Source organism: Phyllobates terribilis, unplaced genomic scaffold (assembly GCF_046119375.1).
Source record: "Phyllobates terribilis strain yellow unplaced genomic scaffold, ASM4611937v1 Scaffold_4__5_contigs__length_816908805, whole genome shotgun sequence".
Taxonomy (NCBI): domain Eukaryota; kingdom Metazoa; phylum Chordata; class Amphibia; order Anura; family Dendrobatidae; genus Phyllobates; species Phyllobates terribilis.
The window spans coordinates 59,713,054-59,785,142 of NW_027362764.1; the positions used below are offsets into that span (position 1 = coordinate 59,713,054).

General features: G+C 46.5%; 1 protein-coding gene across 1 annotated transcript; it reads right to left on the reverse strand.

Annotated features, from left to right (window-relative positions):
- Window positions 1–1,075: 1,075 nt before the first annotated feature.
- On the reverse strand, window positions 1,076–31,297 carry LOC141264959 (metalloreductase STEAP4-like). Its single transcript, XM_073677410.1, has 5 exons — window positions 30,808–31,297; window positions 28,318–28,773; window positions 7,703–8,230; window positions 6,082–6,246; window positions 1,076–5,770 (listed from the first exon to the last, which is right to left on the reverse strand). Exons 1-5 carry the CDS (start codon window positions 30,823–30,825, stop codon window positions 5,525–5,527), a joined length of 1,413 nt encoding a protein of 470 aa, XP_073533511.1. The 5' UTR covers window positions 30,826–31,297; the 3' UTR covers window positions 1,076–5,524.
- Between the last annotated feature and the right edge of the window lie 40,792 nt (window positions 31,298–72,089).

The following is a 72,089-nucleotide window of genomic DNA, read 5'->3' on the forward strand; positions in this document are numbered from 1 at the left end:
CATCTCTATATACAGTAGATAACACAGGATCCACCATTCACGATAGGTGATGTCACAGCTCACCTCCTCCTCCTGTACAATGACTGATAACACCTCTATATACAGTAGATAACACAGAATCCAACATTCACAATAGATGATGTCACAGCTCACCTCCTCCTCCTGTACAATGACTGATAACATCTCTATATACAGTAGATAACACAGGATCCACCATTCACGATAGGTGATGTCACAGCTCACCTCCTCCTCCTGTACAATGACTGATAACACCTCTACATACAGTAGATAACACAGGATCCACCATTCACAATAGGTGATGTCACAGCTCACCTCCTCCTTCTCCTATACAATGACGATAAATAGTGATGAGCGAGCGTGCTTGGCACTGTTCAATACTTGATCGAACATTGGGGTACTCAGGTACGTTCGTTACTTGATCAAGTATTGCAGGTGCTCGAATGCTATGCTCAAGTCGCCAACACGCATGTTTCGTGTCTGTAAGACAGCCAATAAACATGTGGGGACTGCCCGCCATACACAGTAATGCCGTAACCATGTTGGCCACTGACATTACTGTGATTGGCCAGCTGCATCGTGTCGTGGGGTTCTATATGAGACCCGATGACGTGATGCTCGGAACACTCTACTCTGGAAGCAGCTCAGGGAGAGTTGTTATATAAGGGAGATCTTATGTTTAACCTAATAAATAAATAATTTACAATAATAATAATATTAATAATAAGTACAATAATAGGGGTCCCCCCTATTTTTGATAACCGGCCAAGGTAAAGCAGACAGCTGTGAGCTGATATTATCAGGCTGGGAATGTCCATTTTTATTGGCTTCTTCCCAGCCTAAAAATATCAGCCCGCAGTCGCTCCAGAATTGGCGCATCACATGAGATGGTGCCGTGTCAATGGGGGAAATATTTACTGGGGTTGATGTCAGCTCTGTAGTGCCAGCCGGCATCAAGCCCAGAGGTTGGTAATGGAGACGTATCTATCTAGCCCCATAACTAAAATAAAAATGAAACCGTGTCCGATATACAAAAGTGGTTGCTGCACACAGGGAACAGAATTTAAAATTAATTTTATTGATCCTTTGTGGTCATACAAAAAAATATTTTACAAATGTGAAAAACAAAATCCGACAAAAACATAAAAATTAGACCCCATGTATTATAAAAAAAAAGATACTTATTTGAATATCCAAAGGATAACATTTTTTACAGGTTTTAATAGTGTATTTAAAAAAAAAAAAAGTTCCAGGTCCGGAATGAGGGAAAATGGCCTGAATAATGTAGCAAATCCGGAATATCACAAGACAAAAATATAACTTGTATGTGTAAGCAATATTGCCATAACATAAAGTGTATTATTTGAAGCTGTCATCTTTGCAAATATTTTCCCTGTACATTTTACTCTTATATATTTTTTCATAACTATCTACTAATCCAGATTTTTCATAATCTGGTACCATTTTCCTATAAGAGTCCTATAAGAGTCATAGCGAGCCTTTTCTATATGGCCATTATAGGGGGGCACCTTCTCTCTGGCCATCCTTTGTGATATAGCACTCCCAACTCTGTCAGACTCTGGCAGTCATGTAACGCTATATTTCTCCAGCAGCGGTTTTGGAATCAGAATGCATTTCCTATAACTACCACAAGGGGGTGCTTACTGACGGCAAATATATACAGATCCCATTGAAGTCAATAGTGGCAGCATGAATTTATATGCTGTGAGCTCCCCCTGCTGGCAGCTGCCTGGACAGCCTGAAAAGAGTTTAAACCCTTGTCCAATGTATTATCCATCTTTTATTCGAGCAAATACTTTGTACACAGGCAATAAAAGGATGAAAAAGTTTTTTCTTTTATAGATATCTATATAAATGATCTGCCTGTGACACCTTTGGGAATGAACTACCGATGCCATGTAGCTTCCTCCGGCGATCCAATTCACAGTGCCAATGCAGGTGTTAGCTGAACAGCTGAATGATACGAGGCAGACTGGTTGCTAGAGGATTAACGATGGGTTGAAATATATATTTTTTTGGCCACTGCAGCATTTTACCGCAGCAGCAGAATGCAGAATTGTCAATGTCCAACACCTACATCTATAGTAACAGGAGACTTGTGTCCAGTGTCTGCAATAAAGAATAGATGAATCTATGATTTTTTGCAATTATGGTAGTTTACAGTTCACAAAAATTGCTCCATATTAGTAACGAGGTGCATTAAGGCAAAAGTGGCAAGACCATCCTCTAATAAAAAGTGTGAGATGGTGTCCATTTGCTTGCATCGTCTGGCAAAATTGGTTGGGGGGCACATTGGCCACATGGTGCCTTCAATACATGCTTTTCAATGGCGTCCCAAAATGGCACCTGCTAAATCACTTTCAGATGTTGTCATTCACTGCTTTTCCTTTACACAAAATAAAATGTACAGGTACAAAAAAGTACAGGTGCTAAAGACACGGCACAATTATCACGAAGGATGAAGCACAGGGATACCTGTATATTTAGCTCATTCTCAGGCTTTCTGGTCTAAGGAAGTCTAAAAATTAGACAGGACTAGAATATTTGCCCCCATGAGTTGGAGGACCTCTTTAAACAAAGGGGGCCATAAGGCCAAGTAAGTGTAAAGTCATTGAGCAAATAATGCTGCAGACAAACCCCAGCACTGTCAAGTTAGAATTTTGTCTATTATTGATAGTCAGAAAAATTGATAAATAACAGATATAACTTTTTTTTTTTAATAAATGTGAATTGTCCCTTTAAATATGTGACATATACCATATTTAATATAAAGCTTAAAGGATTGTCACTGTTATAATATAATGTTTACTGTATATAAAATATGCATGACTTTGGAGATAAATATTATTTATAGTGCATATTGATAAAGATTTGGGATTAGATGAATTTAGGCCACGTTCACACTCAGTATTTGGTCAGTATTTTACATCAGTATTTGTAAGACAAAATCAGAAGAGGAACAATCAGAGGAAAAGTATAATAGAAACACGTCACCACTTCTGTATTTATCACCCACTCCTGGTTTTGGCTTACAAATACTGATTTAGAATACTGACCAAATACTTAACGTGTGAATGTGGTCTTATAATGCAACACTGAAAGAACTTGTCACCTCCCCTGAAATGTCTGTTTCAGTAAATTTGTGTACACCCTAGAAAATGACATTTCTAGAGCGTCTTATCTGAGATGCTTTTGTTGTGATGTTATTACTCCTGGAAATGTATGAATAAACTGACAACTGGGTGTTAAAATTCCCCTTGACAATAGGGTGTGTCCTTACTGAGTGTGACACTGCCAGCCCTGATTGGACAGTATGAAGTTGTATAGAGACACACCCAGTGCTGGTGACTCCCAGCTTGCAATTTCATCATAGATTTGCAGGAAGAATAACAGAGGGACTGCACAATTAAGAATTTTTTATGTAAGATGTTTTAGAGTTTTTATTTTATGGGTAACATAAATGTTTACAAATAAAAACATGTCAGGAGAGGTAACCCGCTGGAAATGGAATCTCATACGCATTATAACTGTATGTAATAGACATTAGCATAGAGACCCTTAAAGATTTATGATGATTTCCCGAAATTGAATTTGGGTCAATTCACTCAATTCTGCTTCCATTAAGGAAATGCAATGCCAATCGAATCTGCCAGGAAGGGGTAAAAAAAAACTAGTAAGCTCTTACTCACCTCTTCTCAGCCATCTCCTTACCTATCCTGCCACCACTGTTGCCTGCCTGGTCCTCCAAAAGACCCCTTTTCTATCCTATCCTCTCTCAAGTTTTTTTCTAATTCCCATGCGGTCACTTTGGAACATCGTGTGTCACTGACATTAAAGGAGTATTCTCAAGTTATTAAATTGCCTCAGTTAATTAGACAACATGAAAATAAGCAAGTTTGCAATTGACTTTCTTTTTCTATCTGCTGTCATTCTCATATGAGATCTTTTATCTTACATAGTGTACTGCTGGTTTCAAAATAGCTTGTCCACCAGAGCTTAGCATCCAAATATCTGCAGTAGTTACTTTCCAGGCTGAGGAGATAACTTCTAACATCGCAGTCAGCCCTAGCCCATTGATTTCTATACAGCTGTTAGCTGCTCACCTCCCTCTCAACTCCTAATCAAAGTTCCCTTATCAGTCGTGTACAATCACAATCCCCTGGCATCCAGCATCAGCAGTTTCTTGTGCTCTGGCAGGACTAAGCTCCCAACTAGTGTTGAGCGAATTTGTTCGGCATTTCAAATTCAGGATCGTGTTCGGGGTTCCGGCTTGTTCGCCCCCAAAAATCGACTCCGCCCATGAACATCCTTCATTTTCCACCTCTGCGTGGCGTGTACAAGCCGGAACCCCAAGCACGAACCCGAATTTGAAAATGCCGAACAAATTCACTCAACACTACTCCCGACCAGAACTGTTACTCATAGAAGAGCATCTGCCCCCGAAGCCACGAGGAAGTAAAGAGATTGCATAGCTCTGAGCTGCTCAAGAGGCAACTTAGAAATATCCCTTTAATGACTTGCGTTGTGCCCCATGTGGTCATCTGTGATACCACTCATGCCATTGATGTACATCGCTCCCCATGTGACCAAATGATGCCTTCCAGAGGACCAGGAAGGAGGAGAAAACCAAAAAGTATCCAATCAGAGGGCATAGCAGAGAGCAAATAAATGTGATGAGCTGTTTTTTTTTTAACCCTTCTTGGCCTTCAGAATTCAGAAGAATGGCAGAAAACTGGCCACCGTTTTTTGCTGGATTTGCATAAATTAAATAACCAAAAATTCATAACGAATTTGATTCCTTTAGTGTTAATCAGCTCATCTTTATATAACTGTTTGCTACCAATGCTGACGTGAGAGGGGAGTATAACTCATAGAATAATGTGAAGGGCGCCAAACTGAGTTTTGCTCCATATTTTATAAGCCCCATAACAACTAACGTCTGCTTAACACAATCATCTTGTCATCAGATGATAGCGGAGCACCCAAATGGGGGTCCAAAAGAGTCTGGAACCCCCACCCAGATGCCCTTACAAAAAGAAGACATTAGAACCCTTATCAACATTGGCATTGGCATTGTAGAGACGCTTTAGTCCTGCTTAGGTTCCTCCTGGTCTTGCTTCCAATCCCAAATAGAACCAGCATTTGTGGAGGGCGTCGTGTAAACCCAACCCTTTTGCTCCTGGGAAATGTAAAATTTGCCGGGATTATTTAAGAGAAAATCAGGACAGTCTTGGCAAAATTGGGATAGGTGGCTTGTAGGCATGAGTGTTCCTCAAGGGTATGGCCTGCGCCTTCTCCGACCAATCAAATGTCCACCAGATGTCCTGATCTCCCATTCTTTAAGAGAAGGACTGAAACCTTAGATCCTAACCCAGTGTAGATGTCACACATCATTATTTTTGGGTCGTTCTTTAAAGTGCTCATGGTCACGGGGACATGTTTGTTCTTTTTAGTATTGAAGTATGTCTGTGGATGGTCATATGTTTCAGCTGTCATTACTGGTCGCCTTTGATTTCCTTTCCCAGCCCTGGCGGATGTTTGTGATCCTCTGGTCCAGGCATGGCACAATCAGGATGAATTTCATGACCAGTACTGCACATGGGATAATTAATGAAAGCACAAAAGCTGGAGGGAGATACCATCGGTAGAAAGGTCCATAGATGAATCTGTCTCCGCCGTAGACAAGTGTATGTGCCGTACACAGCACCAAAGTCAGGTAGCCTAATTTTGACTGTAAATAATGTAATAAAACATAAAAAAAAATGAGTTAGTTCCAAACTTGAGAAAGAAAAACAAAAGAAAAGGAATAAAATAGAAGAAAAAATAATGAAAAAAATAAAAATAAAAATGATAATCTACATATACTACAATGCAATAAAGTAAGAAAACCTTTTAAAATATAAATCCATTCCCCATATGTAAGGGCAATGAATAAAAATGATTTTACTGAAATTAGTGAGCAATTCAAAGATAATGGCAAAGCCAATTTTCTAATCACAAATTCTAAAAAGGAACATGTATGGGATTATACAATGTGCTCACCTGTACAAAGCGAAATTCCCGCCAGTTGACAGCATTGCTTACTGATGGCAGCGATGTGATGCCTAATAAAGTGTAAAAGAAAAATCCTAATATGCCCAATGCCACGTAGGAGTCAGAAAGCCAGGCATAGTAGTTTCTGAATGGGTATGTATCATTGCTTTTTATCTGAAAAGAAACAATAGGGGCAATTATGATTTCTAGAACATTTTTAATGTGACCATCATAATTGTAATCTCAGACACCTTCCACTTCCCCCTTTCCCTGAGATATTGTCTTTGACTACTACAACTATGTATCAAAATTGTTAATGAAGCACTTACCGTATGTAAAAAGTATCATCTATACATTTTACTAATCAAAAGGTTATCAGTTATTGTACAGAAGGGGGAGGAGGTGAGCTGTGATGTCACCTATTGTGAATGCTAGATCCTGTGTTATCTACTGTATATAGCGGTGTTATCAGTCATTGTACAGGAGGAGGAGGGGGTGAGCTGTGATATCACCTATTGTGAATGGTGGATCCTGTGTTATCTACTGTGTATAGAGGTGTTATCTGTCATTGTACAGGAGGAGGAAGTGAGCTGTGACATCGCCTCCTGTGAATGGTGGATCCCACGTTATCTACTGTATATAGAGGTGTTATCAGTCATTGTACAGGAGGAGGAGGTGTGCTGTGACATTACCTATTGTGAATGGTGGATCCTGTGTTATCTACTGTATATACAGGTGTTATCTGTCATTGTACAGGAATAGGAGGAAGTGAGCTGTGACATAACCTACTGTGAATGGTGGATCCCATGTTAACTACTATATTTAGAGGTGTTATCAGTTATTGTACAGGAGGAGGAGGTGAGCTGTGACATCACCTATTGTAAATGGTGGATCTTGTGTTATCTACTGTATATAGAGGTGTTATCAGTCATTGTACAGGAGGAGGAGGAGGTGAGCTGGGACATCACTTATTGTGAATGGTGGATCCTGTGTTATCTACTGTATATAGAAGTGCTATCAGTCATTGTACAGGAGGGGGAGGAGGTGAGCTGTGACATCACCTATTGTGACTGGTGGATACTGTGTTTTCTACTGTATATAGGGGTGTTATCAGTCATTGTACAGGAGGAGGAGGAGGTGAGCTGTGACATCAGCTGTAGTGAATGGCGGATCCTGTGTTATCTATTGTATACTGTATATGCCATTGTAATCCTGCCCTTGATCATAATGAGACTGCTGAAAAGTCATCTGTATAGAACAGGAAATATCAAACTATTATGAGATTTTAGGATACTTTAAAATATAGTGACTTTACAAATGAAACAATATCACCAAAATTAATAAAAAATAAGGCAAAAATTTAAATGATGCTATTTTTTGATTATATGGTCCCTTTAAAGGGCATTTTGCAGCTGGCCACATATGTTTTTTCAGGTATCCCTAAAGTAAAAATATAATAAAACATGGGAACGGGCGACAATAAAATGCATCCATACAGTAGAAATTATTGCAAACTTTATCGTGAACTCTACTTTCTTTTTAGGATTCTCTGGTGAAGCCCATGAATGTTACAATGTACAACCTGCAAATATTTGGGGTCTGGTTATACTATAGTATACGCACTGATTACCTGTTTGGCTAGATAGTAGTCTGCCCACCATCGTACATAGTACCGAATTGGCATAACCAAGGTGTAGATAGCATGTAGAAAAGCATACGCCAAGGCTATAAGTCCCAGCTGTTTTCGGCAGAGCATCCATTGGTCCAGCCATTTGGGGAAGCGGCTATATTTTGTGCCTTTATAGAGCTGGATGATAGCAGCAATGATTCCCGCTAGGTAAACTAAAGCTAGAAGAATAAGGGACACAATAGGGAACACCCTGTTAGGAATCGATATGGCAAGAAGATAGGAGGTGTCTTCTTTTCTTTCAGCCAAGGGATGAAACACTTCAGTCACCAAGCAATAGAGGAAAATCAACACTGTGAATCCGGCACAGATGTAACATGGCAGTCTCCACATTGGAAACAGTTGTAATGGGTAGTTCTCTATCTCGTTGGCCGCCAGTAGAGATCCTTGGTCCAGCGGCGTAAGTCCAAGAGAACGGGCGATCTCCATAACTTCTTCCTTTGCCTTGTTGTTGTCACCGCAAATCAAAACCTGTTGTGAGAAAAGTCCACGTTTCAAGATTGTGTAATCATGAGCGTCTACTTTGATATATCTGAGATATTTGGGATATGGCACTCAAATAAAACTTGTTTTCCATTAGACCCAGAAGCATCGGCTATGCCCAAAAGATGGCAAGTTATCCCATTGTGAGAGGACCCTTCTAACTTTTTAGAAAGGTCGTCCTGATTTAATTTCCTTGCATAACTCATTGAGTTTGCAAATTGACATATTGCAATTAGAAACTCCTCTTAATGATATTGTCAAGTGTAGAAAACCCATTTTCAAACATCATATTAGGAAATATTGAATTACAGTGATACCTTGACTGAGGGCATCTACTTACCAATTTTCTGAGAGACGAGCTGTCGCTCAATTGATTTATTGTTTTATGATGCGAGTCGAGATCTGAGTTAAGAGCTAGTGAGTTTATGATAATCACCACGTGCCATACAAGCACCTCTGTCATTGCTGTTGCACTTTTGACCTTTCCTTTTGTTTAATTTTCCTGGGGTGGATTCTATTGTTATTTTTTAGCACTGCATTCTGCATGTGTGGCACCCCAGGGGTCTGGTTACCACAGTAATAGAAATATTACGTCTGAGAGCAAGTGGGAGGTTTCCTGGTCAGGAGCCCTTAAACATGCAACACCTCCTGTCCCAGACCAGATAGGGGAGGAACCTGCCCTATATAAACTGGATCTGGGGTGGGGTTAGTGAGTCAGAGCCTGGAGTTAGTTCCAGACACAGGGAAAGTAACAGCGAGGAGCTCTGTAGGAGCAGGAGCTGAAGACCAGGGACTTGAGCTAAGCGGAGTTCGTCCTGGCAGAAGACGCTAAGAACCGGACACATGAGTCCGAGGCTGTGGGGACTTATATATACCCAGCAGCAGAAACCCGCCGGCAGGGGATTTCATGTCCTCTGGCCATAGAAGCCCGGAGGCTCAGTCACGAGCAAGGGACCAGCACCGCCATCGAGGAGCGGGGGCTATCAGAAGGCCCCAAGTCACCAGCCATACGGGTGAGCACCACACGGTACTTCCACGCTACTTCCACTCGCTTACAGCAAGGTAGCCAGGAAGAGTGCAGATAGACGGGGAGGCCTACAACTCCACCTGGCCAGGGGAACTCCAGTTTGCTCAAAGACTGACCAGGCCTCTTATGCTAGCCAGTACTCCCGGGAGGGTCTGCCTTATCACCATCAGTAAAGACCCTGAACTGCACTGCAAAGACTCTGAGTCGTTCCTGCTGCGCTCGTGCACCATAATTCCCATCATCCACACTCACTATCCTGAGGCTATACTCCTCCCGTGGGGAGTTATACTACCCTCTGCTGCCCTCACAACATCAGCCTCAGAGGTCTGCTCAGCAGCGGCGGTTCTCAGTGACCGCAATCCACGGGTGGTGTAGTCTGACATTGCATTATACTGATACAGAGACTGCCACAACCTGGGTCTGACCCCCCTGAGCCACGGGACCGGGTCGCCACTACTACTCCCAGCATTGCCCTGAAGCCCGGTCTCGAGTGCCCCACGGCCCAGGGGGCGAGTCACATGCATTTGACATGGGGCTGTACATGGGATAATGGTTATTTTTTGCTTTATGCTTCTGCTATTTTTTCTGTGGCAGTACTGTATGTTATTTCACATGTGCAGCAATGTATAGTATACTGTATTATTATGTACACACTCTGACTCTTTGGAGTGTTGGCTTTAGGGTTCAATATTTGCTAATTTTATATGTGAGGATGATTAAGTGAAGTTATTAAAAAATAAAAATAAATAAATAAATAAATAAAAAAAAGTACAGAACAATAGTTACACGTTTAATAGTTTTTCATATAGTACATTACTGTATTTGTTAATAATAAAGTTAATTTTTTTTATTTAAAAACACCTAACACGAAAAATTGGTGTGGTTTTTCGGGGGCTGGAACGGATTAATAGCATTTCAATTCATTTTAATGGGGAAATTTAATTTAATATAAGAGAAAATTAAGTTAAGAGCTCAGTCATAGAACGAATTAAACTCATAAGTCAAGGTATTACTGTAATAGAGTATTTTACTTATTCAGGACCCTCATCTCTTGATCAGAATGGAGTTCGGTTGTAAAAAGTGCCTCTTACTCTGGAGGACCTGTCATGTCCTGCATTATACATACAACGCATTGATATGAAAGGCAGTGTGTAATGCTTCACTTTTCAAGTTGTGGTGCTACACGAAAATGTAACACTTACTGTTGACCCCAAATGATGAATATCCACTCTGTGTATTGGTTCTTTTATTGTGTATTAATTTATCTAATTTTATAAGCTGTTTCCTTTGCGCGCTCACAACTTCAGGGGCTTGACCTGCTTCTATAGCTCTACGGCCTCTTTCTCCTCCTGGTGTCATCCTCCTGCCAGTGATTGACAGGTCACTCTTCTCTGTGACCTGTTCCACTGGCCAGTGCTGTAATTTTGTGGGATGAGGCACATGTTCATTACTGTGCTGATGACATTGCGAGAGCTGGAAAATCCATCTGTGCATGTGCCACCTTTGGGAATAATAGTACATGTGCAAGATGTCAGCCTCTGTGACCTGTTTTCCCGCCTGAGATCTTACGCAGGTGCCATCATTCCCGGTGGCGGCACATGTGCAATTGAATATTGCAGGTCTCGCAAAATAATCAGGATGTTACTGCACATGCGCTACCTCTGTAATGACGCTGCCTGTACAAGATGTTGGCCGGTGGAGCAGGTCACAGAGATGAGTGACCTGTCAATTACTGGCAGGAGGATGACACTGGGAGGAGTAAGAGGGCGATAGGACAGAGAGCTGAAAAGTGCAGGCCAAGGTCCTAAAGTTGTGAACTCATTTACATAAGAATTTGCCAATGGATTACAAGTAGTGATGAGCGAGCATGCTCGCTATTGCTTGGTGCTCGCCCGAGCATCTCACTGCTCGAGGTGCTCGGCGCTCGCCGAGTATTTCCGTGGTTGCTCAACGGGAGCTTGGGTCCCCTCCCTGCATGTTTGGCGCTCATTAGAGCGCCAATCAACATGCAGGGATTGCCTGCCACTCACTGTAATGCCATGTTGGTTGTGGCATTACAGTGATTGGCTGGCCGCATAGGGTCATGGGGTCTATATCAGACCTGGCACCGCCATGTTCGTCACAGTCACTCCGGAATTAGACAGTGTAGGGAGAGGTGCTGCTGCGTCAGGGAGAGATTTGCTTGTGTATTAGGTAGTGTAGGGAGAAAAACTGTACATTACACATATCCATCTTAACAAACAGTCCTTTTGAGGACTAACTAATCCATCTGCAGAGATATCAGGCAGGCAGTGTATATAGGCAGGCAGGCAGTGTATATAGCAGACTGCAGTGCATATAGCACAAGAGGCTCCATTCCAATTCTGCCTTCTGCTGCTGTTAGATATTTCTATACAAAGGCCCAGGTCTCAGGGGCCAGAAATACTTTTTTTTGGATCTTAAGCCTCATAAAAAGCAATCCAGAGAACACCGTTTTTCTGCACCATTTGCTTGTTGGCATTGAAGAATACAGCCAGGTCCTTTCCATATTACAACGCTAAAAATCCAGAAACTGTGTTTTCTCCGTCAAACGGATCACATATACGTTGTCAGAAAATACTGCCATTTCTGGCCTCCATTAAAAATTTCCGTTAGTTTGTCAGTGAAGCAATTCACAGCAGTTTGCTGTTCAAACTACTTATCTACAGGCCAGGTGTAGCATCGGCGTCTCTGCCCCCTTACCGCCGCGGTCCTGCTCCGGCGTCTTCCGGCCTCTCTACAGCTGCTGCTGGGGCACGCAGCTTCCCTGGCAATGTGCTTATTGCGCGTGCGCGCTCCCTCCCTCTTAAAGGGGCAGCGCGGTCCTAAAAAGTCCCCGGCCAATGGCCGGAGGACTTTCCCTATAAAAGGCACCTCCTCCAATATGGAGGTGCCCGTGCAAGGTTGTTGCTTTGTGATTCTTACTTTGCTTCAGCCCTCAGGTTCTCTGCAAGTCAGTCCTGTTCGCCAGTCTGATCTTCAGTCCAGTCCACCAGCCTGACTACTCTCCAGCCTGACAATCTGTCTTCAGTCCAGTCCGCCAGTCTGTCTATGGTCTCTGCCCGCCTGCTTACCTGGAAGCACCTGCCTGTTACCTGCCGTGCCTGCCAGCCTGCATTACCTGAAAGCACCTGCCTGTTACCTCCTGTGCCCACCAGCCCACATTACCTGGAAGCACCTGCCAGCTACCTTTTGTGCCCGCCAGCTTGCCTACCCGGAACACACGCCTGACTATTCGCCTAATCAGCCTACTTGTTTACCCAGACCACCCGTCTGCCTGCCTGCCGAAGCTCATCTGCTGTACCGGTCAGTCTCAGCCATCTGACCCGTGGGTGTCACCTGCTCTCTTACAAGGTCGTCCCCAGAGTAGCACCTGGTCCCTCTGCTTGGTCCTTCCCTGGTCACTGAGTCGTTAGCCGCCGTACGACCTAGGTCGGTCTGAGTTGATACTTAGTTACGCCCCTCTGGCCCCTCCTTGCACCGCAGCACAGAGGTTCCACCACCCGGATCTGTAACAGTTTGCATGGGCCATGGAATCCGGTGGCCCCCAGGCTCTTGGCTTGCTGACCTGTACCAGGAGGTTTTTTGTCAGATATCCCAACAGGAAACCATCCTGACCTACCTGCGGTCTGTCAACTCCCGCCTGGACACGCTGCCCATCCCACTTGTGTCCGTCTCGAGCCGAGCGGCACCTGCTCCGGTGGACTACTACTAGTACCATGGCATCCGGTCCTGGTCCCCGGCTCTCTGTGCCCCCACGTTTTGGCGGTGACAACGTCTTATATCAGGGTTTTCTAAACCAGTGGACGCTGCACTTTGAACTTCTGGCACATCAGTTTCCCTCCTACCGGGCCAAGGTGGCGTTCATCATGTCTCACCTCACCGGGAAAGCATTGGCATGGCTAAACCCTCTATAGGAGAGAGGGGATCCCCTGGTGTCCGATCTTCCGGCTTTCCTCACCGCCTTCCAGAAGGTCTTCGATGAGCCCGGACGAAAGACTTCTACTGTCTCCTCTCTTCTCCGTCTCCACCAAGGGAGTCTCACCGTGGGCCAGTATGCCATACCGTTCCGTACCCTCACATCTGAGCTTGCCTGGAACAACGAGGCCCTGGTGTCCACCTTCTGGGAAGGCCTTTCCAGACGGATCAAGGACGAGCTAGCCGGTCGGGACATTCCTTCCACCCTGGACGACCTGGTGTCACTAGCTACCCGGATTGACATCTGTTTCTTGGAACGAGTTAAGGAGACTACCCGGGAGAGAAGATTTCCTCGTCTCGCTCCTGTTTTCCAGATGCCTGCCTCCCAAAGAGCTATTCTGGGCATGCTTGCCCAAACCCATGCACATTGACCAGACCAAGATGGTCAAGTCTCGCCAAGAGACGCGCCGAGCTGAAGGGAGCTGTTTCTACTGTGGCAGTAAGGAGCATCTGATCCTTTCCTGTCCAGTGAAGCCGGGAAACTCCAGTGTCTAGGACCGCTCAGAGAGGTCATCCTAGGCAAGAGTAAATCCTCTTCATCCTTGACTCTATCCGTTTGTATTTCCTGTGGATAGATCCGCTTCTTTGAAACCGCCCACCTGGATTCTGCAGCCGCTGGGAATCTCATTTCTCAGTCCCTTGTGGAGAAGTATCAGATTCCTACCAAACGTCTGGACGAACCATTGGCAGTCGCTTCCATGGATGGGAGACTCCTTCCGGTGACCATCTTGCTCGTCACATAGCCGGTGACCCTTCAGGTGGGAATGCTGCACTCGGAGAGGATCTCCTTCCATGTGCTATCTGGATTCTCTCACTCCCTTTTGCAAGGTCTACCCTGGCTACAGAAGCATGAACCCGTCCTGAATTGGCGATTTGGTGAGGTGCTCTGTTGGGGGCAGGATTGCCATGAGACCTGCCTGGTTCCGGTTCGCCCGGCTCGACCTCCGTCTACTCCGGCTAATCTACCTGGTCTGCCAGCACCCTACTGGTCCTATGCGGACGTCTTCGACAAGAAGGAGACTGAGACACTACCACCTCATAGGCCGTATGATTGCCCCATCGACCTGGTACCGGGTGCTTCTCCTCCCCGTGGGCGTATCTACCCCTTGTCGCTCGCTGAGACCCGGGCCATGTTTGAGTACATCGAGGAGAATCTTGCTAGGGGATTCATTCAGAAATCTACTTCCCCGGCTGGAGCAGGATTCTTCTTCATTAAAAAGAAAGACGGCTCGCTACGGCCGTGTATCGATTACAGGGGCCTAAACCAGATTACCATCAAAAATAAGTAACCCCTGCCTCTCATCTCGGAGCTGTTCGACCACCTTAAAGGCGCGAAGATCTTCACCAAGCTCGATCAACGTGGGGCGTACAATTTGGTCCAGATCCGCCAGGGAGACTAGTGGAAGACGGCTTTCAACACTGGGGATGGTCACTATGAATACCGCGTCATGCCCTTTGGTCTCTGTAATGCTCCAGCCGTCTTCCAGGAGCTAGATAATGACATTTTCAGTGACCTCTTGTATTCTTGTGTAGTGGTATACCTGGACGATATCTTGGTCTTCTCTCCGGATCTGCCCTCACACTGGAGGAATGTTCGTCAGGTTCTGCTAAGGCTCCGGCAGAATCGTCTCTACGCAAAATTTGAAAAATGTCTCTTCGAGCAGACTTCCCTTCCATTCCTTGGATATATCATCTCCGAGACTGGTCTTCGGATGGATCCCGAGAAGGTTTATGCCATCTTAAAATGGCCCCGACCAGAGGGGTTGAAGGCGATTCAGCGACTCCTGGGCTTCACAAATTATTACCGTCTCTTCATTCCTCACTTCTCCTCCCGGTCCGCTCCCATCTCCGCGCTCACCCGTAAGGGAGAAAATCCCAAGGAATAAACTTCCGAAGCGGAGGAGGTCTTCGTCTCCTTAAAACAAGCTTTCTCTTCCGCACCTGTGCTGCACCGTCCGGATTGCAACAAGCAGTTCTTCCTGGAGGTTGATGCCTCCTCCTCCGGAGCCGGAGCGGTGCTCACCCAGAAATCCCCGTCCGGGAGAATGGTAACCTGCGGCTTCTTCTGCAAGTTCTTCTCCTCGTCCGAGCGCAACTGCTCCATAGGAGATCGTGAGCTGCTTGCCATCAAATTGGCGCTGGAGGAGTGGCGCTACCTGCTGGAAGGGGCTCTGCACCGGGTGATCGTCTACACAGATCACAAAAACCTGGCCTACCTACAAAACGCCCAGAGACTCAATCCCCGTCAGGCCTGGTGGTCTCTGTTTTTTGCCTGATTCTGCTTTTCTCTACATTACCGCCCTGCGGACAAGAACGTTAAAGCCGACGCTCTATCTCACTCTTTCCTGTCCTCCGACCAAGAGGAGGAGCCTCTGCATATCATCGACCCCTCCAGTGTAATGACTGTGGCCCCATTTGACCTGTCTCGTCTTGCACCTGGTAAGACTTTTGTAGCTGTTCTGGATCATCAGAAGGTTCTTCTCTGGGGTCATTCATTCAAACTAGCTGGCCATGCAGGCCAGAGAAAGACCTTCCTGCTCATCGCCCGGCATTACTGGTGGCCTTCTCTACGCAAGGACATTTCGGATTTCGTCACGGCTTGTTCCTCCTGTGCCCGCAACAAAGTTCCCAGGCATATTCCCGCCGGCCGTCTCCTACCTCTACCCGTACCTTCCGCTCCGTGGCAACACATTGCTATGGACTTTATTATGGATCTCCCTGTTTCTGCCAGTTGTACTGTCATTTGGGTGGTCACTGACCGCTTTTCTAAGATGGCCCATTTCATCCCTCTGCCTGGTCTCCTGTCCGCATCTGTGCTGGCTAAGGACTTCATTCTTCACATCTTTCGTCTCCACGGCCTACCCCTCCACATTGTGTCTGATCGCGGGGTCCAGTTCACTTCGCGCTTCTGGAGAGCTACGTGTAAACTGCTGGATGTCACCCTGGATTTCTCTTCTGCTTATCATCCTCAGTCCAATGGTCAAGTGGAATGTATCAACCAGGTCCTTACCAGCTTTCTCCGGCATTTCGTCAATGCTCACCATAACGACTGGGTTGAGCTCCTACCATGGGCCGAGTTCTCCTATAACAACCATGAGAGTGAGTCTTCTTCCAAATCCCCGTTCTTTGTGGTCTACGGTCAACACCCCCGGATTCCGTTTCCCGTCTCCGCTTCTGTGGACAATCCTGCCGCGGAGTCTCTGGTCAGCGAATTTTCTACTATTTGGGAAGACACTAGATCCGCACTTATTCAGTCCTCTGAGCAGATGAAGAGACATTCCGATAAGAGATTTCTGGATCTGCCTCAATTAAGTCCGGGAGACAGGGTCTGGCTCTCCTCCAAACATGTTTGGCTCAAAATACCTTTGTATAAGTTGGGTCCGCGGTTCATCGGCCCGTTTGAGGTTCTCATGCAAATCAATCCCGTGGCTTACAAGCTAAAACTCCCGGCCACTTTACGGATTCCCAACTCCTTCCACGTATCTCTCCTCAAACCAGTTGTTCTTAATTCTTTTTCTGACGATCCAGGTACCACTCCAGCTCCGGTCTCCGCTGAGGACGTCTATGAGGTAGAGAGCATTTTGGCCACCAAAAGGGTAAGAGGAAAAACCTTTTTTCTGGTGGATTGGAAGGGGTTTCGCCCGGAGGCGAAGTCTTGGGAACCCAGGGAGTACATCCATGCCCCTCTTCTCCTTAAAGAATTTCTTTCTGGCCTGAAAAAGAGGGGGCGTAAAGGGGGGAGGGTACTGTAGCATCGGTGTCTCTGCCCCCTGCCAGGCAGAGACGCCGTCCCCCTTACCGCCGCGGTCCTGCTTCCGGCCTCCCTACAGCTGCTTCTGGTGCACGCAGCTTCCCTGGCTCTGTGCTTAGGGCGAGCGTGCACGCACTCCCTCCCTTTTAAACGGGCCGCGCGCGCAGTCCTATAAAGTCCCCCGAGGACTTTCCCTATAAAAGGCACCTCCTCCAATATGGAGGTGCTCGTGCAAGGTTGTTGCTTTGTGATTCTTACTTTGCTTCAGCCCTCAGGTCCTCTGCAAGTCAGTCCTGTCCGCCAGTCTGATCTTCAGTCCAGTCCGCCAGCCTGACTACTCTCCAGCCTGATAGTCTGTCTTCTGTCCAGTCCGCCAGTCTGTCTATGGGCTCTGCCCGCCTGCTTACCTGGAAGCACCCGCCTGTTACCTGCTGTGCCCGCCAGCCTGCTTTACCTGGAAGCACCTGCCTGTTACCTGCCGTGCCTGTCAGCCTGCTTTACCTGGAAGCACCTGCCTGTTACCTGCCGTGCCCGTCAGCCTGCATTACCTGGAAGCACCTGCCTGTTTCCTGCCGTGCCCACCAGCCCGCATTACCTGGAAGCACCTGCCTGTTACCTGTTGTGCCCGCCTGCCTGCTTACCTGGAAGCACCTGACAGTTACCTGTTGTGCCCGCCAGCTTGCCTACCCGGAACATGCGCCTGACTATCCGCCTTTTCAGCCTGCTTGTTTACCCGGACCACCCGTCTGCCTGCCAGTCGAAGCTCATCCGCTGTACCGGTCAGTTCCTGCCTTCTGACCTGTGGGAGTCACCTGCTCTCATACAAGGTCAGTACCAGAGTGGCACCTGGTCCCTCTGCTCGGATCCGCCCTGGTTCACGGAGTCGACTGAGCCGCCGTTTGACCTTGGTCGGGCCGAGTAGATACTTAGTCACGCCCCTCTGGCCCCTCCTTGCACCGCAGCACCACCCGGATCCGTAACACCAGGTATTTAAAACTCTGTTTTCTCCATCACACGGGTCACATATACGTTGTCAGAAAATACTGCCATTTCTGACCTTCATTAAAATTTTCTTTCAGTGTGTCAGTGAAGCAATTCACAGCAGTTTGCTGTTCAAACTACTTACCTACAGGCCAGGTATTTAAAACCCTGTTTTCTCCGTCACACGGATCACATATAAGTTCGCTCCAAATGCAGTCATTTGTAGCGCGCGTGGAAGAATCTGTCCTCCATTTAAAATGGGCAAGGCACGTGGCAAGGGGCGGGGAACTGGACGTGATGGTAATGGTGCATGCAGAGGCCGAGGACAAGGCCATGGGCAAGCTGAAATTGTGCCACAACAAACACTCACATCTTCTCGCCTGACCTTCCTGTCCCAATTTCTAGGGGACCGCAGCACGCCACTATTGAACCCAGAGCAGTGTCAAAAGGTTGTTGGTTGGATAGCGGATAATGCTTCCAGTCACTTAGCCACCACCACCACCCTGTTTTCCACACGGTCAAGTCTCAGTATTCCTCACCCTGATCCTCCTTCCTCCCACCATGCCGAGTACCCACAGACAACTAATCCCACACTTGGACACTCTGAAGAGCTGTTCACTTTTCCATTTATAGATTCGGGCCTCTCGCCCGGTCCACTTGAAGCGGGGCAAGAGGAGATCGCGTGTAGCGATGCCCAAATATTTGAGCAGCCACAGTCACACAAAGGCGACGGTGGGAAAGTGTCACAAGAGGTGGACGATGATGAGACACAATTGCCAGAAAGTCAGGAGGAGGACCAGGGTGCGGAAGTGGAAGACGAGGTGGTGGATGATATTGAGTAACTGACCCAACCTGGCAGGAGGACATGCAGAGGGAGGACAGCAGCACACAGAGGGAGGGAGGCAGAGCACCCCAACAGGCAGGAAGAAGCAGTGTGATGGCCGCAGACAGAAGGCAGGCAACCGTTCCCCGTAACACCAACATGAAGGAAGTTGCCAGTACAACTGTTAGGTCTTCCCGAGTCTGGTTGTTTTTTAAAGACTCTGCTGATAAACCCAAAAAGGCCATTTGCACTACCTGCCAGGCCAGCATCAGCAGGGGTGCAAAACGACCAGCCTGACCACCACCAGCATGATCAGGCACATGGCAGCAAAGCACCCGACTTTGTGGGCCGAACCCCAGGGTCCAGGAACAGTGTCTGCAGGTGGCACCATCGCTTCTTCCGCTGTTGTTCATGCAAGCCAATCCCCTGTCCATGGTGCATGCGAAGATGCCTCCTGCCCTGCACCTGTCGTTGCGCACTCTCAAGTAGCAGCATCAGGAAGCACGTCCATGTCCTTGTCCCAGCACAGCGTTCAGTTGTCCATACCCCAGTCCTTGGAACGCAAGCGCAAATATGCAGCCAACGCCCCACAGGCCACACTACTAAATTCTCACATTTCACGACTGCTTGCGCTCGAAATGTTGCCTTTTAGGCTCGTGGAGACGGAAGCATTCCGCAACCTGATGGCGGCGGCCATCCCTCGGTACTCGGTCCCCAGCCGCCACTATTTCTCCCGGTGTGCCGTCCCCGCATTACACAAGCAAGTGTCCCAAAACATTAGCCGTGCCCTCAACAATGCAGTTACCGGGAAAGTCCACCTAACCACGGACACGTGGACAAGTGCTTGTGGGCAGGGACGGTACATCTCGCTGACGGCACACTGGGTTAACATTGTGGAAGCCGGGACCCAGTTGGACCTTGGGACGGAACACGTCCTCCCGACGCCAAGGATTATGGGCCCTAGGTCAAACAGGGTTGCCCCCACGGTTTACAGCTCCTGCACTTCATCCTCCTCAGCCTCCTCCTCCTCTTCAGCCTCCATCTCCGAAATGACCACATCAGTCACAAGCTGGAAGCACTGCAGCACTGCCTCGGCCAAGCGGCAACAGGCTGTGCTGAAGCTAATATGCTTAGGTGACAAACCGCACAATGCTGAAGAGTTGTGGACAGCTCTGAAAGAGCAGGCTGATCTGTGGCTCACACCGCTGAACCTACAGCCAGGCATGGTCGTGTGTGACAATTGCCGGAACCTGGTGGCGGCTCTGAGGCGAGGCGAGCTCACACATACCATGCCTGGCCCGTGTGCTTAACCTCGTGGTTCAGCGGTTTCTCAAATCCTACCCGGAGCTGCCGGATCTGCTTGTTAAAGTACGCCGCCTGTGTGCCCATTTTAGAAAGTCAGCTACAGCTTCCGCCACCCTTGCTGTGTTTCAGCAGCATTTGCAGCTTCCGGCTCACAGACTGGTGTGTGAAGTCCCCACGCGTTGGAACTCTACACTGCAGATGTTGGGAAGGATTTGTGAGCAGAAGCGGGCAGTTGTTGAGTACCAGCATCAACAAGGCCATCGGTATTCAGTTCCGACTCCACACATAAGACTTCAGGAGTGGACATGGATCTTAGACATATGTACCATCCTCCAAAACTTTGAGGACTCTACTAAGATGGTGAGCGGCTATGACGCCATAATTAGCGTCACCATCCCGCTTCTCTGTCTTCTGAAACGCTCTCTGCTCACAATCAAAGAGGATGCATTGCAGGCGGAGCATGATGAGATGGGGCAAGGAACCATACAGGATGATTACACACCACACAGCCAAGCCTCATCTCATCCCAACGTGGATTGGGTGACAATGAGGAACAGGAGGAGGAGGAGGAGGAAGGACAGGAGCTAGTTTCATGCACTATAGACGGTACTACCTGCACAGCTGTCATACAGTCTGTTCAGCGTGGATGGCCAGAGGACAGAGAGGAGGAGGAGGAGGAGAGCATGGTCAGTCATCCTCTTGGTGAAGTCTTGCCTGTTAGTAGTCTGGCATGCATGGCTGAGTTTATGTTACGCTGCCTTTCCCATGACCCTCGCGTTCTCAAAATTTTGGGTGACAGTTATTACTGGTTGGTGACACTTCTAGACCCACGCTACAAGGAGAATTTTATATCTCTTATTCCTGAGGCGTACAGGTCTACAAAAATGGGGCTGTACCAGAAGGCCCTTGTTGCGGAACTATTAAAAAAATTCCCATCTGAAAACGCTGGCGGCAGAGGGCACACTTCATTGGACAACCAAGGAGTACGGGCGAGAGAGACACAACTTCAATCCAGCAGAGGCAGGGGAACACTGTCAAAGTTCTGGGAGAGTTTTCTCAGACTCTCCCATCGCACAGGCCCTGAGGCGTGTGGTACTCTCACAAGGAGTGCAAAGTTTGGGAAGATGCTGAGGGAGTACCTTGCCGACAGTACCAACGTCCTCCGTGATTCCGCTGTGCCTTATAATTATTGGGTATCCAAGCTGGATATGTGGAATGTACTGGCTCTCTATGCCTTGGAGGTCCTGGCCTGCCCTGCTGCCAGCTTTTTATCAGAGCGGGTTTTTAGTGCCCCTGGTGGAATGATAACTGATAAGCGCATCCGCCTGTCAACTGAAAATGCTGACAGGCTGACTCTTATAAAAATGAACAAGGGCTGGATTGGGCCAGACTTCTCAACACCACCGAATGATAGCGTAACATAAACTCAAATCCAGTGTCTTTTCTTTGGAGGTGTATTCCCATGCACCTTTTCATACCCACACATGGGTATACGCTTCCTGATTTTGGCTATTTGCTCTTGTCCTCCTCCTTCTCCTCATCCTCCACCACCATATCACCAGGGTGACCGTGGTCCGTGATGCAACACCCACATCATTTTTTTAAAGTGTGTTTATGATGCCCGTCAAAAATATTTTTTTATACAGTATGTTCATGTATACCCCCCAGGGGTAAATGTTTGTCAGCCCATACACTTAGTGCCTGGGCATTACAAGTATAGGAGACCCGCTCCTTTCTAATGGGAACATTTTTTTATGAGGCCCTCCTCCACGTCTCTTCCAAGGGGCATTGAAGTGCCTCCAAATTTTTGGCAGCCCTTGCATTCACTGCATAGGCCAACACTATGGGAGACTCTCTCCTTTCTAATGGGAATTTGTCGTTACTGTGGCCCTGCTCTGTGTGTCTTTAAATTCTTAGTAGGGTTTTTAGTAAAATTGGTCAGCCGTTGGACTCACTGCATACCCTTTAACTGTATAGCAGACTCTCTCCTTTCTTATGGAATTTGTCATTACTGTGGCCCTGCTCTATGTGTCTTTAAATTCTTAGTGGGGTTTTTAGTAAAATTGGTCAGCAGTTTGACTCACTGCATACCCTTTAACTGTATAGCAGACTCTCTCCTTTCTTATGGAATTTGTCATTACTGTGGCCCTGCTCTGTGTGTCTTTAAATTCTTAGTGGGGTTTTTCCTTAAATTGGTCAGCCGTTGGACTCACTGCATACCCTATAACTGTATAGCAGACTCTCTCCTTTCTAATGAGAATTTGTCGTTACTGTGGCCCTGCTCTATGTGTCTTTAATTTTTAGTGGGGTTTTTCCTAAAATTGGTCAGCCGTTGGACTCACTGCATACCCTATAACTGTATAGCAGACTCTCTCTTTTCTAATGGGAATTTGTTGTTACTGTAGCCCTGCTCTATGTGTCTTTAAATTCTTAGTGGGGTTTTTCCTAAATTTGGTCAGCCGTTGGACTCACTGCATACCCTATAACTGTATAGCAGACTCTCTCCTTTCTTATGGGAATTTGTCATTACTGTGGCCCTGCTCTATGTGTCTTTAAATTCTTAGTGGGTTTTTTCCCACATTTTGGCAGCCCTTGCAGTCACAGCATGGGCATTACCACTATAGGAGACCCACTCCTTTATAATGGTAAAATTTTTTTTACTGAGACCCTCCTCTATGTCTTTTCAAAGGGGTATTGGGTTGCGTCCAAATTTTTGGCAGCCCTTGCAGTCACTGGATATGCAATAACAGTGTAGGAGACCCACTTGCTAATAATGGGAACAACAAAGCATAGCCGTCTGATGGCTCTCTAACAATAGTGAGGGCCGACTGCTGGCCTTTTAAGAATAGTATGGGTCGTCTGATGTCCCTATAAAAATAGGCTTTATGACTTTCAGAGTCAGTCAATCATAAATAAAACAGGATGTGTCTGATGATGTGTCACACACCACATTGCCAGATAAGGTTTTAAAATGTTAAAATGACATTTCCCGGTGAATGCATTTGTCTTAAAAAATAACGGAAAAAAAACAAAACAATAGGATCTTTCTTTAGTATAAAAAACAGCGTCACCAATTTAACCTCAATGTAATCACATTGTTCAGCTCCTGCACCTCCTCCTCCATCTCCGAAATGACCACATCAGTCACAAGCTTACAGCACTACAGCACTGCCTTGGCCAAGCGGCAACAGGCTGTGCTGAAGATAACATGCTTAATGCTTAATTGACAAACCGCCCAGCGCTGCAGAGTTGTTGAAAGCTGTAACACAGCAGCCTGATCTGTGGCTCTCACTGCTGAACATACAGCCAGGCATGGTCATGTGTGACAATGGGCGGAACCTGGTGACAGAGAAATGACACCCAGAGTAGATACGGTTTCCCTCTATGCCAGTCCTTTCACCGAGCTAAATACAACTCTCATCAAAAAAAGCTGTGGACTGGCTCTGTACCGTCCCTGGCCACATTCACCTGTCCACGTGTTCATGGTTAGGCAGTCCTTCCCAGTAAATGCACTGGGGAGGTCATGGGTAATGTTGTGGGACCCATGCTTGTGGAAGGCGGAGACGACACCGGGAGAAACAGTGGCTGCTGGGGACCGAGTATGGACACCCGGCCGCCACCGGCATGAGGTTGTGAAAAGCTTCCGCCTCCACGAGCCTAAAAGGCCATATTTCAAGTGCAAGCAGCTGCCCAGAAATCTGGCAGTTTAGTGTTGCGGCCTGTTTTGGCTGGCTGCATACTTGCGCTTGCATTCCAAGTAACAGAAAACTAAGCAGATGGTGGCCTCTATCATCATCATGGCCTCACCTCGGCACTATGAACTCTCCTGAAGGAGAAGCCATGGCCCGCCGGAGGAGTCTCTGGTTTTCTGGTGGGCCCGTCCAACCCTGCCGAGAAGCAGCCCTGGCTAAGAAAAGTGTGGGGGAAGGTTCCCGGACACTCGATGGCTGCTTTTTTAATGTGGATCGGACATGCTTATGCATGTTATTTCTTAAACCGCATTGCAGATCAGGCCATTGTCCAACTCTGTATTCATGTAATTAAATGCGCAAAGAAAGATCTTTGTGTATCAAAGCACCACCGACAAATGCGAGATGATGTTGGATGGGCTGCCATTGCTTCTGCAACAAGCTGCATTAGAGGACTTCCTGGGAGAAATGACACCCAGGGTAGATACAGTTTCCCTCTATGCCAGTCCTTTCACCGAGCTAAATATAACTCTCATCAAAAAAAGCTGTGGACTAGCTCCGTACCGTCCCTGGCCACATTCACCTGTCCATGTGTTTGTGGTTAGGTGGTCCTTCCCAGTAAGTGCACTGGGGAGGGCATGGGTAATGTTGTGGGACCCGTGCTTGTGGAAGGCGGAGGCGATACCGGGAAATATAGTGGCGCCTGGGGACCGAGTATGGTCACCCGGCTGCCGCCGGCATGAGGTTATGAAAATCTTCCGCCTCCACGAGCCTAAAAGGCCACATTTCAAGTGCAAGCAGCTGTCAAAAATTTGTCAGTATAGTATTGCAGCCTGTGGGTGGGTGGCTGGCTGCATACTTGCACTTGCATTCCAAGGAATGGGGTAGGGACAACTGAACGCTGCACTGGGACAAGGACGTGGACGGTGTTTGTTGCAAGTCTGCAATGGCAGGTGCATGGCTTGAGGCATCTTCGCATGCGCCAAGGATCACTTATGATGAGCACACTTTTAGGCAGTGACCTGGGAGTCATAAATGCTTCCAGAGGTCTTCCCCATGCTGTTCCCATGTCTTTTCAGCACTGTATGCATGTATCTGATGATGTGTCACACACCACTTGGCCAGATAAGGTTGTAAAATGTTAAAATGACATTTCCCAGTGAATGCATTTGTCTTTGTTGAAAGCAATGCAAAAGTTCAAAAACGCATCAAAAGCGCTACGTGTGAACATAGCCCAAGGTGTGGAGGAGTATTTTTGGTTTTGGTTATTTATTTTACCTTATATACAAGTCATTACCCTGGAAAGGATGTTCCTTAGTATATTTGTGGCACCCCAGGGGTCTGGTTTTCCACAGTAATGTAATGTTATGTCTGAGAGCAGGTGGGAGGTCCTTTGGTCAGGGATCCTGTGCATGCCACACCTCCTGCCCAGTCTTGGGAGGGGAAGAACTTCCCCTGTATAAACCCGGGGCTGAGGCAGGGTGAGTCAGACAAGGAGAGTGGAGACAAGAAGCAGCATAGGAAACAGGAGAGTTCCAAGGAGTCAGGGGCTGGCAGCTGCAGCGCTCGCCCTGACTAAGAAGATTCTTTACCGGACCCGGAGTCCGAGGCTGTGGGGACTAACTTCTACCCAGCAGCAGAATCCGTCAGGCAGGGGATTTCAGGTCCTCTGGCCCAGAAGCCCGAAGGCACGGTCACACGCGTGGGACCAGCACCGCCATCGTGGAGCGGAAGCCATTAGAAGGCCCCGAGTCACCGGCCATACGGGTGAGCACCACACGGTACACTCAGGGACGTGGGCTACTTACATCAGCTTCTAGCAAGGTAGCCAGAAGAGTACAGTCAGTTTGTGAGGCCTACAACTACGCCTGGCCAGGGGAGATCCCATCTGCTCAAAGACTGACCAGGCCCCGTTTGCTAGCAAGTACTCCGGGGGGGTCTATCGTTGTTACCAGTAAAGACCCTGAACTACACCGTACCGTCTCTGAGTGGTTCCTGCTACCCCCATCATCCACGTCGGCTGCCCTGAGGCCATACCCCTCCCGTTGGGGGTTATACTATCACGCTGCACAATCCTACCACCGGCCTCAGCGGTCTGCCCTGCAGCAGCAGCTCCCTGGCTGCACTCAACGGGTGGCGTAGTCATCAACTATTTACTACTAATAGACTGCCGTCTAGTTTGACTCCCTGGGCACGGACCGGGTCACCGCCACGAGACTACAACCCTCCACTGATCCGGGTCCGGGTAGGCTCCCGCATGCGCAACGCAGCGCGACACAGGCCCAGGGGCGCGTCATATTTCCCAGGAAAATCCATTTTGGTTTTGTTTTTGTATGTTTTATTTTGAGTCCGTAAAAGTGGCGTAATACTCTGACAACGTTGTTGACAGCAGTGACTTGGGAGTCAGAAATACTTCCAGGGGTCTTCCCCATGCTGTTCCCATGTCATTTGAGCACGGTTCCCATCGATTTGGGCAATTTTTAGGCCCTCTGCAGACCGCCGGGGGTAGCCGCCTGAAAAATGCTCGCGTTTCCCATAGACTTACATTGGGCTCGTTGCTTGGGTCGAGCACCCGATTATTCCAATTTGCTCGACCCGAGCAACGAGTACCCGAGCATTTTAGTGCTCACTCATCACTAATTACAAGACAATGGAGACACGGACTTATAATATAAAGGTGTGGAAGTAATCATTATTACAAGTACTTTACTGTGATGACATTACTTTGGGATCTAAAAACCTGCTGACAGGTTTCCTTTAAAAAATATTGACACCTTCTGGGGCAATTTTATTTTACTTAAATGAGCGTATTTTGTGCTAAAAATAATTTTTATTTTCAAATTCCATTAAAAATGTTATACCGTTTGGCTTTCTCGTGCTCCTTGTTTCCCTGTCCATTGCTGGCTGTAGAGTGATTCAACTGAGAATTCGGCAATGAGCTCATTCTGACGGAGGGCTTGTAACTCTTTTATATGTCCTTTTCTGAACCCCTCTCAGCTGATTTAAAGTATGTCCACAGACATCAAACAGATCAAAGTTGAATGTGTAGGGATTCGGGAAGCAAAGTAAAATGGTGCAACATTTTTAATGACACCCAATTGCAAAAATGATTTTTAGCCCCAAATACATTAATATAAGAGAAAATTAAAAAGTTCCCAGATGGTGTCCAAATCCTTTAAACAAAGCCCTCATCTATCATATGTTTTTTACAATACTAGTGTCTTCTAGAGATGAGCAATAAGATTCAAATTACCCTGTCCTTCTTGGCAGCCAGGCCATGGTTGTATTCCCTTTTGCACCGGCTTCCTGCAGCTTACTAGGCTTTTGTGATGTTGACGTTGTGTGAGGCCAAGAAGGCGTCAGAGACGCTCAGGATGCCGGTACAGAGGGTTACTGGTACAGAATTGTACATTTCCTTGATCTGGCTGCCATAGAAAACCAAATTGGAGGCCAGACAGGGTAGTTTGAATCTTCTTTCTCATCTCTAGTGTATTATTATGAGGCAGATGGTCATTTGAGCTTTATGGACATGATACCTCCACACATGCCCAAGTTGAGGTAGTGCTCAATGCTAAGGTATCCCTAACTGTTGGTTTAGCAACAGAACTGCCTCATAATGGTGGCAATGCTCAATCATTGATAACACCCAGGCAACACCAAGTTCTCTCTGGTATTTTGGCTGGTAAAGCTGCAGTAGAAACAGGCAGCTCCAGAAGCTTTACTGGTGGCCATGATGAAGAGAAACATAATGTAGATGTTGCACCAGCTACATTTCTGATTAGCATCACAATTTTCTTCTTTTTGGGGCCGAACTAATTTACAAGCTTTTATTAAAGAGTAATGGTGATCACACACTGAAATGCTTGAGTGCTCGGTACTCGAATCGAGCATGTCGGACGCTCAGACGTGCTTGACTCGAGTAGCGAGCATAATGGAAGTGAATGGTAAACTCGAGCATGTTTCTGGAGGAAGAATTCTCTCTCTCACTCCTCTCTCTTTCTCAACTCTCTCTCCTCTCTCTCTCTGTGCCTGGCTCAGATAATTCACTTATGGGGATCCGAGCACTTGGGCACCACGCGATATTCAGCACTACTAGCTACTCGATCGAGTGACCCAATGCTCAATCGAGTATCGAACAGTGCCGAGAATGATCGCCCATCACTATTTAAGAGCTTTGGTGGTGAGTCCCCTTATTTCAGCTGGATCTCCACAAGGAGGACCAGCGACTTCTAAGAAGACTTCCTCTACACACACTTTTCAATGGTGTAAATGGATTGTGTTTTGGGATGTAAAGGGCAAACCAAAGCCAAAAAGCATTTGCAAAAGAGCTTTCTAGTAGGTTTGTCCTTTATGGTAACACTTGAAGCTGCTGCTCCTCCTCTCACCAACAATGTGCCATTTATGACAGGACCTTGGTTAGACTGCTACCTCTCTGCCCCTCCTATAGTTATGCCACTATGTGTCTCTCGTTGGTTTTCCAATGGGTATATCTGTAATTCTCACCTGTCTACTTGCATCTAACGTTCCGGACTGCAACGCCCAGGCAGACACTGTGTTGAAAGCTTTAACTACTTTGCATCCTGGTAACAAACCCGCCAGGTATTCAGCATTGGATTCCGGGTACTGGTTTATTTTCAGATTGTTGCTGACGTCTACCAAGACTTTACCATTCAAAACATCGGCAAGATCAGAGAAAAAAACATAGTGTTCCCTGTGGATTGCTATGATAATAATTGAAGATTTTTTTGCTGCTTCTGCGTGGCCAAAAATTTCTGCTCCCTTAGGGATGAGATTGGAAGAATAAGGATTTCTGCTCCCAAAAACAACAGAATAGCCGCACTGGAGCAACTTGACTCCGAGCGATCTTCCAAAATCTCCTGTTCCGAAAATACAAACAGTTTCGGGTTTTGCAGTCTCCATTGTCCGTAGTGGAAAACAGTTTGATGAATCACAGATTTCCTGCAAAATATAAACATGAATCGCTTCATGGGTGAGAATCACTGAGAACAGACATGATGACAATTTTTTAAATCTTTTAATTATAGACAGTTTTAATTATTTCCTGTTTCTGTTTATTTAGACATGTCCATTTACACCCATGCATCTTCACAGGGGTCAGTAAAAGGCAGGGGGGCAAAATCTGGCCCCAAGAAGTGTTAAAAGAAAACATTTGGAACAGGTGTTTAAAGTTTTTACAGAGAGTTTGACAATCAGGTACAATGAGGAATTGGAGCAACATAGTAAAGAATATCCTTCAGTAAATAAAAATCAGGGGGAGGAGGGAGATGCAGCTTCAGCTTCTTTTTCTGTCTTATTTTTCCCATGATGCAAGACGGGACTTGGAGCAGAAGTCAGGGTATATAGTCTCCAAGGAACCATAGAGCCCTCTGCTGGAGAACAGGGAGCGACAGAGGAGCTGCATACTTTACCTTAAGGTACAGGCACAGCCCCACTATCAGTATTTGGTCAGTATTCGGTCAGTATTTTTTCTCAGCAGTGGGAGCAAAAACCAAGTGAGGAACAATCAGAGAAAAGGTATAATAGAAACAAGTCACCAATTCTACATTTATCACCCGCTCCTGGTTTTGGCTCCCACTATTGAGAAAAAATACTGACTGAATACTGACCAAATACTGATAGTGGAGCCATGACCAAATACTGATAGTGGGGCCGTGGCAGGTGAATAGTTTTTTTGGCATCTGTGCAAAATAGGATGGGATCAAGTAGTTTCCCACTTGACTGTTACCATTTTTAGTGCCATGGAAGTGATAGTGTCTGTAGTATTTGCACTGCTGAACTATACGCTGCAAGGAAATTGAAACACAGCAGGGGGATATTCCAAGGGGGTCTTCAAAATTGCTTTAACCTGTTAAAAACAGTTCAGGGCTTTTTTTTTTTTAATTTAACCAGAAAGTGGACAACCACTTTAAAAGAGTTATTTTCAAAACATTAAAGGGGTTGTCCAGACTTGCGGCTAAAGTCTGCAGTCACTCTATGTGACTGCAGACTTGTGAATCCTCACGGTGCACACTGTCAGGATTCGCCAGTGCCGGTGTAGGGAGCACAGCATGTGATTTAAAAACTTTCGTCCACACTCAATTCACTTGTATTAAGTGAGGTTGTGCACTTCTAGTTGGTATGTGACCGCATGTATGGAAATCGCATACTTGCGGTCATGTGTCTTCCCGCTCCTGGCGTTGAGCACTCTGAGCGCTGTGAGGATTCACAAGTCTGCAGACAGATAGTGTAACTTGTACCCCAAACCTGGACAACCCATTTAAGTTATATTCAGACCAGAGAAAGAGGAGCAGTTTCCAGCAATCCCACAGACAATGAATGGAGCAGAGGTCGAGCATGCATACCTCTGCTCCATTCAAGACGGGGCTCTAAAGATCTCAGTTCTCAGCTTCCAGAGCTCAGATCTCAGCATCTCTGGGGAACCCAGCAATAGGACCTCCAGCAATCAGTCAGTTGTCCCCATCCTACGCATAGGGAGATAACTTAATGCTTTGGAAATAACCCTTTACGTTTCTATTAGTACAATAAAGTTGTCATGAAATCCTCCATCCACTTCTCTGTCCCAATCTACACGGCAAAGCTAAATAGCGAGCTTCAATAAAACAGGAAATGTCAACCTATGGTGATTGCTTTGGTGACCAATGTGGAAACTAAAATATATCGTTTTTTTTTTATTAGATAGTTACATAACATGCTAAAAGGAAACTAAATATGTTTATCGTAAAAAAAACTGATTTTACTAATTTTTCTTTCCGATGATACTTTCCTTTTAAAACAGAGATGACTTCACATTCCAAGAATTTCAACACTCCAAAACCCTTCAAGCAGAGCAAGGCAAACGAAATAGCTGCTCCCCCATATCATTACCGTACGCTTCTGTGAATATAAGGCAGCTTCTAGTAATGTATTCTCTCTCTGTCGGATTTAGTTTTACATAGTAATGATCACTGAGCCAGTAAGTGAGCCCGAACTTACCTCACCGTCTTTTTCCATCCTTGGAGAAGTCAATGCAAACCTTCCTTGCAGCAACAGCACTTTATTATCCAAGACGCCTTTAGCCTTTAGCCGGGAACATGAAGTGTCCTGAGTATTTTACATAAAGTCACATTTGCCAGATTTAAATCCCTCCCATATCAGGAAAGGTTAGGGCTAGATTACTCGGGGAAAGTCCGAATACTTCAGAAAACACAAATTTCTTAAAAAAAAACTTTGGGATATTGGCATATTTACAGTGTATGGTAACTTTAGTAGAGCAACTGACATATTCCATAGCTCTGTATGTGTCACTGAATCTCATAAACATTATAGATTTCTGCCCTGTAAAAGTTTACAGCACATCCCTCATCAATTTACAGTTTAAGGAGGAACGACCTCCGGATGAAAAATGTCCGGTTCTTGTTAATATTTTATTCTCGCTGATCTCTTGAGCATTTTGATTTTTTTTGTTGTTTTAAATCCACCATCCAGTTCCAGAGATATGGACCTTTTTTATTTAGTGCTTTTATGATCTTAACTAAGTGGGCGTGTCCCATAGAACTCTCTGGAGGCGTGTCATTAGGCTGCTCTGCATAATCACCCTGTGAGCCACGCCCCCTTGTAAAGACTGTAAAAAATCAGCACTGTATAAAGAGGTCCATATCTCTGGATCTGTATGGTGGATTTAAAAAATTTTAAAAACTGAATACTGATGGGAACAGCTGGAAAAAATAATAACATACACTCCCCACTTTTTAAATGGTGACTGGTCCTCCTTAAATTTATAGAACACTTTTCTCTATGTATTATGTTGTGATTTTGACTTACATAATGTCTATTCCTCCATCTACATACAAAGCTGTGATACTTTTTACAGTCTTCACATAAATAAAAAGTACAAGAAAGTATAAGAAACTTTGTAATATATCTTATCAGAGATTGATAAAGGGTTGGACTTTGAATTACAGGGTAACTACTTCCCATAGAGACATTTTTCCTTTCAGGAGGGAGCTAATTTACATGTTATTCAAATTAAGCATTGCCAAAAAGGTTCCCTTCATAACTGGTCTTCTTCACAGAAGTCAGTCTCCTCCAAGCCTTGTTTTAAGAAGGAAAATGAGCTTTCAGACTAAATGGAATAAACCACCATGCCAGGTCCTTTTAAAGTAGGGTATTGTTAAAGAATCCACAATTTTAACATAGAAGTTACTGGGAATCATTTTACATTTGGTGAGAACAGAAGAAATACACAGGCTTCCGATTTTCAACAATCTCCAAGGGATTGCTGAAGTGTTCCTTTATTTTATACCCTTCATGAACATTGGTGTTCTGTACATAAATGTTGGTGGTTCATAAATGATGACAAATAGCAGAATTCATAGCTGAATAAAAAGTAAAATGCGCTCCTTGTAACCACCCAGCTTAGTCACACCCATGAACAGTTCTTTTTTTTGGACTACCAAACTGTGAGATTTAGCAGGCCTGAAGGCATCATCCCCTTCCTTACTCTAAGGTAGTGTTCCCCAACTCTGGTCCTCAAGAGCCACCGACAGGCCATGTTTTCAGGATTTCCTTAGTATTGCACAGATGATAGAATTCTTGCTTGTCCAGGTGATGCAATTATCACCTGAGCAATACTAAGGAAATCCTGAAAACATGGCCTGTCGGTGGCTCTTGAGGACCAGAGTTGGGGAACACGTCTCTAAGGGTAGGTGGAGACAGCCATATATTCTCTTATCTGAGAGAAACGGACTCTGATGTGAGTTTGATCAGAGCGCGATCAAAGTGTGATCTGATTCTCTTGGTTGAGGAGAAGATGGAAAAAAAATATATCTTCATGTTCTCTATTCTGTCAGTCCATAGAAATCAGACAGGACTCAGATGTCATCCGAGTGCAGCCTGATGTTTTCCACAGACTCAATGACTTTGTCAAGTGCAGTCCGAAAATCAGATCCAGCTCAGGCATGCTGCGATTTTTCCTCAGACAGACTCGATCGAAGTAAAAAATTGGACATGTTCACGGCCCCATAGAATAACACGAGGACCAGTGTAATCTGGTGTTTTGTCAGATCACACTCGGATCGAAAATACGGTCATGTGCACAAGCCCTAACAGTATGTAATTTATTACTTATTTCAGAGTGGCTGTAAGGAGGCAGACAGACCGCTGTATTTCTCGAGCGAGGATCCCATCGCAGTGCACGGACTGGCCCGGCACCTCTTCTGACCTGAGAGTGACATCGTGATGTATTTCTATGCAGCTGCCATGCTCAGGTCAGGAGAGCCGGTGGTCAGTCCGAGGATTCCAATGCAATACTTGTATGAGGAATATGTGCGTCTTCCTGCCCCTAAAAAGAGTTGTTGCTTGGACAGGCCTGCGTCCACAGTACTTTTCGTAAAGTGTCATGAATGTAGCCACATTTTTTTACCACTCATTTAAAGGGAAATTGTCATCACGCTGCCCAAACTGTTTTGTTAAGAAGTTGACTACATCCAACAAAAAAAACCCAGGATTTGTTCACATTTAGAAGAAAAAGTTCCTTGGAATAAATTTGATTTATGAGTCGATAGACCGTTGTCAGTATAAAAGTTTGTTAAACAACAACGTTGTCAAACTCGTTATTTTGATATGATAACACAGAATTTACTGTACCCGGAGGAAAGACGTTTTTCTTTATCAGCAAAAGCTGATTTTATCTGAGAAACTTCTGCATAAAAAAAGCAAAAATGGTTCACCTGCTGTGTCTTCTCACTGCGATTCAGTTTGTCTCCTGCGGGATACAGTTATTTCAGAAATCATGGTTGTTACGATGACTGTTACGTGTCTTATTTACCTACAGGTCATACTATGAGGATACACTAAACTTTGTAGATTTTATATATGTTAAAAGTGGTTATCATTAAGATGGATCATTTATCCCTTCTCACGCCTTGACATTTATATATTGGAGTGTATGTAGTGCACTCAGGATCTTAGTCTGCTCCATGCAGGGTAATGCCGGTTACTGTGCCAGGACAAGGGGTAGGCAGGGAAGGCGTCTGACTAGGCGCTACCTCTTGCCTACCCAAGGGGGGGCGCACTTTGAAAAAAAAACTGATGCATGTCTGCAGTGTGTAGGCCGTATACCATAGGAGACTTATTTAGGGTACAGTATGGATAGATATTTTTATGCAGAGGGCATTTTATGATGATGGCTGTTAATTACAACACCCAGTATCTGCTTACCATTGTTAAGGACATACTGGGAGGTTCATGTGATACAATTGTTTATGGGGCTGATTTGACATTACAATTGATCGTTGTACTAAGCTTGGTTCTTGTATTCAAGTACTTTTGGTTCTAGTCATGTATTCATGTACTTATGGTGGTTCTGGTGATGTAGTCATATACTGGTGGTGGGTCTGTTGATGTATTCATGTACTGATGGTGGTTTTGGTGATGTAGTCATGTACTGATGGTGGGTCTGTTGATGTATTCAGTGCTGATGGAGGTTCTAGTGATGCATTCATGTACTAATGGTGGTTCTGATGGCATATTCATGTGCTGATGGTGGTTCTGGTGATGTATTCATGTACTGATGGTGGGTCTGTTGATGTATTCATGTACTTATGGTGGTTCTGGTGATATATTCATATACTGATGGTGATTTTGGTGATGTAGTCATGTACTGATGGTGGGTCTGTTGATGTATTCATGTACTGATGATGGTTCTAGTTATGCATTCACGTACTAATGGTGGTTCTGGTGGCATATTCAAGTACTGATAGTGGATCTAGTGATGTATTTATTTACTGATTATGTTTCTAGTGTCATATTCATGTACTATTGATGCTTCTGGTGCTCTAATTATGTACTGATGATAATTTTGGTTTCGTATTCATGTACTGATGATGGTTCTGGTGATGAATATATCACCAGAAACATCATCACTACATGAATACAGCACCAGAACAACCATCACTACATGAATATGGCACCAGAACTGAGCCACCATCACCAGAGCCACCATCGGTATATAAATACATCAGGAGAACCACCATCAATTTTGTGCAAGCTGTATTTGTCTCATAAGGGGCACAAAAAACATCAGATATTTCCCTTTATCTATAATAGGGGTCTGTTTATTTTCTATTAGGGTATCTGCCAAATGCTGGACACCTTAATTGAAACCAAACAGCCTCGATATTAGTTTCCATGATTATCCTTGGGTATGACATTTAAACATAGGACGTCAGGCATGAATATCACAATTTTTTCCCCTGTATTGTGTAAATGATCTGCAAAAAATTATTGATTCTGTATCTAATTTTGAAATTGCACTCCCTGTTAAATCACATTCCTAAAGTGCATCACTTTTTTTTTACTTTTGCTGTTTTTTTTTGTGTGAAAAAGGTAACAATTCTAGTGGAAGTGGTCATCAGAGCTTGTTACCTAAACCATCGGAGGGGAAGGAGTTAGGTGCATAAGGGGTCCTGTTACCTTAGTCTCTGACCCATTCCTTTGCTATGGGGTGGAGGGCGCCATTATCTTCATCTGCTTAGGGCACCAAAATACCTTGTCCCGGCCCTGACCGGTTGTATAGCTGTTACCTGCCTCTACCAGAAAGGTCAAAGCTAGCTCCGATCGCTTCTGTTTAGCCTCTTAAATGCCATTGTCAATTACTGACAGGGACATTTAATTTCTGCCATCCCAGTGGTATGTGTGTGTAGGAGCCCATTGCTATCCTTGCGATGTTAATAGGCTAGCATGGCAGCCGGGGGCTTGCTGCGTCTCCCTCCAAAAATGCAATGAAAAGTAATCAAAAACTCATATACATATATACATAGAAGTGGACACCCCCCCCCCCTTTAATGATGCAGCCAATTTCCTTTTTGCATTTTATTTTTTGTTTTTTTCCTGCTGTTCTTCCAAGAACCATAACTTTTTCATTTTCCCATTGATGTAGACGTATCAGGACTAGTGATGGGTGAACCCGAACGGTAAAGCTCGGGGTCCATACCAGACACTTAGTGTCCTTGCATGGACCCCGAACATGGACTTCTCTTGGAAGTCCATGTTACTGTTTGGGTTTGGCAGCCTGGATAAAGCTTGTTAAAAGGTTGAAGCGCAGCCAATCAACAAGTTTTTCTGGTGTGGGCACTTATAGTTCCTTCCCAGCCATGCCAAAAATTGGCATGGCTGTGATTGGCTGGCGCAGTATGTTAACATAAAAAAAATAAATCCCCTCTATTTTTGATAACAAGCACAGGTAAAGCAGACAGCTGCTCACTAAGCTCAGTGGCCAGCTAGCTGCAGTGAGTCATTCTCCTCTGCTTCTCAGAGTAAGCGGTCGCCTCAAGCGACCGCACATGCTGATGAAGAATTGTCACACAGATGGATTACGGCGTGGGACACTGGATTATTTCAACTTCGGACAGGTGAGGGATATTGTTATTTTTTATTTTTGGTTTGTTTCCAGGGGACAATGGCTTCAGGGAATTTGGTGTAAAGGTGAGTATAATATACTCTCAACATTGTCCCTTGCTCACGCTGATCGCAGAGCAAGCAGGTGACAATGATGAGAGCTGCCTACAGCACCCGGTGCCGGGGAACAGCGCTAACTGTACCTCTGATTCCCAGGTGCCGGTATCTGTCACAGTGATGACACACGGATGTCATCTGTGTGTCATCAGTGTGCAAGTGTGTGGGATGTTTTGTGGCCCATGTGGCATGCAAAAAATGGACATGTCAGCATGTTTTGCCCATGGACACGCGGTCCGTGAAAACACACTGACGTGTGCAGACCCATTCATTTGAACGAGTCTACGTGTGTGTCTCCAGTACATGTGGAAACTGTCAACACACATACCGGAGACACTGATGTGTGAAAGAGGCCTAAAGAACAGTGTAAAAAAATTTAGATTTTCATAGACTTTTATGGACATGAAAATACCAAATATGTTTTGTTTTCCATTTTTTTTAATTTATTTATTTTGTCTGGGAGAAAGGGGGTGATTTAAACTTTTGCAAAACATTTTTTTTTATTTTTTTTCTCTAAGTTTTACCTTATTTTTTTGCTGAGCCATAGGGGATTTGAATCTCCGATCACTTATACTATATACTGTAATATCACAGTATTGAAGTATACAGTGTAATTGCAGTTCTCCTATGAATCCCAGGTTCTGGAGGACTAAGGACAGGCCCTTAGATGCTATTGTAATCCATCATTATACTGCTTAACCAAAAGGGGGGTGATAGTAGCTGCTTCACAAGCATACTGGCAGTCCTTATATATGCCGCTGTCAGTGACTGACAGCAGCTTCTAAATGGTTAACAACAGAGATCAGAGCAAGCTGTTACAGGCAGATGTTGGTTATGAAGCAGGCTCAGCTCCTGAGCCTGCATGATACAATCAGCAATGATGTGTGATGAAAGTGTACATTATAAGTCGTTATGAAGTTAAGGAAACATAGGATAAAAAGCCACAGCAGAATCTCTATTTACATGCAGCCGCTTTGGAGTTTCATTCATACTATTGAGCATTTATATTCCATCTGGGAAGAATTTCCTTCCTCGTCCATTTAAGTTATTATACGCACATTTTCAACCCCTGTGAGTAAACCTTAGGAAAAATTTGCAACATAAATAAAAGTGAAATGCAAAGTTGCGAAAAGTAAAATAAAGTACCCCCGAATGATAAAGCCACCTTGAATTTATGAATGCCATCAGATTTATTAGTCCTTTTCACCCCTGCAGTCTTGACAGCCCCGATCTTGTTGATTGCAAAAATTAAAGTTCAATAGTTCAGGATAATATGTGCATAGATCAAATTCAATCATGATGAGCCGCATTGCTTAGTAACACTGTGAACTTCATATCGTGCTATAAAGTATAAATGACAACAGTGGATGAGTCACCTCGGAGCGCGGCTCTTGCATAATATTTTGCAATCTTCACTCATGTACATTTGCTGAATTTTCCTTTCAACGAGGACGGATCGTGTAACATGGCTTATAGCCTTACCGTTCCCTTGTAAACTCACGCCAGCACTAAGCCTCAGCTCGCAAGGTCAGCTTTGGATTTCAGCAGAAGTTCTTCTCACAGTAGCTGTTCTGTTTGAGGCCTCAGCAAAAACATGTGTTTCTAACATATTGCATCATTACGGAATTTACTGTTTTTGCTCTGATTTTCCCCAGACAAAGAACATGAGATTTTCATGGTTGCTGACATTTTTAGGGTAATGTATTAACCTTTTAGCAGCACAGACAGTTATTTTTTTTATTGCTTTTGTTTTTTTTCCAAGGGCCAAAACTTTTCCAAATTCAACTTTTTTGAATCTTGTTATTGAAGTTTATACAATATATATTAGAAAATACCGATACATAGTAGTCATGTATCAGTATCAAACACAGGTACCCAGAACAAAGGTTAACAGTTAAAGAGGTTGTACACTACTTTTACATTGAAGACCTATCCTCAGGATAGGTCATCAATATCTGATCGGCTGAGGTCCGACACCCGGCACCCCCGTCGATCAGCTGTTACCGGTGGCGGCGGCTGGAAGTATTCACTTGCCGAGCTGCTCCATCTACTTCTAGTGGCCGGAGATTGGTACTGCACATCCACCTCCTATTCAACGCAATGGACTGCTGCTAAACATAGAGAAGATAAAGATATTGACTGACCAGATACAACCGGGACACATTTAAGATGGATAGCGATGAACTGGAACTTGAAAAGGAATTAAATCTACTCGAATCAATGATCACTCAAGATGCAGCGATGACACCAGAAGTCAATAAGAGAATAGATATGGGCAAATCAACAATAAAGTCACTGGACAAGGTCTTCAAATCGAGGAACATTTCACTGGTGATGAAGACACGGCTCGTACTTGCTATGAATAAGGATCTACGTATCCGAAACGCGTAAGCTTCTGTACGCTTTTATTTGCACCATGGTCTCATGGTTTTAACTTTTTCAAAATAAAGGCTATATTTTAAGTCACTTTCACGAGTTGCTGGATAACTACCCTTTCATCACTGCCTAATGTCTCCCAGACGGGGATCTTTATGATCAGAGCACCGTGCCTCATGAGAAAGTGGACCGAGCAGGCTGACCCAGGTGAGCTGAAATATTTTTTTTTCTACATTACGGCTCGTACATAGTCTGGTCTTTTCAGTGGTAACATACGGATGTGACGCGCCCCCTAGGCTGTGGGGCACTCAGTGCCGGGCCGGTCGTTGCTAAGGGAGATGTCACAGTGGCGGTGACCCGGTCCGTGACCCAGGGCGGTCAATAAAAGGGGTAATTTACAGGGGATTTATAGTTCTTATATACAGTTCATGACGCCACCTGTGGTATGCGGCTAAAGGGAGCCACCACTGCGGAGCTGGTCCTCTGGAGCTGTTGTTAATGCAGCAGAGTTGGTTTAGCTCTCCACAGGCAGAGCTTAGCTCCAGGGCAGTAAATGGTGATGTTATAGATGTTGCTGTGCAGTGTAGTGCAGGAGATGGCGCAGCAGTAATAATTCACAGAGACAGTGGGGTGCAGTCTTCCGGATTTACTCACAGTTCTCACTTTGCTGCTGGATACAACTGCAGATTATAACTTCCCACGTCGTCCTGTGCTTACTCAGAGAGGGGTTCAGCCAACCCTCAGGTACCTCCGGATTACGTAACGGGACCCCCTTCTGTGTGTTCCTCCTGTCCGTCTCCCTGCACCTCACACCCAGTGTCCCAATCCAGTGACCTCGGACCTTGTCGGGCGACGTATTCTCTGTCCCCTGGGTCCTCTATGGCCACCTTTTCGGTGAGTTAGATGTGGTTAGTGGCTGCAGCACCTGAAATGCTGCAGCCTCCAGTTACCTAGTTGAATATTGCAATTCTCACTAGTTAGGGGCCGGTCCCCTCTGCGACTCGATCCCTCCACCGCCTGGTAGACTCGGGCGTACGGGTGGCCTCCAGCACTGCCCGTACCCCTGGGATCCTTTCTTCACTCTTGGAGCCTCCATCTGCTCCCGTTCCTTCCTCCTCTCCTTCTCCTGGGCCTCCTCACCCAGGCCCACGCTTTGCTGAGCAGAGCTCCTGCAGAGCTCCTGCTCCCAACTCGTCCTCTGACTCAATCTCCTCAGAACTCCTCTAGAATGTTCCACCCTCTCTTTTATATCGCTTCTTACTGAGCTCCCCTGAACTTCTTCCTCCACCCACACCCACTACATGGTTCCCCCTACTTTGGTTCCCCCCACTCCAGCCAGGCACAGGGCTCAGCAGAGGAGCAGCGCATCTTGCCCCTCCTGCTGGTCTGGAGTAGTGTAGTGTAGTGTTGGATGCAGGTGTTAGAGTCCCGGGCAGTACTCCTTCCTTACCTGAGAGTGAGATACCACACCTCTGGGTGAGATGCAGTACCTCTGTGGCGGCTGAACCCTCAGGGGTGCCGCAGATGTGAAACCTGAAGGATGAGGAAACAAGACAGAAGAAGAATCAACACCTTCAAAACATGCTGCTGGATAAGGATGTTATCAATACCATCGATGGCAAGAAGAACAAGCAAATCAATTTTGGAGCAAATCAAGCTGATATGTCACTTGAAACAAGAATCACCAAGCTATGACTTGCCTACTTTGGACACATCATACAAAGAGAGCAACCACTGGAGAATGACATCATGGTCGGAAGAATAGAAGGAACAAGGTGAAGAGGAAGACCAACAACCTGATTGGTTTGATACTATCAAGATAACGGTGGAGAAGACACTGGTGGACATATCTAGGCTTACACAAGATTGATCTTCTTACAGAGTGTTCATCCATCAAGTCGCCATGGCTCAAGATCGAGCTGAAGGCAATTAAAAAATAAGTTAATCTCTATGGTTATGCTGTCACGCCAGGTGTGAGTGCAACACAGAGAGTCACGCCAGGTGTGAGTGCAACACAGAGGAGAAAGGGAAAGAGAGCCCAGACACTAGGGAAAGGGGAAAGAGGTGACCTCCTAATCTGGATTGGCGTCACCCTGTCTCCCCCTAACGTCCTTATACAGCTTCCACAGCTGTCGCCGATCACGTGCCTCGCCCTACTATCCCTGGCGTAAGGCTAAAGCTGGGGGTGGAAGGAGATGAGCACTAGTCAAGCTCCGCTAGCACTCTAAAGACAAAAGGGGAAGACAACACAGGGAAATAATAACCTAGCTTTAGAAGAACTCCAACAGGGCACACGGCCTCAAGACTCCAGAGAGGACGTGATGCTGCTTCAGCCAAGTTCGAAGTAGAAATGAGTATAACCGGTGATGCCCACCTAGACACACCTGGTATATATACACCCAGACTAAAGGGAGGTAGTCGCTGGGTCCTAAACACAGCCTCCTATCTAGGCAGCTGTCTGCATTGCCAAATGTGAAGACCTCCTGCAAACCACTGCAGGGCAACTATCTGTCACCTATGACACACCTGTGACAGTACCCCCCCCCCCCTACAAGTGGCCTCCAGACACTCAGGACCCGGTTTCTCAGGAAAAGAGATGTGAAAAGAGCGAACCAATCTGGGAGCGTTAACCTCTGACGCTGAAACCCACGTCCTCTCCTTCAGACCATGGCCTTTCCAGTGCACCAAGTATTGCAGAGAACGACGTTGAAGACAAGAATCTACTATCCTCGAAATCTCGAACTTCAAATTACCATCAACCATTACTGGGGACGGTGGTAGAGGTGAAGGGTCAAGAGGTTCTATGTACCTTTTGAGTAAGGACCTGTGGAACACATTGTGAACCTTAAGGGCCCGAGGAAGTTCAAGACGAAACGCTGCTGGGTTAATCACGGCGGTAATTTTGTAGGGACCAATAAACCTAGGTCCCAGCTTCCGAACTTTCAATCTTATATTCTTGGTAGACAACCACACAAAGTGATTCACATTCCGGTCTGGACCTGGCAAGCGTTTTCTGTCAGCCATATGTTTATACCTGTCACCCATGGTCTTCAAATTACACAAAACACCCTGCCACACCGAGGAGAGCGGCGAAGCAAACCATTCCTCTTCAGGAACTCCTGAAGCTCCTCCCCCATTGAAAGTACCAAACTGTGGATGATAACCGTATGCACCGAAAAAGGGTGACCTGCCAGTGGATTCTTGATGATGATTATTTATTAAAGGCAAATTCTATCAGCGGTAAGTAGGATGCCCAATCCTCCTGATTTTCTGAGACGAAACACCTGAGTTATGTCTCCAAGTTCTGATTGACCCGCTTGGTCTGACCATTCGACTGAGGGTGGAAGGCAGAGGGAAAGGACAGCTGCACCCCCAGTCGAAAACAGAATGCCTTCCAGAACTTGGAAACAAACTGGGTCCCCTGATCAGACACCACATCGGAGGGAACCCCGTGAAGCTTCACAATCTCATTTATGAACACCTGAGCAAATGTCTTAGCATTGGGAAGTGCAGGTAAAGCGATGAAGTGAACCATTTTACTGAACCTATATTCTACTACCAAAACCACCATTTTGCCTGCAGAAACCAGTAGGTCAGTAATAAAATCCATGGACAAGTGTGTCCATGGCCTGCTAGGGATAGATAGCGGAAGAAGAGTACCAGACAGACTGGTGTGCGAAACCTTAGAACATGCGCAAATACTACAAGCAGCTACATGTTCAATTACATCTCGATGCAACCCCAGCCACCAAAAACAACGAGAGAGGAGGTCCGCGGTTGCCTTACCGCCTGGATGCCCAGCAAGCACAGAGTTATGATGTTCCTCGATTACTTTACGGCGCAGATCAGGTGGTACAAATAACTTTCCTGAAGGGTAGGAGGCAGGGACGTCCCCCTGAGCCTCCAGCACCTCACCCTCCAGTTCAGGAAAAAAAGCCAAAATAACTACCCCTTTCTGTAATATCGGGGCAGGGTTCTCATGGTTACCAGCACCAGGGAAGCTCCGAGACAAAGCATCAGCCTTGACGTTTTTGACCCCTGGACGAAAAGTGACAACAAAAACCTAGTAAAAAACAGGGACCATCTGGCTTGCCTAGGGTTGAGACGTTTAGCTGACTGGAGATATGACAGGTTCTTATGGTCAGTAATAACAGTAATAGGATGGACAGCCTCCTCCAACCAGTGTCGCCATTCCTCGAACGCCAATTTGATTGCCAAAAGTTCCCTATTACCCACGTTATAATTTCTCTCAGCCGGAGACAATCTTTTAGAAAAGAAGGAGCATGGACGCCATTTACCAGGGGATGAACCCTGAGACAACACAGCTCCAACCCCGACATCCGAAGCATCTACTTCCACAATAAAGGGTTGAGAAACATCGGGTTGACTGAGAATAGGTGCAGTGGCAAAATGATTCTTTAAAGAAGAAAAAGCCTGGAGGGAAGCCTCCGACCAGTTGGAAAAATCAGACCCCTTCTTAGTCATGTCGGTAAGGGGTTTCACTACCACCGAGTACTTTTGGATGAATTTCCTGTAAAAATTAGTAAAGCCCAGAAAACGTTGTAGAGCCTTCAGGTTCTCGGGACGTTCCCAGTCAAGGACTGCACGGATCTTCTCCGGATCCATCTGAAAACCTGAAGATGACAACAAATACCCCAAAAACTGCACCTCCTGAACAGCGAAAACACATTTCTCAAGTTTGGCATAGAGTTTGTTATCCCTTAATATGTGGAGCACTTGCTTAACATGCCCCCAATGGGTCTCAAAATCAGGTGAATAAACCAAAATATCGTCCAGAAAGACCACCACAAACCTCCCCACCAAAAGATGAAAAATATCATTTATGAAGTGCTGGAATACCACAGGTGCATTGGTCAAGCCAAAAGGCATAACCAGACTCTCAAAATGACCTTCCGGGGTATTGAACGCTGTCTTTAATTCGTCCCCTTCTCTTATTCTAACCAGATTGTAGGCTCCCCTTAAATCCAACTTGGAGAATATCTTAGCTCCCACAACCTGGCTGAACAAATCAGGAATCAGAGGAAGAAGGTATGGATTACGAATGGTAATTTGATTTAACTCCCGGAAATCTAAACAGGGACGTAGACCGCCATCTTTTTTCTTCACAAAGAAGAACCCTGCCGCCACGGGCGAAGATGAGGGTCTGATATGTCCCTTCTCCAGACTCCGCAGTGAAATCCTTCATGGCTTGTCTCTCAGGGCCAGAAAGATTATACAGTCTGGTCTTGGGTAGTTTAGCTATGGGGGTCAGGTTAATAGGACAGTTATAAGCACGATGAGGAGGCAAATCCTGACACCCGTTCTCAGAAAAAACGTCCTCAGAACCATTTTACTGAACCTATATTCTACTACCAAAACCACCATTTTGCCTGCAGAAACCAGTAGGTCAGTAATAAAATCCATGGACAAGTGTGTCCATGGCCTGCTAGGGATAGATAGCGGAAGAAGAGTACCAGACAGACTGGTGTGTGAAACCTTAGAACACGCGCAAATACTACAAGCAGCTACATGTTCAATTACATGTCGATGCAACCCCAGCCACCAAAAACAACGAGAGAGGAGGTCCGCGGTTGCCTTACCGCCTGGATGCCCAGCAAGCACAGAGTTATGATGTTCCTTGATTACTTTACGGCGCAGATCAGGTGGTACAAATAACTTTCCTGAAGGGCAGGAGGCAGGGACGTCCCCCTGAGCCTCCAGAACCTCACCCTCCAGTTCAGGAAAAAAAGCTGAAATAACTACCCCTTTCTGTAATATCGGGGCAGGGTTCTCATGGTTACCACCACCAGGGAAGCTCCGGGACAAAGCATCAGCCTTGACGTTTTTGACCCCTGGACGAAAACTGACAACAAAATTGAACCTAGTAAAAAACAGGGACCATCTGGCTTGCCTAGGGTTGAGACGTTTAGCTGACTGGAGATATGACAGGTTCTTATGGTCAGTAATAACAGTAATAGGATGGACAGCCCCCTCCAACCAGTGTCGCCATTCCTCGAACGCCAATTTGATTGCCAAAAGTTCCCTATTACCCACGTTATAATTTCTCTCAGCCGGAGACAATCTTTTAGAAAAGAAGGCGCATGGACGCCATTTACCAGGGGACAAACCCTGAGACAACACAGCCCCATCCCCGACATCCGAAGCATCTACTTCCACAATAAAGGGTTGAGAAACATCGGGTTGACTGAGAATAGGTGCAGTGGCAAAATGATTCTTTAAGGAAGAAAAAGCCTGGAGGGAAGCCTCCGACCAGTTGGAAAAATCAGACCCCTTCTTAGTCATGTCAGTAAGGGGTTTCACTACCATCGAGTAATTTTGGGTGAATTTCCTTTAAAAATTAGTAAAGCCCAGAAAATGTTGTAGAGCCTTCAGGTTCTTGGGACGTTCCCAGTCAAGGACTGCACGGATCTTCTCCGGATCCATCTGAAAACCTGAAGATGACAACAAATACCCCAAAAACTGCACCTCCTGAACAGCGAAAACACATTTCTCAAGTTTGGCATAGAGTTTGTTATCCCTTAATATCTGGAGCACTTGCTTAACATGCCCCCAATGGGTCTCAAAATCAGGTAAATAAACCAAAATATCGTCCAGAAAGACCACCACAAACCTCCCCACCAAAAGGTGAAAAATATAATTTATGAAGTGCTGGAATACCACAGGTGCATTGGTCAAGCCAACAGACATAACCAGACTCTCAAAATGACCTTCCGGGGTATTGAACGCTGTCTTTAATTCGTCCCCTTCTCTTATTCTAACCAGATTGTAGGCTCCCCTTAAATCCAACTTGGAGAATATCTTAGCTCCCACAACCTGGCTGAACAAATCAGGAATCAGAGGAAGAAGGTATGGATTACGGATGGTAATTTGATTTAACTCCCGGAAATCTAAACAGGGACGTAGACCGCCATCTTTTTTCTTCACAAAGAAGAACCCTGCCGCCACGGGCGAAGATGAGGGTCTGATATGTCCCTTCTCCAGACTCTGCAATGAAATCCTTCATGGCTTGTCTCTCAGGGCCAGAAAGATTATACAGTCTGGTCTTGGGTAGTTTAGCTGCGGGGGTCAGGTTAATAGGACAGTCATAAGCACGATGAGGAGGCAAATCCTGACACCCGTTCTCAGAAAAAATGTCCTCAAAACCAGACAGAAAAGCAGGCAGTATCTCCACAGAGACAGCAGCAATGGAAACATTCAGACAGTTCTCATGGCAGTAATGTCCCCATTCAATAATCTCCCCGGTTTGCCAATCCACCAATGGATTATGTTTAACAAGCCAGGGGATACCTAAAACAATCGGAGTAGGGAGATTCTCCAAAACATAGCAAGGAATGATTTCACAATGAACTGACCCCACCCTCAGTTTCACATTACACTGTGTACAGAATTATTAGGCAAGTTGTATTTTAGAGGATTATTTTTATTATTGATCAACAACTATGTTCTCAATCAACCCAAAAGACTCATAAATATCCAAGCTTAATATTTTTGGAATTTGGAATGGGGATTTTTTAGATTTGGCTATCTGTTTGTGCAGGTAACTATTACTGTGCAGAATTATTAGGCAACTTAATAAAAACCAAATATAATCCCATCTCACTTTATTTTCACCAAGTAAACCAATATCAGTGCACAAAATTTAGAAATAAACATTTCTGACATGCAAAAACAAAACCCCAAAAAATTAGTGATCAATATAGCCACCTTTCTTTATGATGACACTCAACAGCCGTCCATCCATAGATTCTGTCAGTTGCTTGATCTGTTTGCGATCAACATTGCGTGCAGCAGCCACCACAGCCTCCCAGACACTGTTCCCAGAGGTGTACTGTTTTCCCTCCCTGTAGATCTCACAATTTATGATGGACCACAGGTTCTCTGTGGGGTTCAGATCAGGTGAACAAGGGTGCCATGTCATTATTTTTTCTTCTTTTAGACCTTTACTGGCCAGCCACGCTGTGGAGTAGTGGGATACATGTGATGGAGCATTGTCCTGCATGAAAATCATGTTTTTCTTGAACGATACTGACTTCTTCCTGTACCACTGCTTGAAGAAGTTGTCTTCCAGAAACTGGCAGTAGGTCTGGGAGTTGAGCTTCACTCCATTCTCAACCCAAAAAGGTCCCACAAGTTCATCTTTGATGATACCAGCCCATACCAGTACCCCACCTCCACCTTGCTGGCGTCTGAGTCGGAGTGGAGCTCTCTGCCCTTTACTGATGCAGCCTCTGGCCCATCCATCTGGCCCATCAAGAGTCACTCTCATTTCATCAGTCAATAAAACCTTTGAAAAATCAGTCTTAAGATATTTCTTGGCCCATTCTTGCCATTTTATCTTATGTTTCTTGTTCAAAGGTGGTCGTTTTTCAGTTTTCCTTACCTTGGCCATGTCCCTAAGTATTGCACACCTTGTGCTTTTTGATACTCCAGTAACGTTGCAGCCAGGGGCGTACATAGAAATCATGGGGCCCCATAGCAGAAGCTCTAATTGGGCCCCCCCCCCAAATAAAGAAATATTTGTCTGTGTTACAGAAGAGCAGATCTCACAACTGTCCAGCCTTTACATAGTAATTTTCCTCCTGCTAAAGTCCTAGATCCCTCTTTCATTTCCCCATAAAGTATGATGCCAACAAAAGTGCCCCCCAAACACAGTATGATACCCCATGGTGCATTCCTCCACATTAGCCTCCACATGCACAGTATAATGAAAATACAGTACCCCACTTCAACTCCCAAGGCAAAGTATGGTGACACCAACACAGTATGATCCCCCAACTGTGACCCCCACAGAGCCCTCCATACACTATAATGGGCTTACATACAGTATAATGGCCTGCACTAGCCCTCCAAACAGTATAATGGCCCCCCACATAGCCCTCAAAATATTATAATGGCCCCACATAGCCTTCCATATAGTATAATACGCCACTGATAATCCTCCATATAGTATAATGCGCCCTCATAATCCTCCTAATAGTATAATGCGCCCCCCCATAATCCTCCATATAGTATAATGAACGGCCCATGGTCCTCCATAGAATATAATTCACTCCCCACAGTCCTCCATACAGTATATTACACACCCCATAGGGTAAAATGCAGCCCCCATGTAGTATAATGCACCCCACAGTCCTGCAGTATTATGGGCACCACGTACTCACTGATTTTTAAAATACTGTATATTTTAAATAAGCCGACCCGAGTATAAGCCGAGGCCCCTAATTTTACTACAAAAAAAAATGGAAAAACGTATTGACTCGAGTGTAAGTGTGGCGCCCTGCTGCGCACGGTGCCACAGAACCCAGAAGGGTGCATGGACGGATTTCTCCACAAGAGGCCCTCACTACATGCAAACACCTCCACCTTCCACCTCATACCAGCAGAGGGAGCCCTGATAGGGATATATAAAGGGAAGGTGGAGCCAGGCAGTTGAGGAGTTCTAGTTAGTATTCAGTTCAGTTCAGTCTACAGAGGAGTTACAGTCTGCTCTGAAGAAGAGAGCATCACGCAGGCTGCTGTGTGAGGCAAGCTAGGCCTCCAGCAGCATTGAAGCCTAGTGAGGGCCCCAAGTGTGGCCAAAGGCGAGAGGAAGGAAGGAGTGATAATAAAGGGGGCAGAGGAGCATACCAGGCTCACCCCAGTATATATACCGGACACCGGGTCCGAGCCTACAGGGACCCTTTACACCCAGTAGGGATAACCTGAATCCCAGGAGGACTACAAGTCCCTGGCAAACCTGAAGCTAGACACATACAGGACCAGGAACCACGAAGGCCCCGACGTCCAAGGAAAGTGGTTACCAACCGGAGTTCCTACTTCAGAGCAACAGGTGGAGTAAAAGCAGGACACATAAGCTAGGCCCAGTTGCAGGCTGGCCAGGAGCTTACACAGAGGCAGACACGGATCAGGAGGCCTTATACCCGCTCCCTGGGGAGAAGTCCAAAAGTGCGCCCTTCACCTGGAGTACCCTGGACCGTATCTAACAGCTGTACCAGTAAAGGTAACGAAGCAAAACCCCCTGTCTCTGTCGGTTACTCCGGCTCCGCCATCGTTCTTCCCCTGCACTACAACGCTCAGCGCACTTTCCACCATCTATCTATCTACACTGCCCTGAGGCCCGCTCCACCTGTGGGGAGCTGTACCATCTTTAGCTGCCTTGACACCTGCCTCAGAGGACTGTTGCAGCGCTGGTGACCTTCACCAGACACCACAGGTGGCATCACAAATTCTCTGAACTGTTATTAGTATTTGATACCCCTTTGTGCATACTACCCCGAATAGTAAGGCCCCTGGGGGCGAGTCATCCCAACTGGCGTCACGAACAGTATACGTGACCAGCCCGACATCTGCGGGTATTGTGTGCCTAAAGAAGTGTTTTCTGCTCTGAATGTGGCGCCCGCCCCAGAAGAACGGGCGCCATTATGGGCGTGTTAAAGGACAACAAAACGGAGCCTCCCATCGTGGGCCGGGTCCCAGAATGGCGCCAAAAGCAGGCCCTGCCCCTTGCAACAGTGACTGTCCGCATAGATGTGTCCGTCAAAGCGGGGGGGGTCGTCACGGGGAGTGACCGACAGCAAGTCGCCATGGGACCGCCCCCAAAAGAAGAGAGGAGTCGGAGAGAAAGAATGGAGACAGGGAGTGGTCTCCACCTGTCTGGTCAGACCGCACCCGGCAGCCGAGATGGAAGCACGCGAAAGCCCAGTCTCCACCTCAGGCCTGCCGCTGCAACAAGTGACCCCCCTCGCCCAGGAGGAGGAGTAGATATCCCCGAAGGACATGGAGTTCCTCGAGAGTGAGGTTCTTGAGCTGGGCCAGCAGGTCGAGCGGGCCCAGCAGGCAGCGGTCGCCAAATGGAAAGGCGAGCTGCTGAATAAGCTCAAAGCACGACGGAAGGCAGCACCGGAAGTCGGCAGTGGCGTTCCAGCCCCGGCGGAGAACCAGGAGGCCGTGAAGAATCCAGGAGCAGGTAGGAGAGAGGCCCCAGTCCCAGGCGCTGCCAGCGCTGACCTGCTCCTGGGCCTCCTTCCCCCGCCTACGCCATATTCTGCCATGCCCTGGTGGGAACAGACGTGCAGCCCAGAACCTTTGCCCCCGGGCGCGGAACCAGAGGGCCACCCACCAAGAGCCGTCCCGGAACTGCCGCCCCCGGGCGCTGCACTGGAAGGTTACATATATAACGCCCGTCCGGAACCTTTAATCCCGGGCGCTGAAGCTGCGGTGCTGTTACTGGGTGCCCTCCCGCCACCTCTGCCTCAGGCCCTAGAGTGGGTCTTCGGCGCGCCGGTCTTCAACTGGTCCGCCCACTTCGAAGACCAGCAGTGATGCCCGCTTCTCCCAATGCCAGCACCCCCGATTGCCTGCCCCGGCGGAGAAGAGATATGCTGGGACAAAAGGGGGGGAGATCTGATGGGGCTCTCTTATGAAACAGAGTCCGCCGCCCGGCAGAGGAAAGAGTTCTGCCGGCAGGAGCTCTGGCAGCTCGAGAAGGGGCGACGCGCGTGGAAGGTGCACAGTGAGTGCCTGGAGGCCCGAGACAAGGCCGCCAAGGCGCAGACCCGCCAGGCGGAGACAGCCAACCCTAGCTCCCGTGAGGAAGGCCTCATTGTTAAGATCAACCTCAAAGCTGGGTGGGGCTTCATTCGCAGCCCTGAATTTAATAGAGACATTTTCGTAAACCGGCGGGATGTGGAGCCCGAGTTGGAAGAAGGCCACCCCAACCGGAACCTCTATCCTGGGGATCACGTCTCGTTCACCTGGCATCATGGTGAACGAGGCTGGTATGCCCTGCAGGTGTACCACGTCACCAAAGATATACCCCTGCAGGAAGTCCCTCGTGACCCGGCTGGGTCAGGGAAACATGAGGAGTACCCCAGGCGGGGATCCCATTATTAGTAGTCTCTGGACTAATTGTGTGTAGTCTCCCGTTCGGGTGCAGTATTACAGTTTATGTTCTAAAGTGTGAAAGTTCAATAATGTTTTCTAAGAGTGTGTATTTCCACCATTACCCATCAGGGTACACAGGCTGAGGACTGTGAGCAGCCGGACATTGACATTGTATATAGTTTAGCACTTCTTAAAGTGCACCCTCTTGGTTTTATACTTGAAACATAGTACCTCAGAACAAAAGCCCGTTTGGCGTGGCGGAAGACGAGGTCCAGTGTCTGGATCATGTATGCCCTGCAGCCACGCCCAGGGCCTACGTTGAGGGTTTGCGGACGGGTCCCTCATGCTGCTACTGTTGCACCCTGGTGCAGGAACTCTCTTGAAAGTGTTCTTATAAGGTTTTATAATGTAACGTAACCAGTAACGTTTAAGGAAAATGTACCTTCCATAAAGGGAAGAAATGTTGTGTTGATAATCTTATATGCGGGTGCATCCAAATTTTTTTGCATGTCATTGATTCCTTGTTTGCTTTGTTCCAGCCCGCGGACGTGCTGTGTTTTACCGGGGGGGAATGTGGCGCCCCTGAGGGTTGAGTCGCCACAGAGATACTGCACCTCACCCAGAGGTGTGGTGTCTCCATTCTCTCAGGTAAGATGGGAGTGCTGCACGGTAGCCCAACCACCTACATCCAACACCACACTGCTCCAGGCCGGCAGGAGGGGCAAGACGCAATGTAGTTTTCTGCTGAGCCCTGACCCTGTCTGGAGTAGGGGGGGGGGACCCAAAGGAAGGGGGAACCAATAGTGGGTGTGGGTGGAGGAAGCAGTTACAGGAAGCACTTATACAGTAGGTATATAATAGGAAGCGATATTAGGACAGGGTCGTGTAGTGTGGGCTGTTGAGAGGAACAGTCCGGAAGCAGAGGCTAAGTCAGAGCTCTGCTCCACAAGTTAGGGCCCAGGATAGAGGCCCGGTGGGGAGCAGGGAGTAGGCTCCGTTCTACTAAAAGGATCCCAGGGGGTACGGCGCGTGCAGGACGGCACCCGTACGCCCCGCTCCTGCCAGGTGTCAGGAAGGATCGGTTGCTTCATTCTAATCCCCAGGGGGTCAGGTTGGTCCCGGATCCGACGTACAGGAAGGACTTCAGCATACCCGAGCGGGATTGAGAGTGGGCAGCGTAGGGCAACGGTGAGAAGGACCAAGAGTGAAGAAGGTCAAAGTAGGAACACGAGAAAGTGGGGTTCCGCCAGGCATTCCTAAGCTACTTGAAGAAGGACTGAACCCCTGTCCGGTGAACGCAGCGCGACGAGGGAGGCCTTCACCTGTAAAGTGCACTTGTGAATTGCCTAAGAACTGTAAGTAAAACCTTGGACGACTGCATCGAACAGCCTCCGACTGTTTCTTTAGCAACCCCACTAATCCTCACCGCACTACAGCGCCCAGCGCACTTTCCACCATCTATCTATCTACACTGCCCTGAGGCCCGCTCCACCTGTGGGGAGCTGTACCATCTTTTGCTGCCTTGACACTTGCCTCGGAGGACTGTTGCAGCGCTGGTGACCTTCACCAGACACCACAGGTGGCGTCACGAATTCTCTGAACTGTTATTAGTATTTGATACCCCTTTGTGCACTGACCGTCCTGGGCCAGCCACCGTGATATACTACCCCGAATAGTAAGACCCCTGGGGGCGAGTCATAAGCCTAGGGTGGGAAATGCAGCAGCTAATAGTAAATTTTCCAATCCTGGTAGGTCTGGCACCCCTCATCCCCCAATCCTGGTACATATGGCACCCCTCATCCCCCAATCCTGGTATGTGTGGCCTCCTCAATCCCCCAATCCTGGTATGTGTGGCCTCTTCAATTCCTCAATCCTGGTATATGTGGCCTCCTCAATCCCCCAATCCTGGCACTGTATGTGTGGCCTCCTCAATCCCCCAATCCTGGTATGTGTGGCCTCCTCAATCCCCCAATCCTGGCATGTGTGGCCTCCTCAATCCCCCAATCCTGGTATGTGTGGTCTCCTCAATCCCCCAATCCTGGCATGTGTGGTCTCCTCAAATCCCCAATCCTGGTATATGTGGCCTCCTCAATCCCCCAATCCTGGTATGTGTGGCCTCCTCAATCACCTGATCCTGGTATCTGTGGTCTCCCCAATCCCCCAATCCTGGCATGTGTGACCTCCTCAATCACCTAATCCTGGTATGTGTGGTCCCCTCAATCCCCCAATCTTGGTATATATGGCCCCCTCATCCCCCAATCACTGCACACAAAAAAATAAGCACTAATACTCACCTTCCTTCCTCACCTCTCCTCCAGCGCTGCGTCCTGTCTGCGGCAGCTCATTTCAGCATCTGAGCAACGCGCATTCTCAGATCCTGAGGTGAGCTTCTGCTGCCGGCATATTCACTCCTCTCCACGCCAAGACTATGGGAGAGGAGAAGCGTGAATATGCATTCTCTTTAGTAGCAGGCACTGTCAGCAGGAGCTGCGACTCAGCGCTCCTCCGTGCCCGCTACTAAAGAGAATGAATATTCCCTCTTCTCCACGCCCAATGGAGTGGAGAAGAGGAAATATTCATGTCCCTTTAGCAGCGGGCACACGTGATAACAGCTACAGCGGCTACTGTGTGTGCTCCGCTCCTCCGCAACCTCCCCCCCACCACTATCCACCAATACTCACATATACAACTCGTCCCCACGCTGCTTAGGTCCCCCCGCTGCTTGGGGCCCCTTGGCTCACTGGCCCCCCGCGGTCACGGACCCCATAGCAGTGGCGTGGTCTGTCGCCATTAGCAGTACGCCACTGGTTGCAGCTCTGAAATGTTGCAAAGCTGGTGTCGAATGGCATCTTGGCAGCTTCACGCTTGATTTTCCTCAATTCATGGGCAGTTATTTTGCGCCTTTTTTGGCCAACACGCTTCTTGCAACCCTATTGGCTATTTGCCATGAAACACTTGATTGTTCGGTGATCACGCTTCAAAAGTTTGGAAATTTCAAGACTGCTGCATCCCTCTGCAAGACATCTCACAATTTTGAACTTTTCAGAGCCCGTCAAATCTGTCTTCTGACCCATTTTGCCAAAGGAAAGGAAGTTGCCTAATAATTAAGCACACCTTATATAGGATGTTGATGTCATTAGTCAACACCCCTCCTCATTACAGAGATGCACATCACCAGATTTACTTAATTGGTTGTTGGCTCTCAAGCCTATGCAGCTTGGAGTAGGACACCTTGTATAAAAAATATCATGTGATCAAAATACTCATTTGCCTAATAATTCTGCACACAGTGTATGTACAATCTGAGTAAATGCTTTCTGTGCAAGTGGCGCCGAGTCAATGGCAAAGATAGAAATAGGTTCAGCTAAAGCACAGCAAGGAAGACCATGAGTTTTCAGAAACTCAGCATTAACCATGCTGACCCCGGCTCCACTGTCAACAAACACAGAAATTTTTTCGATTTTGCTCTCTAGCACCACCTCTGCAGTCAGGACAAAGCGGGAACTGCAGTTTGGCCACAAATGCACCTCTTGTTTATCCAACTCCAGACTACCAAGAGTTAATCGAGTCTCTTTTTGTTTAGGAATTGAAGGACAGGTCCCAACAAAGTGTCCCTTTTTCCCACAAAAAAAACATACGCCTTTTTTCTTGTGAATCTCCGGGGAGATGTATGATGTAGAGACACCCCCTAACTGCATGGGTTCCTCCACCTCCCCCAGTACTGGCTCACCCCCAGTCCGCTCCCTTGGCAAAGGTACACAACCCCGACAAGAAGGCCCCGGAGAAGGAGGTCGCACCCGTCTATCCCGAAGGCGCCTATCCAGACGTATAGCCAAAGACATGGCAGCCTCCAAGGACTGAGGGGTATCATATACAGCCAAGGCATCTTTCAATCGTTCTGTTAGCCCCTCACAAAATTGACTTTTAAGAGCTGAGTCATTCCATTTGGAATCCGTTGCCCATCTACGGAATTCCGAACTGTACGTGTCCACTGCCCAAATCCCCTGCTGAAGGCGACGTAGCTTAGACTCAGCCAAGGCAACTCGGTCAGGGTCATCATAGATGAAGGCAAGAGCTCCAAAAAAACCCTCCACAGACTGGCGACAAACCGAATCCTGCGGTAACGAAAACGCCCTCGACTGAGGATCTCCCTGCAGTAGAGAGATCACAATGCCAACCCGTTGCTCCTCATTACTGGAGGAGTAGGGACAAAGCTTGAAATACAATTTGCATGCCTCCTTAAACACAAAAAACCTGTCCCTACCTACTGAAAACCTGTCCGGGAGGGCAACCTTTGGTTCAGGTTGGACAGGCCTACCTGCAGAGACCCCCACATTGGCAGCCTGTAACCGCTGATACTGCTGCTGAACCTCACAGAGGAGGTCATTCACATCCAGAGACAGACAGCGGAACTGCTCTGTGAGCTCTGCAACTGATCCCATACTAAAAGGGAGTAAGGAAAAAAAAAAGGTGCACGCCCAAAAACACACAAAGAAAAAAAAAAAGTCAATCTTGTGTTTTTTTTTTTCTCCAAAACGTGCTCGGCCGGTTATAATGTCACGCCAGGTGTGAGTGCAACATAGAGAGTCATGCCTGGTGTGAGTGCAACACAGAGGGGAAAGGGAAAGGGAGCCCAGATGTGGCGCCCTGCTGCCCACTGGTGCCACAGAACCCAGAAGGGTGCATGAATGGACTTCTCCACAAGAGGCCCTCACACATTCACACACCTCCACCCTACCACCTCATACCAGCAGAGGGAGCCCGTTAGGGATATATATATGGAGGGTGGAGCTAGGGAGTTAGTCAGTCTCTCAGTCAGAGAGAGAGAGTGTGCTGGCACTTAGACCAGTGAAAAGGCAGCACGCTGGCTGCTGTGCTTAGGCGAGGCAAGGCCTACAGCACGAGTTGAAGCCTAGTTAGGGCCCTGAGTGTGCCCGAAGGCGAGAGGAGAGGAGAAGTAACAAGGGGGCAGAGGAGCGTACCAGGCTCACCCCGAACTATACACTGGACCCCGGGTCCGCGCCTACAGGGTCCCTTTATACCCAGTAGGGACCACCGGATACCTGGAGGACTACAAGTCCCAGGTCGACCAACGCTGACTACCGTACCAGGGCTAGGAGTCACGGAGGCCCCAGCATCCAGGGAGAGTGATCTCCAAGAGAAGGCCCCACCACCAGGTCAGCAGGTGCAAGAGAGAGACAGTAATTAAGCCAGGCCTAGCTCCAGGCAGGTGAGAAGCTTAGCAAGTGGAAGCAACGGATCAGGAGGCCCTATACCCGCTCACTGGGGAGAGTCCAGAAGTGCACCCTTCGTACCGAGTACCCTAGACCATACCTGCAACAACACCAGTAAAGGTACCGAAGCGAACCCCAGTGTGAGTGTCTGTCATTTCTCCCTGAACCGTCCTGGCCGTCTCTCACCTGTCCCACCATCCATTTCCCTACTCTGCCCTGGAGCTAGCTCTTCCTGTGGAGAGCCACACCATCCCTGCTGCAGTAACATCATCTTCAGAGGACTGCTCCGCAGCAGCGGCTCCCTTTAGCCGCATTCCACAGCTGGCGTCACGAACTTTACAAATCCCCTATAAATAATTCCCCTTTTTGGTTGACCGCCCTGGGCCACGGACCGGGCCAGCCACCGTGATATCCCCCACCTGCATCCATAGGCCCGGCTGCCGAGTACTGGCCTAAGGGGGAAGAAGTGACCTCCTAATCTGGACTAGCATCACCCTGTCTGCCCCTAAAGTCCCTATATAGGGCAACATACCTGGCGGCGTCCTTGCCTAGCGGTCCAACTCCCACTGTGCAAGAGTGTGCACTTGATTTCCAGTCCAGACTGCCACTCTGGCTTCTTTCCATACTGTCTGCTTTGCTCTGCTCTGGCTGCTTAGAGCGATGCCCGCTGAACTTCCTGTTTCTTGTAGCTGCTGCAGACACACCCCTGGTGCGTCCTCAACCTGTTGCTGTCTGTCACCTGGTATTTAAACCAGCTCCTCCTTGGAATCCATGCCTGAGCATCTTGTTCTGTCCTTGAGAAAGCGACAGCGAAACGCGCGTTGGATGCAGGACTCACACATGAGACACTATATACTTTTGGGTTAGTACCTATTTCTCTATTTACCTTTCACCTTGCGAGTTTTACTATCTTAGTGCAATATCCTTAATATGTTTATACATATAGTTATATTGATTCATTATTTATCCACTTGGATTTATTTATTATGAATATGATGATAATTATATTTATATTTATTTATTTATATATTTACCCTTTATGCAATAGCACAGTGCATTTTTCTGTGGATGTATACACGTAAGATACATTTGATTTTTTCGCATGTGATACCTGTCCAATTAATAGGTTAATAATATTTTACCCCAAGTGTTCTCTGTATGTGAGTGTCTTTATCACCTTTCCCTTTGGTTACTATTTTTGTGTGTTTTTACTATGTTTTTATTATCAAGTATTGAATAAAAGTGATAAATTTCATTATTATTTTTCGTGGATGTGTCTATCTTTTGGTTACTTCTTGTCACTGATGTGCCAGGTCCTGTCTATGTTTCCTGCCTTACGGTATCAGTTCCCGTGTCTGAACTGTGTCCTGTCTGTGCACTCTAGCCAGCTGTCTGTCTGCCTTCCTGGAGGCTGTATTTCCAGGCCTGTCTGAACACGCTCCTAGCCTGTTCGTCTCGCCCTCTGGGGCCGCATACCCAGACTCGCTCCTGTATTTGTTGCAGTACAGTTCCTGTCTGAACTGTCTCCTAGTTTCTTACCTGTTTTGTCTTTATGTCCGTTTGCTCCCCTTTTCTGTAGAGTCTGAACCTGCACCTAACTTCTACTCGTTGTCATTGTACTTCCGTTTGTGAGTTGGAGTCCTTTCGCTACTTCTTTGCAAGTACCTTGTGTGAATCTGGTTCTGCCTTTCTTTTCCAGTTTGTTCCGTGTGAACAGAGCCCTGTCCCCTTTGCTTTGTCTTTGTTTACTGTTTCGGCGATTTATCTCTGTCCTGTCTTACTTACCGCTTCGGCGGTTCCTGCCCGCTCAGCCTTGTCCACCGCGTCTGCGGTTTTGCTCTGCTCAGCCTTGTCCACCGCGTCTGCGGTTTCGCTCTGCTCAACCTTGTCTACCGTGTCTGTGGTTTTGCTCTGCTCAGCCTTGTCTACCGCGTCTGCGGTTTCGCTCTGCTCAGCCTTGTCTACCGCTTCTGCGGTTTCGCTCTGCTCAGCCTTGTCTACCGCGTCTGCGGTTTCGCTCTGCTCAGCCTTGTCTACCGCGTCTGCGGTTTCGCTCTGCTCAGCCTTGTCTACCGCGTCTGCGGTTTCGCTCTGCTCAGCCTTGTCTACCGCGTCTGCGGTTTCGCTCTGCTCAGCCTTGTCTACCGCGTCTGTGGTTTCGCTCTGCTCAGCCTTGTCTACCGCGTCTGTGGTTTCACTCTGCTCAGCCCTGTCCACCGCGTCTGCGGTTTCGCTCTGCTCAGCCCTGTCCACCGCGTCTGCAGTTTTGCTCTGCTCAGCCCTGTCCACCACATCTGCGGTTTTGCTCTGCTTGGCCTTGTCCACCGCGTCTGCGTTTTTGCTCTGCTCAGCCTCGTCTACCGAGTTTGCGGTTTTGCTCTGCTCGGCCTTGTCTACCGCGTCTGCGGTTTCGCTCTGCTCAGCCTTGTCTACCGCGTCTGCGGTTTCACTCTGCTCAGCTTTGTCTACCGCGTCTGCGGTTTCGCTCTGCTCGGCCTTGTCTACCGCACCTGCGGTTTCGCTTTGCCCTGCTTGATTACCGCATCTGCGGCTCTGAACCCGTCTCCCAGTCTGTACTGGACCCTATCCAGCCTGCGCTCTAGCCTGCCTGTTCCTGTATTCCCCGGTGTGGGTCAACAGCCGTGTCCGGGGTCTGACCTGGAGTGGCACCTGGTCCCTTTGCTCGGTTCCTCCCTGGTGCACTGGCGTCGTATGCCGTCGTGCGACCTTGGTCGGATCGGGCAGATACTTAGTTACTCCCCTCCAGGCACTCTCCGGTTCATGGCACAGTGGAATCACTAATCACGCACACGCCAGTCAGTCCGGGCGTGTGCATTACATATAGCCTCCGCAGCTGTCGCCGATCACGTGCCTCACCCTACTATCCCTGGCGTAAGGCTAAAGCTGGGGGTGGAAGGAGATGAGCACTAGTCAAGCTCCGCTAGCACTCTAAAGACAAAAGGGGAAGACAACACAGGGAAATAATAACTTAGCTTTTGAAGAACTCCAACAGGGCACACGGCCTCAAGACTCCAGAGAGGATGTGATGTTTCTTCAGCCAATTTCGAAGTATAAAAGAGTATAACTGGCGATGCCCACCTAGACACACCAGGTATATATACACCCAGACTAAAGGGAGGTAGTCGCTGGGTCCTAAACACAGCCTCCTATCTTGGCAGCTGTCTGCATTGCCAAACGTGGAGACCTCCTGCAAACCACTGCAGGGCAACTATCTGTCACCTCTGACACACCCGTGACATATGCTGTGTGCTGTGACATCCTCTCACTAAGCAGCTTTACCACAAAATGGTTGCTGCATTCCCCGCCTCTGCTTTTATAAAGGCTATGATAGTTTCTATGTTAGCAAATCCTTATGGAGAAGGCCACCTGTCCTCACCCAAGATCATGTTATCTTTCTCTGGCTGTTACAAACTTCTCCAATGTGTAATTCGCGCATAGCGAATTGTAAATTTTTGAATTTTCTGGGTTCATAAAAATTCAATTTGCATCAAATTAATTCACTCATCTCTAATAACATACATAAAGCTATAATGAACCACGGTATAATACAGTAATGATGGCAGAAATGGTAGAGATTATACAGTAGGTTACGGTTTGATGAATACGTATTATAGGTTGCCATATCCACTAAAAAGAAAGAAAGAAAAAAAGGTAATAAGCTTTGAAGGAACATAAGAATGAACAAAGGTTGGTGTTGTAGAGAAAAATGTAATATCCATAAAGATATCTCCAGAGAGGGGACATATCACCTTCACATTGAACATATGGGATTAATTATAACTGGGTAAGTAAGAAAGAGCTGACACTTCAACCATTAAAGTAGGACCTTCTGCCATGAACAGGTAATTACCACAGGGGATTTGATGAGAGCCAGACAACAAGCATGGATTCGTGTATACTCAGAGGTGGCAATGATATCTCCCACTTGGAACTTCCAGGGGTGACGATATCCTGAAAGTTATGGATCCCATAAACTTCTAAAAGACCTAGTCCGTCCCACGACCTGTCACCATATGAGCTCACCAAGGGGAGGTATGTGGACGTAACCTTGATCTAATACAAATCAGAGTTTGGATTTGTTATTTGTCAGTGCTTGAAGGTGCAGCTTTCTCTATTTCTGTCCATTTTCCTAAAGAGTACCTCTCTCCGCTAAGCTCTGAGCCATTTCCGTGACACAGGTTTAGTACTTTTTCTTTTGTTATCCCTTTTATCGCATGTAATTGTATATACTGTATTGTTTTGTTCCCGTTTCGTAACACGATTGTATGTTTTTTATAAACACTGCCTACCATTCTGGATTAAATATATAACATTTAATAGTTCTGTTTCTCTTGCTCTGTAAACCACACCCCTGAAGTCATACGCTACCTGGGTGTCCAATCAGCCTGTATAATTGATTGGGGGTGGCAGCTGGTAGTTCCTTTGCTTATTGTGGATTTGGCAGTGATCGTATGAGGATATACTGTATATACAATATATATATTCTATGCATTGAAATCTGAGGTGTATATACTATATGCTCACTGTGAGTACCCCAATAACCAGCCTAGTAGTGAAAACAGCCATGGCCTCGTCCATCACTCGTCAGTCAATTGTGTAACTATCCTGACGATGGCAGGCAGCTGAGTTGCGTCTACTGACAAACTGGAGGCAGCGTTGGGATCTGCGCAATTCTCCCTGCTGTTATCCGAGACAAACTGGTGGCAGCAGTGGCATCTGCGTGATTTCCCCTGTTGTTATCTCTGACAGTTGGTTTGATTAAGAGCATTTTGAAGTAAAAAAGGAAGAAGTACAAGCTGGATGAGTAAGCTAACTTGAATATACTGCTGTAGATCGGCTCACTCTGCTGCACACGGAGGTAGACACAGGAACGCTGTCTCTTTAAATCTCTCATTAGTTTATTAAAGTACGACATAAACCAATGTAAAGTTCATCAAAACAAGCACGGCCTTTCTGGCATAACAGGAAAAGCAAAAGAAAATGTATAGCACAGTCCATATGTCTGCGGGGATCCACCCGATAAGGATACAACCGAGCTCAGCACAGTTTTAATAGAACACTTCTCTGGAGGTGTCGCCTCCAGACCCACACCTAATGACTCAAAAAGGCTGGCTATTTATAGCCTAGACCCCACCCTTGGGTGGAGATATGGGGAACAGCCTCCCACCCACTTTACAGATGTTCACATAAAACCTAGCCCATTAAAAATGGCCAATTAACCCCTCTCAGCACTTAGTGTACTGGAGCAAACTTCTAGGTTTCAAATCACTGAAGCTAATAGCCTCAGTGAAACTTTGCCAGTGCTTTGCCAGTGAATTTTTGTCGCAATTCTTTTAGGCCTCTTTTCTTAAGCTCCCCATACACATTAGACGAATGTCAGCTGAACCCCGCCAATATTGACCAGTTTGGCCTACTTTCCAATGTGTGGGCGCCCCGGACATTTGATTGTTGGGGGAGCTAGGAATCTGGCATGTCTGATTTCAGGCCGCCTGGCAACATCTTTCTTGTAAAGAGCACAGAGGAGCGCTCGGTACAGTGAGTGCTCCTGTGTATGGGACAGCCTGATGCGATGACTGCCAGCTAAATGACTGCCCAAAGCATTAGTGTGGCGCCCCTGTGGGTTCAGTTACCACAGAGGTACTGCATCTCAGCCAGTGGTGTGGTACCCCACTCTCAGGTAAGGAGGGAGCACTACCCGAGACCCAACCACTCACAACCAACACTACACCACTCAATTAGGGAAGGTCCAGATAGTTTCTGAGGGAGAACACAGGCCTGGTCCCTGTCAGGAGGAGGGAACTAAGTAGAGGAGGTGGGTGGAGGAAGTAGTTTAGGGGAGCACTGAAGGAAGAGTATAAAAGGAAGAGTAGAAACATCTAGAAGGTTCCATTCCTGGTTCCAGTTCTTGGAGCAGGAGTTCAGTAGGTGAGAACCATGGAGGAGTAGGGCCCAGTCAGAGAGGCCCAGTAAGAGCGTGAGGAGAGAAGACAGGAGTAGTGAGAAAGGCTCCAGAGAGAGAGAAAGGATCCTAGGGGCACGGGAAGTACGGAGTCCACCCATGCGCCCGAGTTCACGCTGATCGTGAAGGGATCAGGCCGCAGTAGGGGACCTGCCCCAGACTAGTGGAGGACTGCAAGACTCAGCTAGCAAACCGGAGGTTGCGGTATCTTCTTGTGCTGTAGCCAAAATCCTCACACATTCGCTGAAAAGGTGGCCATATAGGACAAAAGGGGACAGAAAGGATGTCGCCCAACAAGGCCCGCGGCCACTGGCTCGGGACACTGTGTGTGAGGCGCAGGGCAGTAGGGCGAGAGCCAGCGCAGAGAGAGACGACCTGGAAAGGTACACAAAAAGAGGTCCCGTTCAAGTGCACCTAAGTTATCTGAGAGTTGGCTGGATCACTTCCCCGGAGGACACAGGACTCGGTGGGTTGTTATAATCTGGCAGTTGTAACCTGGAACTGCCTAAGAACTGTGAGTAAAGCCTGAAGACTGCACCCACTGTGTCCTTGATTTATTGCTGTGTCATCGGACCTGCACTACACTGTCCCTGCCAACAACATCTACCTCATCAAGTCCTATACACTTCCCCCGGGCTTAGCTCTGCCCGTGGAGAGCTGCACTATCTCTGCTGCATCAACATCGGCCCCAGTGGATCTGCACCGCAGTGGCGGCCCCCTATAGCCGCATACCACGGGTGGCGTCACAAACTTTATTCCCAAAAAACTTTATTCCCCTCTTTTCTTTATTTATTGACCGCCCTGGGCCACGGACCAGGTCACTGCCACTGTGACTACCACAAAGATAACCGGCCCGGCTACCGAGTACTCCACGGCCCCAGGGGACGCATCATTAGCAGTCAGCCATCTAATGTTTATGGTGCGCTTTAGAATTGGATAGAGGGGAAATACACTGTGTTCCAAATTATTATTCAAATAATATTTTCTCAGATTTTCCCAAATTACCTATATGAATTGCAGTCATTGTAATTTTCCAGTCAAATAACTATTAGAGTACAATTGAAAGGTTTTTGTACAAACTGCCTATGATAACAGTATATTTTTAAAAAAATAAAACACTCAAACTGCACTAAAAATGCATGTTCCAAATTATTATGCACAGCAGCGTTTTCAACCTTTTCATTTTAATAAAGAACAAAAAAATGGTTATTTTTGCAATTATAAGCATTAGCAGGTTATTACAAACTGAAATCAAACAGTTTTCACCTCAAAACTTTATTCTAGGTGATGTCACATTTGCACATAGGACCCCTTGTCCGAAAGGAGCTTCTGAACTCTCTCGTTCATTGAATTTGTCAGGTTTTGGATGGTTTCTGCTACAATTGTTTTGCATGAGGACAGAATACCCTCCCAGAGCTGTTGCTTAGATGTGAACTGCCTCCCGCCATCATAGACACTCCTTTTGATGATGCTTCAGAGGTTCTCAATGGGGTTGAGGTCAGTGGAGCATGGGTGCCACACCATAAGTTTGTCCCCTTTTATGCCCATAGCAGCCAGAGATGCAGATGTGTTATGTGCAGCATGAGACGGTGCATTATCATGCATGAAAATGATCTTGCTGCGGAATGCACGGTTCTTCTTCTTGAACCATGGCAGGAAGTGCTGTTGGAGAAACTCAACATACATTATGGAGTTCATCTTTACCCCTTCAGGGATCCTAAAGGGGCCGACAATCTCTCTCCCCATGATTCCAGCCCAAAACATTACTCCACCTCCTCCTTGTTGGCGCCGTAGCCGTGTTTGCGTGGGGTGTCCATCAACCAGCCATCCTGCACTCCATCCATCTTGACCATCGAGCGTTGCACTGCACTCATCGGTGAACAAAACAGTTCGATGGTCCAGATGGATGGAGTGGGCATAAAAGGGGACAAACTTATGGTGTGGACCCCATGCTCCCCTGACCTTAACCCCATTGAGAACCTCTGGAGCATCATCAAAAGGAGTGTCTATGATGGCGGGAGGCAGTTCACATCTAAGCAACAGCTCTGGGAGGGTATTCTGTCCTCATGCAAAACAATTGTAGCAGAAACCATCCAAAACCTGACAAATTCAATGGACGAGAGAGTTCAGAAGCTCCTTTCGGACAAGGGGTCCTATGTGCAAATGTGACATCATCTAGAATAAAGTTTTGAGGTGAAAATTGTTTGATTTCAGTTGGTAATAACCTGCTAATCCTTATAATTGCAAAAATGACCATTTTTTTGTTCTTTATTAAAATGAAAAGGTTGAAAACTCTGCTGTGCATAATAATTTGGAACATGCATTTTGAGTGCAGTTTGAGTGTTTTATTTTTTTTTAAATATACTGTTATAATAGGCAGTTTGTACAAAAACCTTTCAATTGTACTCTAATAGTTATTTGACTGGAAAATTACAATGACTGCAATTCATATAGGTAATTTGGGAAAATCTGAGAAAATGTTATTTGCATAATAATTTGGAACACAGTGTAGTACCAGGGTAGGGAATAAGATTGTGTGGAGTGTTAATCTGAATAGTGAGGGTTAGTTAGCTAGTTGTAGAATTTCGGATAGGTAAGCTGTTGGGTAGCTAATCATTTTTTGAAACAGCCAGTATTAGTAACTACTCCAATCCCTTCCTGGATGTGAGGTTTTGTGACAGTTTTCCAATGGTGAGTTAGCATCAGTTTTGTGGCCATAAACATGTGTGCGACTATGGTCAAAGTTGATTCGGGAAGACTATCTAGGGCCAAAAAGAAGAGAGGTTCAGATTTGTTACTGACGTAATGAGACAGTAGGTAGCTGAAAATAAGAGGACAATGACTGGGCATTGTCACAGAATGTGTATTAGGGAGCCCGGAAGACCACATTTCCTTCAGCAAAATGTAGATGAGTTGAGGAATATAAGTTAGGGTCTAACGGGAGGATAGTTTTGTTCCCTGACTCTTGGAAGGATGTGCCTCCTGAATGTTTTGTATAGAGCTTTGAAAGAGGATTGCCATTGGGCTGAAGGGAATGGTTGATTCAAACCTTTAGCTCATTTCTGTAATGGAGGAGTCATTGTGATGTTTGACTTGTCTCCTACAAGGTCGTAAAAGGCTTTCCTGGTGAGGAAATTCAAGGTCGAGTTGTTAATGAAGTTTATTCCATGGGGATTTATGATTCAGAAAATCTCATCTGGCAAAGCTTAAAAAATCTTTGAGTAATATGGCAAATGTAGTGAAGATGGAGCCATTCCAATCCCAACTTGTCTATGTTGCCTATAATGTATTTTTTATATGTATATCTCTATATAATGTATTAGAAAACATTGTGGCAATGCCAAAATGATATAGTTTTTTGTTTCACTATTTTTACAAAAACATTTTGCTTGCTTTGCCATACTCTGAGAACCATATATTTTTTCCCATTGTTGGAGTTGGATAATTGGTTTGTTTTTGCAGGAAGAGCTGTAGCTTTTATTGGTACTATTTTGGAGCATATACAACTTTTTAATTAATTTTTTATGTTGTTTTTTGGGTCGCCCCACCCTCTCCCAAAATTACCACATGAGACCAATCACCGGCCTCAGATAGACCTCATGCACTGAATGGAGGAAGAACACAAGGCGGGAAGAACACAAGACTTATGCGGAGGACCGGGGAGGTTCGGTAGAAGTGCCATGAGATTAGGTAGAGATGAAAAGTGATTTTTTTTTATTTTCACCCTTTCCCTGCTGAAAGAAATTTAGCAAAATGTGATATGCCTAGCTACCATCTGGCTGGATTTGAACAATTTGAATTCCCAAAATTTAGAATTTTGTAAAATCTGAATTTTTTTTAGGAAATTTGAAGCCAAATCGATTAGTTTAGGACCGATTTGCACATCTCTAGTAGAGATGAGCGTTGTTCTACTCGAACTGTTCGCCAATCTCAAATTCGAGCTGTTTTGGGCGGTGTTCGAGCCGTTCGGCGAACACGAACAATTTGAGAAAAATTCGGCTGTTCGAGGTTATGTTCGATAACTGTTCGTGCACCAAAATCATAACTGGATTTTTTCTCAGTAATGATGAAAATTAATGTTAATACGCAGTTTGAGTGTACAGCGGGGTGGGGGGAGGGGCAGGGGATGGATCTCTGCAGGAACAATGAAGATCTCCATTTTTTTTTCTCTTTCCCGCATTTACAGTGGGGAGGTGCAATCTGTCAGCCTATCAGCAGCGCACACACGGAGCGAAGTGCTTTTTTTCACACAAGCAAGGGCATGTGTCATTGGCAGTGTATGTCACATGTCCTTGCCCTATAAGACCAAGCCATTTTCCCCGTCGCCACCATTTTCTCACTGCTGCAGCTGCGTGTTAGACGGCACCGCTGTTGCTGTGTGCGCTATACCTTGTTAATTTCAAGCCAATTTTCGCACAAATCTACAGATAGCTTGGGAGTAGGGAATAGTTGTGATTGCAGTCCTTTTAAGGACTAGGTTACAGCATTTCCTACGACTTTTATCAGGCAGGTCTGTGCTCTTAAATAGATAGGTTGTGGGAGTAAAGACTAATTGTAATTGGAGTCCTTTTCAGGACTAGGTTACATCAGTTCCTATCAGTTTTTGCCAGGCAGGTCTGTGCCAGTGCTGTGCAAGTTTTTTTCACAGCATTTGGCTGAATCTAGCAAAGCTAATCCTTTTTGGCCTATTGCAGAGTGTGTTAGTCAGTGGAGTAGCCTATCTGTGTTGCAAGATATACCACCTGTGTATAGAATACCAATTTTTTTACTGCACCTAGTGAAGTAAAATCTTTTGGGCATAGCATCATTCTATTAGTCCATCTATACTGACCTCCATCAGGTTGCAAACTGAATCTAATTTTTTTCTGCATCTAGCTCTGAAAAAATATTTGGCCTTCTAGCAGTGTGTGGGACTTGTTCTATTAGTCCACCTATACTGACCGCCATCAGGTTGCAAACTGAATATATTTTTTTCTGCATCTACCTCTGAAAAAATATTGGGCTTCTAGCTGTGTGTGGGACTTGTTGTATTAGTCCATCTATACTGACCTCCATCAGGTTGCAAACTGAATATATTTTTTTCTGCATCTACCTCTGAAAAAATATTGGGCTTCTAGCTGTGTGTGGGTCTTGTTCTATTAATCCATCTATACTGACCTCCATCAGGTTGCAAACTGAATATAATTTTTTTCTGCATCTAGCTCTGAAAAAATATTTGGCCTTCTAGTAGTGTGTCGGACTTTCTCTATTAGTCCATCTATACTGACCTCTATCAGGTTGCAAATTAAAAATAATTTTTATCTGCATCTACAGTACCTCTGAAAAAATATTTGGGCTTCTAGCTGTGTGTGGGACTTGTTGTATTAGTCCATCTATACTGACCTCCATCAGGTTGCAAACTGAATATATTTTTTTCTGCATCTACCTCTGAAAAAATATTGGGCTTCTAGCTGTGTGTGGGACTTGTTGTATTAGTCCATCTATACTGACCTCCATCAGGTTGCAAACTGAATATATTTTTTTCTGCATCTACCTCTGAAAAAATATTGGGCTTCTAGCTGTGTGTGGGTCTTGTTCTATTAATCCATCTATACAGACCTCCATCAGGTTGCAAACTGAATATAATTTTTTTCTGCATCTAGCTCTGAAAAAATATTTGGCCTTCTAGCAGTGTGTGGGACTTGTTCTATTAGTCCACCTATACTGACCTCCATCAGGTTGCAAATTCAAAATAATTTTTTGTATGCATCTAGCTCTGAAAAAATATTTGGCCTTCTAGCAGTGTGTGGGACTTTCTCTGTTAGTCCATCTATACTGACCTCCATCAGGTTGCAAATTAAAAATAATTTTTATCTGCATCTACAGTACCTCTGAAAAAATATTTGGGCTTCTAGCTGTGTGTGGGACTTGTTGTATTAGTCCATCTATACTGACCTCCATCAGGTTGCAAACTGAATATATTTTTTTCTGCATCTACCTCTGAAAAAATATTGGGCTTCTAGCTGTGTGTGGGTCTTGTTCTATTAATCCATCTATACAGACCTCCATCAGGTTGCAAACTGAATATAATTTTTTCTGCATCTACCTCTGAAAAAATATTGGGCTTCTAGCTGTGTGTGGGACTTGTTGTATTAGTCCATCTATACTGACCTCCATCAGGTTGCAAACTGAATATATTTTTTTCTGCATCTACCTCTGAAAAAATATTGGGCTTCTAGCTGTGTGTGGGACTTGTTCTATTAATCCATCTATACAGACTTCCATCAGGTTGCAAACTGAATATATTTTTTTCTGCATCTACCTCTGAAAAAATATTGGGCTTCTAGCTGTGTGTGGGACTTGTTGTATTAGTCCATCTATACTGACCTCCATCAGGTTGCAAACTGAATATATTTTATTCTGCATCTACCTCTGAAAAAATATTGGGCTTCTAGCTGTGTGTGGGTCTTGTTCTATTAATCCATCTATACAGACCTCCATCAGGTTGCAAACTGAATATAATTTTTTTCTGCATCTAGCTCTGAAAAAATATTTGGCCTTCTAGTAGTGTGTGGGACTTTCTCTGTTAGTCCATCTATACTGACCTCCATCAGGTTGCAAACTGAATATATTTTTTTCTGCATCTACCTCTAAAAAAATATTGGGCTTCTAGCTGTGTGTGGGTCTTGTTCTATTAATCCATCTATACTGACCTCCATCAGGTTGCAAACTGAATATAATTTTTTTCTGCATCTAGCTCTGAAAAAATATTTGGCCTTCTAGTAGTGTGTCGGACTTTCTCTATTAGTCCATCTATACTGACCTCCATCAGGTTGCAAATTAAAAATAATTTTTATCTGCATCTACAGTACCTCTGAAAAAATATTTGGGCTTCTAGCTGTGTGTGGGACTTGTTGTATTAGTCCATCTATACTGACCTCCATCAGGTTGCAAACTGAATATATTTTTTTCTGCATCTACCTCTGAAAAAATATTGGGCTTCTAGCTGTGTGTGGGACTTGTTGTATTAGTCCATCTATACTGACCTCCATCAGGTTGCAAACTGAATATATTTTTTTCTGCATCTACCTCTGAAAAAATATTGGGCTTCTAGCTGTGTGTGGGTCTTGTTCTATTAATCCATCTATACAGACCTCCATCAGGTTGCAAACTGAATATATTTTTTTCTGCATCTACCTCTGAAAAAATATTGGGCTTCTAGCTGTGTGTGGGACTTGTTGTATTAGTCCATCTATACTGACCTCCATCAGGTTGCAAATTGAATATAATTTTTTTCTGCATCTAACCCAGCCAATAGTTTTGGCCTAATACCACAGTTTGGCCACTCAGCTCTGCTCGGTTACCATCCATTGTTTTTTTGTGCAAACAACTCCAGAGTTGTGAATTAGTTAACCACCAAAATGAGTGGCAAAAGGCCTGCTGCTGGTGGAAAGGGGAATAGGCGTGTTGGGAAGGGGAAAAAAGGTTGTGTCCGTGGGGTAGGTGTTAAAGCAACAGTAACATCTGCAGAAGAAAGACCATCTTCCAGCCAAACTAAAATGTCTACTTCTTTTAGCGGACAATGTGATAAGATCCCTTTCTTACGGCCACGCCAATCGCTACAAATTCCAGATGAGGCACAAAAACAGCAGGTGCTTCAACGGATATCAAGTGCTCCTTTAAGTGGGCTCTCCTCCACATCAACTTCAACATCACAAATACTCCAGTCCTCAAAGGTGTCACCCAAATCGCACTTGCTTCCTCACAGCTCCCAAATCTCCAGCTGCCCGTCTGAGTATGAGGTAGAACAGATGGTTGAGTCTGCAGAGCTGTTTACTCATACTATAGCCTGGGAATCAGAGGTCGACTCCAGCGCTTCTGTGAATCCAGACGAGGAAATGATCTGCACTGATGCCCAGAATCTTTATGAGTCGGATCCAGGACCAGACGCAGAAGGTTCTGACCATAATGTAGACCCTCATTCCCAAACTGTAACTCCTGTTGGTGGAGACAATGAGGAAGACGATGATAAGACTCAAATACCTGATTGGAGCGACAACTTTAGTTTTTTGTCAGGGCAGGAACAGGTTGGCTCTGAGGACGACGGGTGTGATAACGCACAGGGTGATGATGATGAGGTCGGAGATCCCACTTACTGTCAACCCACAGTCAGCCAAGAGATGAGGTCAGCAGAGGAGGTGGAGGAAGATGCTAGTGACGACGAGGTCAGGTTGCGCCTTCCTGGACAGAGACGTAGTACTGGAAGCACGTCAACAACTGCATCCTCAAACACAACTCTGCCTCTCACCACAAGTCGTGGTGGCTCTTCAGGTCGCATGGGTGCTAAGGCTTGCATAGCCTGGGCATTTTTTCAGATCGATAAAGATGACCCAACTCGTGTTATCTGTAACATTTGTCAGCAAAAGCTAAGTAGAGGCCAAAAAATACATAGTTTGAGTACTTCATGCATGAGCCGGCACATGGACATGAAGCATAAGTTGCAGTGGGAAGCTCAGTGTGCTACAATGCGGCCTAGCCGGCCGGGCCAATCACCGTCTGCCATATCTTGTGCATCCGCGGCCTCTTCATCCTCTGTGACTGGGGGGACAGCAGTCACACCTGTTTTGGGGCGCAGACCTGCCACCTCTTTACCCGCAACAGCCAGCGTGATTGGCAGGTCATCATTTTCTTTGGAGGTGGTAACACCAGCTGGTGTTGAGCGCTGTCCGACATCGATAGCACCACTTTTGGATCAAGGCAACCTAACATGTCCGCCTGCATCTTCCTCACAGACCGGCAGTTTGCCGGGGACACCCTTATCAACCCCGTCTAAGCACAATAGCCAGCCCTCGGTCCCACAGATGTGGACAAGTAAAAGACCATTTCCTCATAGCCATGAGAAAGCTAAGAGGTTGAATTTCACCATCTGCAAGCTCTTGGCTACAGAAATGCTGCCTTTCCGCCTGGTGGACACAGAGGATTTTCGAGACCTTATGTCCGTCGCAGTGTCCCAGTACCAGATGCCCAGTCGGCACTACTTCTCAAAGAAAGGTGTGCCTGCGCTCCACCAGCATGTCGCACACAACATCACCGCTTCTTTGAGAAACTCTGTGTGTGACAGGGTGCATTTCACCACAGACACTTGGACGAGTAGGCATGGACAGGGGCATTACATGTCGCTGACTGGGCACTGGGTAACTATGGTGACAGCAGGACAAGGGGCTGCTGTCCAAGTCTTGCCGTCCCCACGAGTTGTGCGTCAATCCTCTTTATGTCAAAGTTCCTCCACTGCTTCTGCCTCCTCAACCTCCTCTCGGTCTTCCACCTGCACCCAAAGCCTGTCTGGTCATGCCACAAGCTTTCTAACTGCGCAGAAGGGATCCTGCACACCTCCTTACTATGCTGGCAGTAGGGCTCAACGTCATCAGGCGGTTTTTACATTGAAATGTCTGGGAAATGTGAGTCACACAGCTGAGGAGTTGTGGTCAGCTCTGGAGAACCAATTTCATGAATGGTTGTCTCCACTGGACCTGAAACCAGGGAAGGCCGTGTGCGACAATGCTGCAAACCTGGGTGCGGCCCTTCGCCGGGGCAATGTCACACACGTGCCTTGTATGGCTCACGTGTTGAACCTGGTTGTCCAGCAATTTTTAGCCCACTATCCCAGACTAGATGGCCTTCTGCAGAGGGCACGGTCGCTGTGTGCTCACTTCCGCCGTTCGCATCCCGCAGCTCAGCGACTTACATCTCTACAGAAGTCGTTGGGCCTGCCACTTCACCGGCTAAAATGCGATGTGCCTACCCGGTGGAATTCAACTCTGCACATGTTGCAGCGACTGTGGCAGCACCGACAAGCCCTGGTGCAATACGTTCTGACGTATAGCCTGGGCCAACGAGATTCAGAGGTGGAGCAAATCACGCTGGAGGAGTGGTCTCAGATCAGGAACCTATGCACCCTTCTGCACAGTTTTGAAATGGCGACGAAGATGTTTAGTGCTGACGATGCCATTATCAGCATGACTATTCCGGTGATTTACATGCTGGAGCACATGTTAAACAGAATTCGGAGTCAGGTGGTGGCACAAGAGGAGGTGGAGGAAGTAGAGGAGGAGGAGTTGTATGCGGAAGGGCTAACATCTGCAAGGTCCAGACAGTCGGCAGCACCAAGGCGGCAGGCATGTGAGGGTGGGGGAGATGGTTTTACCAGGGCGCATGGTAGCAGCCAAACTAGTGAGGAAGGTGCAGGAGCCCAGGAAGAAGTGGAGGACGAACTGATGGAAGACTCATCA

Bases quoted from the DNA above. Each gene is read 5' to 3' on its own strand.
- LOC141264959 (XM_073677410.1), bottom strand. The intron at 6,247-7,702 runs GTAATCAGTGCG...GTTTCTTTTCAG, and splicing joins ACTACTATCTAGCCAAACAG to ATAAAAAGCAATGATACATA. The intron at 5,771-6,081 runs GTGAGCACATTG...CATTATTTACAG, and splicing joins GGGAATTTCGCTTTGTACAG to TCAAAATTAGGCTACCTGAC.